We start from the raw sequence: 71924 nt of genomic DNA on the forward strand, positions 1-71924 counted from the left end.
CGTGATATTCCAGTGAGGCAGCACTATAAAGTTGGGCATTCACTGCTACAAGTAGACACCCGTGTTTATATGACTGAAAAATTGTTGAAAAAGACGTTAAACCCGAACACACACACAATAGATAGCTTTCAGAAAGATAACGACATTATTCAGTTTTACGTAATGATTTATTCAGTTTTTGGACAAACTTCCGGCGAAAAAATCTTGGCATATACTTTCAATATAATCTTAAGTGGGATACCCATATTAAACAAGTTTGCTAAATGTAGCATCATATATTTGGTTATTGTACACAATCAGAGACTTTTAACAGTATCATGTCAAACTTTGTTTTATAAAGCATATATTCAAACGAACCTGGATTACTGGGAAAAACGTCTATAATTAACACAAACAAAATTGTATGACTACAAAAACGGATCTGTAGCACTGTTTTTGGTAATGAAATTCAAGGTTTTGATCAAGATTTGAAATTAATGATAATTTAAGATTTGATAACCGTCTTTTCTCCAGAAGGCATGTTTTATGTATAATATATCGCCGGGTTTACATACTTATTATATAAATGAAATATTTCATCAACACTCATCAAGCGCGTAGCTACCTTTACGCAAATACGCAGCTGCGTAGTGAAAATCTGACAACCATACACAATTAATTGGCTAGTGTCATACAACGGAGATGGCTTCATACACTATCATTGCTTACTTCATATTATGTTTGAAGTACAGTAAACTCCGGTTTTAGCGAACTCATCGCGACAAGCAAGTGCGTTTTCGTTATAATCTGAGTTTGTAATAAAAATAAAGCGAACCTGTTTCTTATAGACATTATTTGTATAGCAAACTGATTTATATGATTAGTTGATTTAACGTGCATTAAAATTCACCAAAATTTGTATTTATAGTTTTATAACAATTTAGGTACAGTTTTGCAATTTATCTCATAATCCTACTATCTGATTGCTTATTTTGTAATAATCCTGACCATGTGAAATATTACAGTCATACGCTGTCTAGGAGGAAATTTCTATAACAAAATTATAATACAGTGTAAACAATTAATTAAATGTTGGTTTGAAATCGGAAAAATACATTTTTAAGGCTAAAAGCTTTTGAATATGACTTTTTGTGTAACACTGCAGACGTTTGTCTCGCATAATATTTACTTTATCTTGAGCTGAGCGCGAAACTATTGTAACGGTATATAAATAAAAAAAAAAAGATATAATAGCTTCACGCTCAGCCTTTGATATCATAGAAATATGTTATAATTGTACTTAAGTGTATGAAATTATCAACTATTATCCCATAGAAAATAAAATTCAATAGAAATCCATTCATTACACCTAGTTAAATCTTACGCTATTGACACCGGTACAAGTCATACGATATTACAGTATTTGACAATCAATTCACAGTGAGATAAATATGCTCTTTCTATATAATTGGTGATTTAATATTTTCAATGCGTACTACGTAACTAAATTATATGTTTAATATTTCGAAAGACCTTAAACAACATTTTTAAAAATCATCAAAACAAGATTTCAGTGTAATACTTGGTTTTAGATGTCGTTTAAATAATATTATATCAACAATCCCGCTATGTGTATATACTTGTTTTATAATTCAGTATTGTTGGTACGAAATCTGCCCAATGCTAATGTTAAAGCCTGAAATTTTCATAGTTTCGCACTTCGCCGTTGTGATCTCGTGCTTCGTCTTTCACGCTTCTTTATCATGGGAAGGCGATACCCGAAGCGCGAGATAAAAATGACAAAGCACGAAAATAGTAAAATAATACATTTTATATAAAAGATTTAGAACGAGTAAGGTTTTCGTGCAATGTTTAGCTTCAAATACACGCCAAAATGCACCATTTGTGGTTCTCAGATGAAAAAAAAATCATGGTGAGGATACCAAGACCCCTACGCATTACCTGTGCGTATTATGAAGAATGCCCTGGACATCCTGAACTGTATATATCAAATACAAACTGTGAACTATTTAAAGATAGTCTTTTATATTACTGGCAAATTGTATTGAATTGTTTGCCAGTAGAAATCAAAACCTAATTTTCATTGCCATGTTTTAAATTTAACTGTATAAAATTGATCGATGGATGAATGGATTTTAATGTTAACTCCATTTCATATATCTTGTTTTATGCATATATAATTTCTTTGATTTCTGTTAAATATTTGTTACTATATATATATACTATGTTTATTTCCGTCTCTTCTATATATGTATAAATCATAATACAATACAATAAAACCATTCCTAAAACATATTATATAGCCGCGTTTTATAAAATAGATACAAGAGACTGTAATAAGTGCACCCCAGCACAATTACAAATGTACTCTTAAAACAGCACTTAACATAGAATTAACATGGAAAACATTCGCAAGCACTTACAGAAGTCAAATGGTAAAGAATACTTATATTAAGTGAAGCCACTGGTTTCCATGTTAATCCTATGCAATAAGAAATTTACATAGAAAAAAATACATATGACGCTGTAAAATATTAAGGCAGGTTTTGGCAGACAACCTTATCATATTTAGATTAGTAAACAGGAATACCAGCTTATTATGTTTAGACATGTTTGTAAAATTACTATCAATGCTTACAGCTTTGTTGAACTGTTTACTATGATCAAAATACTCTTCATTCTAATCCAAAGAGGGCCCTCAAAGAAGAATAGATTAGCTAAATGGGACCGCTATAAATTAAGAATTTTCTGACTTACTTACTTACGTAAGTGACGAACACAGTTTAAATGACCAACACAGATCAAGACATTGCCCTTTTCGCCGACACACTAACCCGGCATTTATTAAGAGTGCATTTATCTTTAGTTTTGATAGTTTAGGATATGAAGGTATTATATTAAAACAACAATACCAAATGCATTTAAAATACCTATGACTGCTTTCATTTCACTCATCCTTGATCAGAATGATTTTTACACGACCTTTCAGGCACAACATGTCCTTTGTTTGAAAGAGCCATGTACGTTTGCTTTTGGTTGAAAATACTAGTATACTGCGGTAAATGTAGCAGTTTTGTGTATCAGTTTCCATGCTTCTACCTTTAAGATGTTATGCTATATTGTACATGTTCGTGATTTGGAACTCTAGATAGTATAGTTTGCTATTAAATAATGATCAGTTTCAAAAAGGAAAAGTGTCGAAAACTGGTAAAAAAGACTTTCCAAGTGTGGGATTCGAACCCATAACCTTCAAGAAATCTGAAAGATTACCTGACAGCGTGTAAAGCAACCTGGTTTTCTACAAGCATGACAGAAGAAAAAAGAAACATGAAAATCCATCGCTAACCAAATATATATGCCTCGAAATGATGTTTGTTCATCTTTTTGTTAATATCATTCGCGATTTGTCTCGGGCAGGGAATAACGATTTGTATGCAAATCGAGAACTGCGTGTCATTGCGGAGTTCTTGCCTCTACATGATAAAACCTGAAATATTACTTTGAAAATATCCGTAAATGTCTTTTTTCTAAAAACAAATCGAGTTTCACTAGTCTATTAGAGAGAAAAAGTGGAAATAAAAACGAATGCTATGTCACTGTTTTTCTTCCTGGTTTGGGGTCATGTGTTTGCCTCAGATCTATGTTATTCATATTAATCACCTCTATTACTATATTTTTTCGTCTTAAATTTAGATTTTACCTTCATTCGTAAGCAGGTAGTGAAACATTACCCGACGGGTCATGGGTTTATGTCCTACTCTGCAGTCGTCATTTTTTTTTACTATTTTGTAATACTTTTTCTTTTTGAAACTAACCATGATTAAATAGCAACTGGCACTATCTAAAGCTTTAATCATTATAATTTATACAATGTACTCATTATAATAATATAACATTTCAAAGGTAGGAGCGCAAAAAAAGTGAAAAACATATGAACTTAACTCCGATCGGACCGTTGTCTATTTCTAGTGTGCTCGGATACGGGTGATTTCCTTAAGCAGAATCATTCTTTAGTTATAGGAACCACTTATATGTTTTGATTCTTAATACTATTTTAATGTACTTACAATCACATTCAGTAATAACTGTCTTTGGAACGAATAGTATTCTTCTGCAAAGGGTAGAATGTTCGTTCACAATATTGCGTCTGTAAATCGGTTCTTTGATTTAGACGGAATTGTGATTTAGACGGAATTGAAGGAGAAATTGTCTGCTTAGCAATTTAGTTAAAACATAAGTGGGGACTGTAGTATACAATATTCACTTAATATCGAAGTTCAACCGCTTTTGTAAGTAATGCTTTTGATTGAAATAAAAAGTTGATAAAACCAGATACATTTTTTGTGATATATTGTGTTTCTGCATCATGTATCTGGCTTGTTCTTCGATCGTTTTATGTCTTCTTAAAACAATAGTTTTAATGTAAACATTTGACATAGGCAACTTTAGTTGAATTTTGAAAGGATTGACGTACCGCTTACAAACAGAATATAGAATTTCTCCGATTGCTGACCGCCTCTGTGCTTGGGTGGTTAGGGTCGCTGATTTAAAATCACCGTAAGCTCTCACTGATTAAGGGGGGTTGGTTCGAGTCCTGCTCCCGACCATGTCTCTTTTTGTAAGAAAGCTGTCAGTTTCTTACGGAGGATGGGAGACTATTACTGGATGTTCCCAGGAACTATTGTTGAGTAAACTGACCGCCTGACATAACTGAATACTAAAACGAGCATTAAACCCGTCAAATCAAATCAAATTCCTCGATTGACTTTACTCATATACACGTTATGCAACAAGTGATTCCGCATATATTAGTTTAATAGCTAGTTCCTCGTTTCGACTATACACATGCACCCGTTTAGTTATACACTTGTACCTCATTTAGTCTTTACACTAATTCCCCGTTTTGTTGAAACACACAATTCCACATTTCGTCTATACACAAACACCCGGTTTGTTATACACTCACCTCAGTTGGTTTAAACACAAAATGCCCCGTTTTGAATGTGAAAAATCTCATTGCTTAACTATTGAAGATAGCTTTAACCTAAAGCCTCGGATAATTTAAAGATGATAAGAATAAGAGTTGATAGAAATATGATAACTGTAGCTGCAGTAATAAAGAAGTTCCCACTTAGTAGGTTTATAACTTACATCCCCGATTGGTATCGTTTACATGTACGTGTGCGTGTGCGTGTGCGTGTGTGTGTGTGTATGTGTTCGGGTTTAGTGTCTTTTTCAACAACTTTTCAACTCGAATATCATGACAAAGACATCAATTCATAAGACTTAAGATCTTATCGAAGCATAGAATGCAACCAAGCAAAATAATAGCAAATTTTAAGTAAAAATAATTGCTATACATGTGTCCCAGAATTTTATTGTTATTATTGTGAAGAGTTCCTGAAATGTGCAACTCCTCTCATGCCTCAGAGCACCTGCCTTAGTGGAATTCTATTATTTAGAAAACATTGAATGGTCTACATGTTCCCATAGGACAGGAATTACTAAAGCCATTGAGTCTAAGTGTAGGGCAATTAACTATTGATGATAAGTAATGTGATTGCAGCCAATGAATGGCAGCCAACTTTCATAAACTTTTAAATGTGAATTAATGTGACACAACAGGATCATGAGCATATTTAAACTGGACAGTACAAAAAGTTCTCACTTTGTGTGGCAGCAGGATTTATCAATCTCTGCTGGTATCCACAGGCCATTCAAGAAATCTAATACATTAGAGAAGGTTGTGGGATAACTGCGTCTTCAGCGAAGTTCAACACCCGCAAACCATCAGGTGACTTCCACGGCTCATCGCCACAGCTAGCTGTCCAGACTGAACATCTGTCAACTGTAACAGTCAACTTCAACCCAAAATATAAGTATTATGGCTTTAGTATATACAGTTTCCAAACATTAGTTCGTTTTCATAAGCTGTGAAATTTCTTATTAATCTTACTGTCCTTAGAATATATTCATGATTTATCTGGGTATACAAAAATTCAATATCGAAGGTATATGTGTTTAAGATTGCTCGATCGACCATTGAACTGAGCCTTAACAGCATTTCTTTAAATCTTAAAAAAAGAACTTTAATTTTTGCAAATTTATACAAGTATATTTAATATGAATTGTAGTTTGCAATCACTGCAACAATGTTATTTTTTGTCAGCTCTAGGAACACAACATTGAATAATAGCCTTTTAACACTGAACTATATTTACTATATTAATTCTTAAGATATCTACATATAATATGTAACTTTTTTTGTGTTTTAATGCATTCGATAGGAATTAAAGCAATTGGCATCTATAATCCTTTTTTGCTTAGTACCTACTTAGTAAACAGTCATAAAGAGTCACAGCTTGAATTAGAAATTATTTCACATAAGTGCATACCTGCAAAGTTCATTCTTGTTAAAGTAGTAAGCTTGCCAGGTGTTGAAAAGTGGACATCTACTCCACCCTCTCTTACTTCCACTACTGTGCCACATAAACCATTTACAAGCTGGTCAGACAGGTATTGCAGTAACATGACCTGAAATTCATATGTTAAATTAACTTTTAATTGCTTACATATAAAACTACATTCTGTTGAATTAATTCATAGCTTAATTACTGTAGTGTATTGCCATATATAATAAATCCAAAATTTACCAGTATCATTTTCAGTGGCATGTAAGCATTAAATAAGCCTTTGCAAACAATACAAACTTGAACAAACCTACATCATTCATGAATGTACCTACTTGACATTAGTAAACTCTGATTTCAAGATGAGAATAAAATTTGTAAGAGGATACTTGAGAAGTATAGATGCTGTATTTACCTTTGCATTTTTTGTTAACCAAAGGGTCTTCTGAACTATCAAGGTGTTTAAGTGCCGCTCCTCCCCCTTGTCAATTGCTTCGAACTCGTAGACATCACCTATGAGTTTCATTAAGCAGTCTCTGTTGTAAATGTCAGCTTTAGCTAATATGTTTACGGAGAACAGTCTTGTAGTCTCTTGGCTTGGGGGTGTTAAAGGCCTACTTAAATGTTTCATGGTCACCTTTTCCAATGGCAAGATTGTTCACTATTTTAATAAATTGTTCATCTTTCTGTCTCATAACATGTAGCAGATATATACTATGAACTTGAAATACCCCAGACGGGAAACAAAATTCTCAAGGATCATTGTACCTTCAATTTCTATAACAGAGGAGAGTTGAAGAAAATCTCCTACAACAACAAGCTGTGCCCCCACAAAATACTTCACTGCTTCCTCTTACATGCCTTATAACAGCCTCTAACTTTTCAAACATTGATTTACTGAACATTGAGACTTCATCAATGATTAAAATGTCAGCACTTTTCAGTCTTTCTGCAGCGGCGCCATAAAGGTCATCAGATGCATCTTTTGAATGTTGAGTTGCTGCACTGTCAACCTCCCATCCCCTAAGCCACTCCACTTCTGCACTTGGGCGGTACATCTGAAATTATATGCATTTGCCTATAATGTTGAAAATTCATAAACCAACACAGTCTTGTCAAAACATGTTTCGCTTTAATAAGCTTCTTCAGTTGACAATAACATACAAATGGACGTCGACGTTTAGACGCCATAAATGGCTGATAAAAGTGCATCATGAAATAATACGTCTATGAATGTTAAATAATTTACATTATTATTCTATTTTTCAATGTAATAGTTGTAGACGTTATAATTTAGATAATACACATAAACTCATCATTAATTAACTGGATCAAATGATACATGAATTTCCACAGAGACTCGGCCAGTAAATAATATTCAAAGAAGTGGAAATAACAGTTAATTATTGAAGATTCAAATACAAAAGTTTTAAAGGTAGAATCTAACAGAGATTCATTTTAAAATTCATAAAGCCACGATAAAGGCACACTTTGTTATATATATATATATATATATATGAAGGATAGACATTAAATTATTAACAAGATAATTGAACATTTAAAAAATTAATCTAATTGTTTATAATATTATGCGCTAATTTATTTAACAAATACAATATATATGCCAGAATTAATCAAATTACGTTCCAAACAAAACTTGCAGACGGTACCGTCTTTATCAAAATTTTATATATAATAAAGGGAGGTAATAATTAAGATGCATTTTGTTGTTTTCGTAAAACGTTGACAAAAATATATTTATATTTACAATAAATTGAGAATACAAACATGTTAAAAATTAAAACTGAACACTTTTGGTAGTGTTAAGATTATACAGAAAGGTTACGTAACTATATAAAACAGGTAGTATATAATAGTGCAAAACTTAACTTCAACATCATACTCATAATACGGGACATTTCAGTTCTCATAAAAGTTACTGTGAGAATTTATACAATGATTTTGCATTCATACCGTTCGGACATAACGTATCTAATTTATGAATCCAATACGTCTCCTTGAGGAGTCTATCCATGTTATCACGCACTAAGTCAATCGGCATAAAAGTAAAGTCTTCCATAGAATGTTCAGTAGAATTGAAATGAAGAGCAACATTTGATGAAAAACTTGGGTCACATATACTTCTGATATCAAATTTATGACTGTTCATCCGTTTCGACACAAGTTGATGCGTTTGTCCGACATATTGTACTTTACACCTTTTACATGTGATTAAATAAATAACGTCACTAGACGTGCAGTTTCCACCGAAAAATATTTTAAAAGTTTTCCCTGTATTTGTACTCGTAAATATATCACTTTCAATAATACTGTCACAATGTGTACATCTGCGTCTGTTACATCTACTTGTTTTAGAATCCAAAGATTTTTTGTTTAGCGACGAATGAGTAAGATAATCCTGTAGGTTTTTGGGTCGTTTGTAAGCTAGAACAGGTTTATAGTTGCATAATTGTTGTACACTGTTATTGTTGGACAGTTTCAAAAGATCCCAGTATTTGTTTATTGTAAGTCCAAGATGCGGAAGGGACGGGTTATATGGGATCACAAATGGGATTAATGAGACTTCATCAATGATTAAAATGTCAGCACTTTTCAGTCTTTCTGCAGCGGCTACATAGTGGTCATCAGATGCATCTTTTGAATGTTGAGTTGCTGCGCTGTAACCTCCCATTGCATTTGCCTAGTAAATATAAAAAACTCTATGTTTGATCTAATGCATAATTTTCATCATTATATACTATATTTTACTTTAAAAGGGGCCCATCTCCAGATGTTTATCATTTGTAGAAAGTCCCTTAATTTCTTTGCCAAAATAAAACATGTTAAACACTGAACAGTGCTCTGTTTACCCTGGGACAGTAGATGTTCAAGCAGACCAGTAAATTCGAACATTTCACAGTCCACCAGGCCATTCAAATTTTTGAGGACATCATCTGCTGACCGACCATTTTAGTAATCTATTTAAAAAACCTTAAAAATAAGGTGGTGTTTATCTGGAGGCAAGTCCCTTAGATTTAATTAGGCGGTCTGTCTGTTGCAAGAATTGCATGTTTCTTAATTCTCAAAACTTGAAAAGTCAGAATCAACTATTGTGAACTTTTGTTTCAAATAATTGCCTCTAATCATGTCTATTTTGCAGGGCGGTTCCAACTGTGTATGTATAATGGGGCTGGGTTTTATCACCTAAAACTAGGATATCAATCATTTCATTCACAATTTCTGCTTGTTGTTTGCAAAAATGCATATCAGTAGTAATTATAATTGTTATATCATTTAAACCAGACTTTTAACTTATATGAATTCCAACGCTGCCTTATTGTTTCGAACCAAAGATGAGGATCGAAGATGTTGGGCGTATCAAAAATAGTTTTCAAACCACCATGTAAATAAATTTGCTTTATTTAATGGTTACTGCGCGCTTTATTTACATATGTATTCTTTAAATTGTACTGAAAAGTTATTTTATTATTGGCACATGTAATATGTGTGTAAAGGGAAGTACAGTCTGTAACATAACAGTCTAATAGTTATATAGTTATTCCCCTTGCTTCGCCAGACAGGACGCTGTGATCTGATATGACACATTCATTTCGATTCGCCCGTTTTGAACAAGGGACTTATTATGGAATGGAAATGTCCATCCGTACGTCTATTTGTCAACAATTACGTTTACAGACTCCAAATAAGAAAGTGTAATAGCTACAGCTTTAAAACGTTACGAGATGAGAAGACACAATTTGAGACAAATCGCTATTGTTCTCTTGGGTCATTAGATAAAAGATCAAAGTCACAGTGACCTGGAGACTCAAATTAGTTTCCGGAATAAAGTATAACAGGTACGGCTTTTAAACGTAATACAATGACTAAATACAACTAGTGAAAGATCACTGACGATTTTGGGATCAGTGGCTTAAAGGTCGAATGTCACAAGGACTTGACTTAAATTCTGTTATTTTATTTCATTTCCGTTCTCTACGTCACAAAGTATATTAGCTACAGTTTTCACACCTTACAGAGAGAATATCTGTTGTTGTTTTTGACTCAGTAGGTCAAAGTTCAAGGATACAGTGATCTTGAGACTGAAAATGTTTTCCGGACAGAAGACGTTGACTCAGTAGGTCAAAGTTCAAGGATACAGTGATCTTGAGACTGAAAATGTTTTCCGGACAGAAGACGTCGAACAGAATATAAGGTATAATTTTCAAACTTAATTTGATGATCAAGCACCACTTGAAAAAGATTCTTATTTTCTTACAAGTCAATATGTAAATGTCAAGTTCAGAGTAGCCACGACTTGCTAAATAATTTGCCTCTACATTGTTCGAAGCTAAAACATGGATTAACACCGAAATATTTGGTTTCATAGCTGGCCTACTTATACCTGGTCTAATTAAATTATACCGTCCTGTCATTCTGATACAATTGAAATTCAACACACCGAAAATGACATCATTCTAAAGACATATTTAGAATTACGATGAAGGTATCTACGAGAAATCATGCCATATTCTCAATCTCACGAACTGGAAAGTAATTTATTTAATGATAATCCTGACAAATCCAAAAAGAACATCTCATCCATAATAATCTATTTCATACACTTCTAACGATGCGCCTTGTTGTTTACAGACGACCGAGTGGGTAATCTAATACATATATCATTGAAAAGAATGTAACATTTACGGATTTAGACATATTTATTGTGTTTATGTCAAACCAATTATATCATGTTTACTAAATTTTAAACTTTTATGAATTCCAACATTCAGTTTCAAATACGCTCCCTTATTGTTTCAGAACCAAAGATGAGGATCAAATATGTTAGCCGTAAAAAGAGTGTTTCTCCTAGCAATGCTTGCCAGAATAAGTAAAGCAGAGAGATAATAAGGCACGTACGAAATACCAAGGGGATCGAACATCTACCAAGACGAATATATACCGTGAGAGGCCCAACAGTACCGAGATATACCTGATGAGGAGGATGGAAGGGAAACTAGAAATTTAGCATTATATTAAAGGTGTCGATGCTATATCAACAATTGTGGTCATGGATTTATTTTTATTTCTTCAAGGACATTACTTCTCTATAACAGGTCTGATGAAACCACCATGTAAATCAATTTGCATTATTTTATGATTGGTGCGCGGTTTATATACATATGTATTCTTTGCAATGTACTGAAAAGTTATTTTATTATTAGCATGTAATATGTATATAAAGGGAAGTACTGTATGTAACTTAACAGTTTTATAGTTATATAGTTATTCCCCTTGCTTCGTCACATGAAACACACCAGCGCCAGAAAGTGCGGAGAAAATTAAAGTCAATTGCGAGATTTTACATTTTCTAAGATTCCTACATTTAAGCAACGTCATAGCATAAAACAAACTGCCTAGTTAAGCCTGGAATGATTTTGTTTTCAAAATTGTTGAGAAGTAGAGGATACTTGTTTGTTTTAGTGTAAGATCGGAATATATTTCGCCAAGTGAACATTATACGAAATATTTTGACGAGTGGTGTTGCCACTAGTGAAAAAGTAAAGTATGGTATTCGTGGCATATTTTTCAATATTACATGTTGGACAAACACATTTTCTTATAACTAAATTATACCCGCGCAACGTCACTCGCATTGCGCCATGACATCACAATATCTTTGTTGAAATGTTGTCAAATAGTTCTATGAAGTTTTTTGTCTGCACTGTTCGCTATTCAGTCAGTAAATTTCAGTGAACACCCCTTGAAATAATAAATGGTATTGCCCAAACTGAATGATGGACCAATCCATTTTAGAAATTTAGCAATTAAGTTTAAATAAGCGTCGTTATAACATTACAATTTCAAGCAAATAAGCTTTACACGCAAAACTTATGTATAAAATTTTAAACTTTTTTATCAAGTTAAAAAGAGTCTCTAATTATAAGCTCGGATTGGACACCACTGTGACACGTTAAAACTGTTACACAAAAGCATTTGTCTCCCTTTATCTGAATTACGTAAACAGAAAGTAGTTTCACAAAAGTAAGACGGGTCAATAAAATGCAGGGAATATGTTTTTTTTTATAATTTTTGCCACAATTATATAGCTGAAGTATCAAATATCGCAATATGATAGTTAGTGGTTAACCTGCTATTATCTGTTTCACGTTATTAATCCAAAAAGAGACTTATAATCACCTTACACCAGGGTGCATTTGTTTTTTCGGAATAAAGTTAATAGTTTAGATTATTAATCGATTGTTAAGATTATAATTGTAGATAATCTGTAAAGAGTTGATCGCACATGATCGGCTATGTCGGCGCAGTCGTACGAGGGCGGTCGGAAAATATCCTGACATTTTGCTCTTTCTCACTGCTGAGGAACCGATTTACAGCTGAAATCAAAGCCCTGATCTCATATTTGTTTCGAGAGAGCATTTTTCAGCATATAATAAAAAGGTTCTGCAAAATAAATGTCGGACGGGGTTAGTTTTAGGCTATACGGAGGATGAAAGAACAATTGCCATTTGAAGGAGTTGATAAGTTGGAATGTAGATGAAGCAGTATGAGATTATGCATTCGTCATGCAAAGAAGGTCATTTTTTCTGGGCTAGACAGGAAGGCAACTTTCTCAGTTTATTTTTAAGTGTTTTTTTTTTTTTTTTTTTTTTTTTTTTTTTTTTTTTTTTTTTTTCAAAAAGCATCTAGCAAACCTTCTCAGCATACAAACATACATTTCGTGAACTTACTAAAGTTGAAAGAAAAGTTACGATCAGGTTACCCTAAACAAACAACTTTTAATTTTAGGCGTAACAACCTTATTTAACTAAAACTGTAATATATTTGCCAGTATTTCACTCTCTAGTACACATGTATGTACACAGGATTGGCTTGGTACATTTATATCTGCCTTTGTATGTACATTGTATTCTTGTAGTTACAATGATGAGTTTCCTCAAACTTATAGCAGCTAATTATGAAGCGTATTACATAATTAAAGCTAAGTATCAGTTCTTTTGACTATTTCCATTTGACAGGATTAGCAATGACAATGTACGCTATAAATGCCTGTCCACAACCTGCTTGATACAATGTTATTTGCTACATACGTGAACATCTCTCAGGGGGTTGCTTTCAATACGTCTAATTCCTTAAGATGACTTCATTTTGATATTTTTTGCATGATAGAACAATCTATCCTTCCAGTAGTCAAGTGCGCTTCTTGAATCTTTTAACACGGTATAACCATAAGTAAAGATATCCTATGCCTTTGGTGTGTCTTTTCAAATGCATAGGATATCTTTACTTGAAGTCACAACATGTGGTGCACTAACTGGTATGCCAAAAAGACGGCTTACTACGGAATTAGTCAGCGTGTACCAGAACTACTAATAAATAGCAATCTGTTTTACTATAGAAAATACCAGTGTGTATCAATGTTGGTTGCTCGTAACATTATCCCCTTGTGTTTTTTATCTGCGGCAAGCAAATGTGTACTATGTGTACTATGTCGCATACCAGTTAGTGCACCACATGTTGTGACTTCAAACTTTTGGAACAATACATGGTCATGTTATAAACAAAGGTATCAGTCTGTAAGTCAGTAAATGGTGCCTGATAAAATTCAAGTTCCTAAAGAAAATAGACAACAAAAAAGCATCTAAATTAACTGATTTGCAAATTTCTAATATTTAGAAGCATGTTTGGGGAGAGACATTAATGTATGAACATACTAAATAGCTGGCCTTCTTATTCTAGATAAAATTGACAACTTTCAAATGGCTACAGCACAGAGCAGGATCTGTTTTAAATGTCTGTACCTTACATTTTTACATTTTCTTAAAGAATATTGTCAGTGCTGAAAAAAAAAACATCAAAAGAAAATTGGGGTGGAGGGGGGGGGGGGGGGGGGGGGGGGGGAGTCATGTACTTCAGTCAAACAAACCAACTTCATGTACAATATCAACTAAAAATGATACCCAAAATTGTATGACCTATATTTCCATAATAAATCTGTCATGCTATCATATTATTGCAAAAATGATTCCTACATGTCAAAGATAAATCTGTTATGTGATTCCAGCAAAAATAAATGTCAAAAAGGAAGGAAAGCTCTACAGAGAGATCCAGTATACTTTATGATAGTTAAACACAAACTTTCATGCTTTTTGTCAATTTGCCAATACCAAATGGTTGTTTGTCTATGCTAGTGATATGTTATCTATGTTTAGATTATATGAAACATACTTTATAGATATATTTCAATTTCAAGGAAAAAAAAATTTTTCAACACATTTTTACCTCCCTTTTTAAACTGATTTCAAAGGAGGTTCCAGGGCAGATACAGAGTGTCTCCTCCCTTTTATAGGATTTGGGATACATTAAAGTAATTTCATGCAAAATTTGGTGTTTTCTTCACAAAGGGGAACATCTTGGCCATTTTAGTTCCAAATCTTACTCGCTAATTAACCTGATTTTATGTGGTTGTTATCGAACAGTTGTGAAACTAAGCAGTATGTTTATTAAAAGCAAATGCATAAAGTCCGTGGCAATGGTGCGAGTGTTTTACAGTTATGAAAAATGCGCCCTTGTATCTAGATATGGTTTGAACTAAACTCAATATCTTATAATGACAACTGATTCGAATAAATGATGCATTTTGAAGGACACGACCTATCATTTAGTGCGGGACAATTAGAGAGGACTTGTAAAATATATTTTAACAAAGTTTAAAACTATTTCAAACGTACACATGTAAGTTAATATCTTCCTACATTTCTGGGTGGTTAAGGTCGCTGACTTTGCATCACTAGACTCTTACTATTGTGGATATGAATCTTCAATCTGGGTATTAAATTCTTTTTATGTGAGGAAGCCATCCAGCTCGTTTAAAAAAGGTCCGTAGTTCGACCCAGGCCAGGTCCCACTCGTTCCCCCATAGAGGCACACTGTGTCTCCCTACACCAAGTTAAGCTTGAAAATCGTCTTATGATCTATAAATGTGTCTATGTGACGTTAAACCTAAGAGAAACAAATTTTTTCCTACATTTCTCATCAGGCAGGAAGTCAAACGACTGAAATTGTTTGTTTACTTTTGTGCTAATATAGATAAATTTATATATGTTCTTGTCTTCGCTTTGTGTTTTCTGCACATGGTTATCTGTTATGTTTAAATAATTTTATCTTTAATAAGTTAAATCCTAAACACTCAAACACTGTACATAGGTTTCTATTTTCACAAAATGGGTTGTTCTTTGAGTGCATGCGTGCATGCGTGTGTGTGTGTAATTTTGTACTATTCTTATTTTTATTTCCTCATTTTTTTCTAATATTTTACATATGCTTCCTTATCCACCTTACTCTGGTTCTTTTCTTCTGCAAGAATCCTCTTTTTCCCTCTAAGAACTTGCATAAAAATATTTGGCTAAGACTATAGTTTTCTATGATAATACACTGTGGTACATGTATGCTTAGGGGAACCTCCTTTGCATGGCATTTTATAAAACAAATACATGTATTCTCTGTACACCTAAAGTATTAATCATAAAATAATGATATAGATTTGTATCGCATTAATTGAATTGACAAGTATGTGTGTCAGTTATAGATATGCATATTGTCAGAATTGGCTTCAGGTGGCAATACATCAAATCAGATGACGCAAACAATGGATATTCATGTATCAATTACAATACATGTGAGGTTATTCTTGTGTTTCTGTGCTCAATACTTCGCATGGACCTACTCGTACCTTTTAAGTTTAGAATGTTGTATTATGTTCTTTATTTTTCATAAGTTTTTTTCTTCGTTTTGTGTTGGTATTCTGCAGCAGCCGTGAAGTTCACTTTTATTCCATCTTTATATGCGCTAGTATTAGTACAGTAAGCATATTGTTTATTCTATGATAAAAGACGCCAATCAATTAGTGAATGTCGCAATTGTTAATTATTAAACAACTTCAAACCACCTAATGATAGCTGTCTTTATACATTTCAAAGTTTGCTATCACATTTACTTTAAACGATAATCCTTCTTACAAAACTGTCGCGGGCTTTGTGTGTCGTCTGCGTAACACAGCAATGACAAGAGTTAATAAACGCATTGCAGTCTGGGCTAGTTCTAAACTTCGGATTGGTTTAGCGGTATCAATAGAATAACTAGTAATAGTGGTAAAGGCAACAATAAATTAAGGACATACTGTACATTTAAATCTGAATTTATTGTTGAGGATAATTGTAAAATTATTCTGCCAAGAAAACATATGTATGCCTTATGTAAATTTCGATGCGGTGTTGCACAAAAACGTATAGAAATTTTAAAGTGGTAGATATCCTTTCCGCAGCCTTAACGTACTAAAACGTATTAGCGTCTGATGGCCCTTCCACGCGCATACATTTAGACGGGGTGACCCCTACGCGTGACCCCTGACTATCTACGAATTAAAATGCGGCTTTCGTTTTCAAGTTTAGCATTTCTGCTTTCAATTTATTTACTTCCGGAGATAGCTGAAGGTCGAGTGACGTCATTTTCTGTGTTGTCAAAAACATACGTATGCCTGGCGAGATTGCATAAATATGTGCTGGCCGCCCATTCTGTCCAAATATTGTGGAAGATGAAAAACATGTAATGTTCCTTGTATAATGATTTAAGAGAGTCTGTTTTCAGTTATGTAGTTAAAGACAATGAAAATTTCAATAATTTGTCAGAACAAGAACAACTGAAATACCTATTTACAAACCTAGTGTTAATAAGATCTGATATTTATATAAATAATTTTACATAGAATTTTAGACATATTTTACTAAATTTGATTAGTTTTAATCACTTTCTGAAATGCTATGAGAGTAAATTTCTTTAAGAAGTTGGTATTAACCGTGTTGCTCTAGATCTGAACTGAAGTATTATCCATTATCTTAAATATATTTTAATGCACTTGTGTGTTATGCTTTTTTATTTTTAGTCTTCATGGTCTATGTAAACTTTCTTAATACATCCTTTTTAGACATGAACCAGTCAGGATTAATGCCAACTTCACAAATCTATTTTGTGTCTATTAGTATGGCTTTTAGTACCAACTGTTATAATAAATACGTATCATTGGTAGAGTACTACGGTTTATATAAATGTTGTTTTAATATTTCATAGATAATTTTAATACTTATCTATGATAGTCGTTTATAAGTCTGAAAAGATTGGCTGCGTACAAAAGTTTTAGCTGTCTTTGTATATGAATACATTGTATATATGTATGTTTGTAGACAAGACAAAACAGTTACTTCAATGTAGACAACACTGGATTGTCTGTGATTAACAATAGTTTGTTTTCTTATGAAATCCATCATTGCACTGGTGGAGTTTGTAGTCATTGTAAATTTAAGTTATAAGTCTACAAATTCTTGCAAGTGCATACATATTCTTCATTGTAATCAGTTAGGTTAATTATTGTTAATGTAATGTGACTGACTGAACTAAATATCTTAGTCACGTGTTCATTAAAATATGGATTTGACTTCCACACTTAACATATTAGTACACTTTGAGGTAACTTTCCCTCACCATATTCAATTAAACAGATACACACAGACAAATGCAGGCACACATTGCGTGTGCAGCACACACACATTTACACATGTCTGTATACTTTTTTCTAAGTAATGGACACAAACACAGGCAAGCACACACACACAAAAGCACACACAAGCACACACACACACACACACACACACACATACACACATGAGCACATACATGATTATACGTATAAATCTATACTGTTTTAAGTCATCTTGTGGATTTTGGTGAATTTCGATGTTTGTAATATTATTTTTTACCGTTTTATATGTCTCTTATAATTCTAAAATTGAATGGCTATTTACATTATGATTTAATGCTGTGCTGTATATTTGTATATACTTGTAGTTTGTAAACGGAAGAGGCTGAAATAAAAAAAATACAATAAATACAACAGCTGGTAGAAATTGATGAAATTGTTATGAATGTTCCTTTAAATTAGATAGTCCTCTTTATCTGTTGCCCATGGAAATTAGTTCTGTACAGACCTTCTCTTGCCACGCAATTAAAGATTTCACTGGTCTCACCCGTTCATTTTCTGTCGCTACATTAAAGTGAAACTTGTTGTTTACGCTCCTACACATAGTCTTGTAATTATCATAATCATTCCTTTCCTATTGGAAATATGAACACCTTTGAGGAACAACACAAATAAGATTTTGATTTTTATCAATAATTACTGATGATAACGTTTTGAATAAAAATCAATTTTAAGATGCTGTTCTCGTCAACTGCAAAAACACAAAAAAAAGCAAAATTAACTGTTTACATCTAAAATGGTATCATTTATTTTATGCTAACTAATGAAATACGGTATTCTATCAGTAAGATATTTTTATATCTCATCACTCACACTGTGAAAATATGAAATCTCTATTTTCACACTGTGAGATATATAGCTCAGCCCCCTCATATTGTGTATGAATTTTAAATTATTTGCTTAAAACAGGATGAAAATTGTAGTCGTACTTTGTTCTTTATAGTATATTTCTCGATTCAAATTACTAAATGAGAATTTCATAACATTATGCAGCAAAAATAAAATAAAATGGAATTTTATGTTGTGTGCATCTTACAAACGTCACAACACGTCTGACGTCATGTCTGTTTACGCGCGTCTGTTTCCCGTGCTGAGATTAAAAATTGTTGCAAAATGAACATCTCAATGTAACTGAGCAAATAATAAAAAGACAATTTGTTTGTTTTGAGTGAATATTGAATATATCTTACCTCGAAATGAAAAAAAAAATGTTCACATTTCCACTTTTCACTGACAGAGATATAATCCATATTCACTCAAAACAAACAAATATCCTCTATATATTTATCTTATAGCATGTGAATGATTTCGTGATTTTTTTATCTGTTAACTCAGAAGATTTGATATATGTAGTATTTTAGTTCAACAATCAATCAATATAAATTAATATAAATACATTATTTATTATCATATAGTTTTGTTTATTAAGCCGCAGCACTCCCGGGTAAATAGGTGTACGGTATCAAAAGTAAACGCATACACTCTCACTAGATGTTTCTAAGCAATTGTTGGATTTGCTAAATGTATTTGACATGTGCGAAAAATGTTTACGTCTAAATAATGTAAAAAATGGTAGACAAAATGTTTTGTAATACAGTTAAATATACTAATTCTGTGATTAAAATGTATTTGATATGTGCGGAAAATGTTTACGTCTAAATAATGTCAACATGGTTTACAAAATGTTTTGTAATAGATTTAATCATTTCTTGAAATCTATAGAAATTATACTAATTCCGTGATTGAAAGTCAATGTATAGAGGATATTTGTTTGTTTTGAGTGAATATGGAAAATATGTCACTGAGAAGTGAGAAATTTTCAAATATTTTCACGAGCGCGTAGCGCGAGTGAAAATGTGAAAATTTTCTCACTTCAAGGTGTATAAGATGGTATACTTATACATGCTTTGTATGAAGAAAATGAGAAATAACAAGTATCTAGTTACAAATTGACAGTAACATATATAAGGCCAAGACAATGTGTTTAACGTCTAAATATATTATTAAGTTAATATAGTAGTATGGACAGTACTTGATGTATTAAGGTGAGTTTGGACCACACTTTGTTTCTACAGTGTAAGATAGTTATTATTCTATGTTTATAAAACTATATTGAAAAGAAAATGACTGAATAAGTTTGCAGATGAAGTTTTGAAAAGATATTAATTCAGGGAGGGCCTAAATTTGCCCACGTGTCATCTTGTAGAATAAGCTGTATTATACCAGTATTATCAGAATGATTTGCATGAAATTCATGTGGAAGGAAAAAGTAGATCACTAGGTCGTGGTGGGTCTTTAAGACGTCAAAGCAAGCGCGTTGCTACAGTTATTTTATAACCTCTGGTTTTATCTTGCATGATTAGTTCTATATTTAAGTACCGTTTTAGCGGACATGTTACTGTTTATAACGGTTCAAATTATACTAAACTGCACTTTACGATAAGAAAGTTTTAAAGCCAGCCTACATATTAATCTGTTAAGCATATCTCGTATACACACAGCACCTACCACACATTTAAGTTGCTTTATGAGATAGGGCTCACAAATCATTTTACAAGAGACTCAAAGACTTGGCGTATGTCTGTCTGTACCAAGAAAAAAACTCATGGCTCTGTTCTGAGTTGCTTCCAGGCTAGATAAAGTCCTTGTATCCAAAATTGCTACGCCAAACACAATCCCTGGCAATAACATAGAGAGTAATAAATTTCTTACAAACACCAAGAGCGCTTCTGGCTTCTTTAGAAATAAGTTAATGAAGCTGTGAAATTGTACCATCGTTATATTCAAAGTAGTCCAACATTTTTCATCAAATTCCTAGGATAAAGTAAATGAAAATGAAGAAAGTAATAATTAAAAACAATAAACAACTCCACTGAGCAGAAGTAACTACCTCTTGAATCCAAACATCGAACTTCATCTATAATTGCTGCCGGTAAATCATCCGTGTACATCTGTCTCGCTAATAATATCGATCGCTCGAACTTCTAAACAACTGTTACTGCACTTAGAAATACATGCAATACAAAAATAATTATTTCTTGATAGACCTGAAAGTTTTGCTGGCAAACGGAAGGGGTTGCTTATATGTGTCGTTAATTTCAACATATCCAGCCAAGGCATATGCTAGCTTTACGATAGGTTATGATTATTTATTACACATAGCGTTAAAATAGGAAGGTTTTCGTCTGTCGTATGCCCAATATCCTTTCCACAGCCATAACGTAACTAAACGTATTTGCGTCTGATGGACCTTTCGCGCTTCCGTAGAATCAACATTTATTACACGAAATTCAGTTTAAAATATTTCTGGAATGTCTAGGTCTGCAGCTCTTAAGTACGGTTATATCTGACATCCGAGGCATATACGGACGCTTTCAGACAACATCAAAAACAACCTTTTGAGCGATTTGATGAACTTCCAAAATTATCAATGTACCCTTGGTTAGTTACGGACCCCTGTGGGATTTGTGCTTATCTCGAACTCAAATATCTACATTCATTTTCTTACTTCCAGAAATAGCTGAAGGTCGAGTGACGTCATTTTCTGTGTTATCAAAAACATATATATGCCTGGCATAAATATGTACCGGCTGTCCTAAGGATATTAGGTTAATCATGAAAACCAACGTGTTAATACTTTTAGCTGAAAGAATTTGATAATTAGAAAACGTGCAATTTGGGACCGAACTCGGACCGTAACAGACACTATTTATCTTTTATTCTATTTCACGAGTAATGAGAAACCATTTCATTATCTCACGTTAACAGACTCAAATGAAGTGAGTTTCCTATACATTTCAATTTTGGCTATTTTCTTGGGTCCAATTTTGTTTTCAAATCCTCTATGTAAGTAATCATATATATGATTGACTACCTGAATTTTCTCACTGAAAACTCGGGGCTAAAGTCAAATTCTACACTGCATCAAACAGTTTGAACTGAAAAATGTGTAACAAGCCTACGCATCTTAAGTTACAAACACATCTTTATCATCAAGCTTACTGTTGTAGATTTATATTAGATACAATGACCCGTTAAGTGTCATTTAACGCAACCCTGTATCTATACAAAAAGATAATAGATTTGTAATTTCAACGAACACTTGCGTTTTAAGGGTTATAAAAGTAGTGAAAACATTTGTTTGTATTGATAACGTTTATACACATCCTGTCCGAACAAGTGTATACTTAACGCAAAAAGAAGCTAACATTATATCGGAAATAAAAGTTAAACTAGAATTTCCATTTACTTAGGTAGTTTTAAAGAAGGTTATTCATTCATGACATTTTTCCCTTTTCGTATATTTTGTTAGATATTTATTAAAGGAACAAAAAGATCCATTACACAGAGTTATATCCCTGTAAATGAATGTGTTTTATTGATGTTACATAAACTGTTGCAGTTACCACATTTTGTTACCACAAGCTGTTTTTTTTTTCAATATAATTACAACTACATTTGATAGATATCGAGGTAATTAAACAACCTGAACTCAAAGGCATGTTTTAAAACGAGTGAAGCTTTTGAAATAACTTGTTTCCAAATTTTCTTGTTTGCGCAACCAAAACAAGCAAAGGGAGATAATAATTTTTGCTTAAACTTGAATTTCTAATCCATTTTAGCTAAATATATAGTTGTTATGCAAATCGTTTTAACAAAATGATGAAATAGGTCTTATATTTTCTACCGATTCTACGAAAAGTATGTTTATCAAATTTATACTTAATATGTTAAAACAACTTAATCGTAACTTGGAAAATTGGAAAGGAAAATCGAATAAATACAACTCCAGTGACAATTTAACTTGGACTAGGCGCTAAATGAACACAAATAAGTGTGAATAATCAGATATTAAAGATTCAAACAGATCCGTTTCTCGACCAACATATGATTTAAAACATTTATACAAATTTCATTATGGATTTGACTGTCATGGTGGCTAATTGTTTTGGTAGAACTGTCGAATTTACAAAAGATATACTTTAAAAGGAAAACTAAATTAAATGTCCGTATGTTTGGTTCAGAATCATGTTATTACAAAATTAAGTTCGATTGGATATAATTTACTCCAAACTAAAGTTTCTGGAAAGTCTAACTTTAATCTAAATTAATGCAGAAAAGTAGTTTTGATTTTCATTCCTGATCGCTTTCTCAAAAATAAAAATAGAAAATGGAAGCAATTACAAAACTAAATTTATTACACAACTGATGTATGTACATGTTACTAGATTGAGAAAATGACCGAATGAGACCACATGAAGGAATTTAACATATTTCTCTCATGCCCTAATGCGTAAATCACATATAAGGATTTTACACATTCCTCTGATATTAACATAATGTGTAATATGTTTGAATATTTTATACTTTATATTTGATTTTGTGCATTTCCTCAAAAAGCCTATTATTTATGAATTACTACTGCCATAGCCTAGTGTATATTTGTATATCAAATGAGTGCAGCGCATATAAAGAAAACAAATGTGGGCCTTTAATTGTCATTTATGTAAAGGAGAAAAGCCGAAAACTGTCCATTATGTGAAAGAATGGACGAATCGAGGCGCATCGCGCCGAGATTGTCCATTCTTTCACATATTGGATAGTTTGAGGCTTTTCTCTGACTTAAAACACGGTCCTCACGAAAAAATCAAGATTGTCGTGATATTATATAATGTCTCTAATATTGTCCTCTTTGAGGCGAAGACAAATCATAGATGTGTGTCTCTGTGCTAAATAAAAATACCAAGTCAAATAGAATTTAAATTAGACTGCATATAAATATTTATTGCAATTAAAAGCTTTTTAAACACTAATAATTAGGGATGGGAACGAATACTGAAATCAATATTCGAATATTCGGTTTGCCATATTCGAATATATTCGAATATTCGGTTAGTTTTAATGGAAGATTTAAATTCTTATTAAATGATTGGCATATACACAACGTATTCATTTGTTTAAAGCGTGGATCATCGTAAATAAGGCCAAAAAAATGTTTGTTTCGGGTAACCCGATCATACATAGCGAAACCCGCCGATCCTAGCGTTTTATTTCACGATTCTGTCAGTATAATCATGAACATATTTAACTAATTCAGTGTTTTAGCTTCAAAATGATACAAAAAATCAAAACGATTATAATTTAGACCGTCGCAATTTTATCTAAAAATAGCAGGTCGTCCCATTTAAACACGTGACGCGCTGTTGTATTACCGCCGCCATTTTGAAAAATTTCAATCGGCGTGTAAAAATCGTCGTGTAAAATGCAAGTAAGGCAGACTTAAACGTTTTTCTTGAATTTATTATTAACTACTTCAAAATATAATTCGAATACGGCCGATTGCGGATGAAAACCGATTCTGCGGATGGTCTGAAACGTCGTACAAAATATTGTGAAAAGATCGACAATATCTACGTTTGGTATTGTTTTCGAAAAAAAAAATCTACAACTTGTTACATAAAACAGGCGCCAATAAAAATGAACAAAAGATAAAATGATATCACATTGACGCCTAATACAAACTGTTAATCCGTAGCGATGACCCCAGGTGATTATGCATTGCAATTTTCTTGTTAATTGGACATCTTTTGACATGCATCTGACACATTGACGCCTGTTGCAAACTGTTAATAAGTAACGATGGCCCCTGCCAATTATGCATTGCTATTTTCTTGTTAATTGGACATCTTTTGATACGTGATAAACTAACATGACATGGTTTTATTCTGTATGTCTGGTTCATATTGCCCAAAATCAATGAAACTTATTTTGAAAAAAAAAAATATACAATAATTTACGAATATTCGAATTTGATTTTCATATTCGAATATTCGACCGATTTTCGAATATTCGAATATTCGAACATTCGTTCCCATCCCTACTAATAATACTCTGTGCTGATGCTTAGGAAAGTTTCGAACATATCTCGTTTTGTCATATTTATGAATGATTTGAAGTACTTTTACAAAAAGCAAAATTAAACTTGGCCTTATGATGTATGTATTGATAGTTGCCCATGTTTTGTTCGTGCTAAGTTTGCAGTTTTATATATTAAATAAGTGATTCAATAAATGACGGGTCCAGGTGAAGACATTCTAAAATGTATGTATATGTATTTTATATCGTTATTAGAAAACAATCGTTTATATCTCGTAATTACGAGATATTCTTTCAATTTTATTAGAAGAAAATATTTTGTTGTTACAATAAATAGCATCGTTATTGCAAGGCAATTGTATTCAAGTTCAATTAAGATCATTACGGCCAAATTTTCTGGTAGTACCGAAATGTGCAGTAAAACTTTAGGGAAATTGACGTTTTTTTTTTTTTCTTTATAGTACAAAAGTCAAATTGCACATTTCTGGGTAGGACTGCTACAAATGTCAGTTATGGCACAAATTTAACCAATTTTACACGAACACTGAATGATAAAAGAAAGGTCTGTAGCATTTGAAAAAGAAAGGAAAATTATGTTCGATTATTCAAAGAACAGGTGGAGCTATTGGACTCCAGTTTGTTTGATTCTGCCCACTGTTTTCTCGTTTAGGGCACAGCCATTATTTTATTTGGGGACTATTCGCCACTTTTCATGGATTTGCACTCTGTGCATCATTGAAGGTTCCATGTGCACCGTCGTATGAATACATCTGCGGATGTCTCTAAATTAATTCCACTACCGTCCATAAACAGGCTCAATCAAACCGAGCCTGCAACATTTTCGGTTATGTCGTGTTATATATTAGGCGACCTGTGGTTTTCCACTTTTTTTATTTCATCCATGCGTCGATGTCCGCGTCGGCGTCCCGATTTGGTTAAGTTTTTGTATATAAGCTGGCATCTCAGTAGCCACTTGTGGTAATAGATTGAAACTTCACACACTTATTCACTTTGATAAATTGACTTACACTGCACAGGTTTCATAACTCTATTTTGCATAATTTTTATTAAGGTTTTATATGTAAGCTGGTATTTCAGTACCTACTAATGGAAATGGATTGAAACGTCACACACTTGTGATGATCTGACATGCAGTGCCCAAGTTCCATAACTCTACTTTGCATTTTTACAAAAGTATGCCATTTTTTCGACTAAACAATTGTCGGTTAATTTTTTGTATGCAAGCTGGTATCTCAGTACCCACTAATGTGAATGGATTGAAACTTGCACATTCGTCCATTTTCATGAGCTGATATGCATTGTACAGGTTCAATAACCCTTTTTGCAATTTTACAAAATTATACCTCCTTTTCGACTTAAATATTCATTCAATTGACAAGGCTGTTGAATAGTCGAGCGTTGCTGTACTCCGACAGCTCTTGTTTTTACATTACGTTGCCTATTTTCATCTACTTTTTGACTGAAAATGCCATACTAGGTGTGTATCTGCGATACTTTTCTATTGCGATTTAGGATAACACAAAGAGGACTTTATTACTTTCTAACGGTTGAAGATTTAAACTAACATTCTGTAATTACTTTTGGCACATTGTTTGATTTTCATTTGACTGATAATTTGTGGGGCGATTTGGCTTAAATTCATACGTTCCTCTTCAGGTTTTTTATTGCAGTTACAAGTTCTGTAAAACGTTGCAGTTTAAATTTCGAAACTTTCGAATTTCTTAGGTTAATGTACTCACACCTCTCAACGCACAGGGTTGTTTCTATACCTGTCCATTATTAACCTGTACCTGTCCATTCTTAAAGTATCCATTATTTTAAGAATGGACAGTTACAGGTTGATAATGGGCAGGTATAGTAAAATAATCGTGTGTATAGAACGGTGTCGGTACAATAACCTATATAATAGACAAAACTAACAAAGGATTACATCACAACCGTGTTTTAATTGCATATATCAGTACAGACATGATAACAACCCGCTTTATTGAGTAAATAAAACAAAACGTTCGTGTAAACATGAATATCCACTTATCATTATTGAGAAGTATACTTTTGTGTATCTACTAAACATTTTCCTAATCTACCAATCTACCAGCACACGGATTATGTACATTGAAAATGTGATAATGTGATCATAGGCTCAATATTGGATCTTGTTATATGTTAACTTCCGCATATTGCAACAGAGTGTTTTAACTGATTGTGACGAAGTGTTAAACACATTAAGTAATCGCAGGTAAACTATCAAGTCTCCTACCTGACAGTGTTTTATATACCACGGAAGTTATATAGTGGAAATAACAGTTGGTTTTGAACGTATATACAACTATGTGAATAGTGTTTTTTGTACCAACTTACCTGTCAAATGGTACAGAATACATCAAAATCGGTGTTCAGTACCATTGAAAGATATTCAGATATGGACATATATTCAAGAATTATGATTTGAAAAGTTAGCTATGGATAACATTTGGGTAAAAATCTATAAAAGATGAAATGACTCATAAGAAAAAACCAATTACATCCTTTACGGATATGGATAACTCCACCACAGACAGTGTAGAGACTTTAAACAAATTGAACTATGAAGAAGTTTTGAGACAGATTCCATTGATGATGTTTTTAGCTATTTTAGGCGTTATTGGGACCGTGGGCAACTCACTGGTATGTTATGTCTACAAGAAAAAGTATTCCGCCTCAAACTGTCGAACATTTGTTATAGTTTTGTCGGTAGTTGATGTCTTAATAAGTGCTCTGGTCATACCTTTCGAGATTTTAGTCTTGTTTAGGGAGTACAATTTCAAACGTTCGTGGATATGTAAAATATCGGTGTTTTTAAGCACGTGGCCGACCTTGACGTCTGGATTTTTGCTCTTGGCTATTGCCATTGACAGGTACAGGAAGGTCTGCAGGCCGTTTTCATGGCAAATATCTCACAGTGCAGCTAGAAATATGTGTTTGATGGCGGGGGCACTTGGCCTTGCATTTTCCTGGATTTCTCCGGTGATTTATGGCATACAAAAGTCAAAGCATAGTGTTTATAACATCACAATATCTCAGTGTGCTGAGACGGATGCAATGAAATTAACCGTGTTTCCCTTGCTTAACAACGTATTCTTTGCCGTCCTGTTTATTGGGGCGTTGAGCGGAATAATGTTCATGTACTGTTTTATCGCTATCCGAATAAAACAGCATGTAGAAAGGAAGAGTGTATTTTCACACAGCCGACAAACTTACGTTGTCAACGATGCTGAAGTAAGTGAAATGACAGTCATGTCTGGAAAAGTTGCTGTCCGGAAAAAAGCGAAGTTACAAGACGACGAAACAAGTGATGCGATGTTTCGCAGCAGCGATTCTCTAAATTCAAGGAGTGTACATGAGATATCTGAGCCAGAGAAAACGTCATTAGTTTTGTGTTCAGTTGATGGAGTGAGGTGTGAAGATCGCTCTGTTAATAGGAAATCAGTTCTCAGCCGGATGTTGTCATTTGGCAGAAATTCTCTTTCTTTGGCAAAGTCGCTTTCCACCTCAACGATGAATTCGGTCAAACCAAATATGCGAGTGAAACCCGAAGCTCAGAAACAAAAACAAAGGACAGCATTTATTATGTTTTTGATATCTCTTGCATTTATTATAAGTTATCTTCCGTTGCTATGCCTCTTACTGATACGCACCGCAGACGGTACATTTGTGCCTTCCCTAAACGACACAGAGAGGACTGTTTACAAGTTCTGTCTACGGTCATATTATATAAACTGTGCTGTAAATCCCTTCGTATATGGTCTGTGGGACTCGCGCTTTAGGAAATCCTGTAAAAATATCATTTGTAAAGGAAAATTTTAACAGGACTCACACCGACTGGCTGACTTCAATAAAAATGCAATACGTTATATAGTCTACATTAATAAAGCTTCCTCTTTTACTGTTGATATCTGTCTCAAAATAAAAGTTCCATTGAACAATTAAATGCAAGGTCTTTTACTTGTTTGATAGCTGTTTCATTTGCATACTCCTTAATTAATTTTGCATTGTATGACGTCAGTATTACAGTTGGGCATCAAGCAAATATTAACAAAAATACACCACCAGAAATGTTTTGACGTTTTAATGCCAGATAAAGAAAATAACCACAAAAACAAAAATATGTATTTTCTAAAGACCTCCTTGACGCTCCGCGCGTGTTGTCATAGTAATGAATAACACTGTTCCCATTCAGTACAAATTCAAGACATCATGCTTGCTTGTTAAACGGATGTTGTTAAATATACATGCAAATTGTCTTGAGGGTACACTCACAAAGAATTGTGCGGGTATTTGATGGCTGCTCCTCGTACTGATGTCAGTTAGCTCGATTAAGAAAATTTGAATCAATGTTTTGTCATATGAGAATGTCTAGCCGTGACCACTAAGGAACTCGAACTTCTACCCTTAGTTACCACCGCATGTTGTGGGACCAAAACACTGTTATATCATAGTTTGTTTCACATAGGTCCATGTCCCAATGTTTATTTCCATATAAAGCGTACAGGTAAAGTTTAGGAGTATATCTCAAAACCACAGAAGTATTTGGAAAACATAAAACATCTTTACCAGTAATCTACTTGTCCGGTACATGTTTACAGTACTGTCCCTTGAAATATTCTTAAGAAGATGTCCCTGCTTATAAAACAAATGCTTAATAAAAACAATTGTTGAAGACTACTTTAAACCCGGTTTATGTGTGAAATTTTAGCACTAGATATTATATTGCAAATGTATCGAAACGAAGATAAATAACAGTTCTTAAAAAAATGGTTAGTTTTTAAAGGCGTGGAACTCTCCGGAAGTGTGGCCTCTTCATGCCGTCTTTTTTCTGGAATTCAATACGTATAGCGGTACATTGATAAACGTTTAGTAGTGTAAAAGACATGATTTATTTGCGGTCCAATTTTCAAGTAAAGCAATACCTTCCTTCTATGATTTGGTCTTGTTTATCTTTTATAAATACTGGGCTAACTTAAAACTGTAATCACAGAGAAGAGTATTTAAAGGTGCTTAAAACCAATCCATTATTATATGCCTGGATACTAACAAACACATATTGAAGAAATATGATATAGAAGTTATATAGAACGACGTATTTTAGTACCTAGATACACTATCAATCTGTTTAAGTTCGCACATATTTATTACAGAGGATCAATTCTTCATATATTTCAATCATTAGTGATTTTGTTCTTTGACTGAGACTGCAAAAGATCAATTGCATGCTTAAATCAAAGATTAGCATAAAGACAATATGCTTATCAACACATATTCAGTTATAGATTTGACAAAAAGCCATGTTTAAAATTAAATGTAAAAAACTAATACTAAATTGTTATCAACTCATATCATAGATGGGGCGGCCCGATTAACGTTGCTTTACGCAATAATCTAAGCCTCTTTCTCAACTTAAAAATTTTATATGTGCAATACGTGAAATACTGTTTATGCATAAATTCATATTGCGGTAAGATAAGTAAATTGTCAGCTAGTAAAATTGAATATGAATTGTTTTTTTCTTTTTTTAAGATTTCATTTGTATATGAGGGTGCTTAATAAAAAAAGTGTTACTGATTTGCTTCCATTCACAAGTACATGATCTTCATGTTTAATTTCTACAAGGATGTAAAGAGATATTTAATACCTACACAACCACAAACTGCTCGTTGAAATCGTAGAAGAAATGAAAATGATATTCGCATTTGAAAAAAAATGAGTCACATACACTGGCTGCTTTAGTATTTTAACATTGCCAAGGCAGCGAAAAGTGAAATACGTGCCTATAGCAAAGGGCGTGTAGCGCATAAAAATCCAGAAAAACAAATCTTTAATGAACTGAATTATATACATGGTCACTCTAACATGTCATTTATGACAGTTTGCAGGTTCGTATGCATTTATGATCTTGCAGATACTCGTCGTATAGGACGACCTAAGATATCTTTGATCTCTACGAATATTGACGCTGTCTATATCTAGTTGAGGAGGATGGAGGTATTTTTGGAAGATTGTTTGGTTTAAGTTAAACGCCGTTTTTCAACAGTATTCCAGTGTTCCTGGATTCTGACCAGTACAAACCTGTTCTCCGCAAGTAACTGCCAACTTCCCCACATCCGAATTAATCAGAGGTGGAGGACGAATGATTTCAGACACAATGTCTTTTATCAAATCATCACGGATAATCGAACTCGCGATCCCGCCATCCGTAGACCAACGCTTTCTCTACTGAGCCAAGCGGGCAGGCTTATTTTGGAACAGATAGCTAGTAGGGTGGGGATATCAGATGGAACACTTTACACTATTCTAACAAAGCATTTAGGTCAGAGAACGGTCTGTGCTAGGTGGATTCCTCATTTATTGACCATTGATCAGAAACCTACTAAAAATGTAAAATTGCGATGGTAGAAAACTATCTAACCTATTAATAGGAGATGAAACTTGAATTTATATGTTTGAACCCCAAAAATGATATGACAAAAAGCAATGGAGGAAAAATATGATAAACGCTCGGTACTATGAAAGCATCAGAAAAGCGCCGGAAAGTGTTGTATACATTTTTTTTTAATTCATGTGGCCCATCTGTGCAGATCTCTCGTCAAACAGGAGAATCAATTACTTACAGTGCCTACAAGAACACGATATTTAATTCCTTTAAGAAATTCTGTAAGAAAAAGCGCACTGTATCCGTGCATCCAGATACCTAGGGCAGACTACTCTGACGCGTTAATGCATTTCTTTTAAGGGGACTATTTTGAGGGGTTGGTATAGGCGTTATTTAGGTAGAATTTCTTGTTTACCCAGTAACAGAACTTTTTGAAGAACCCAATTATGTAGCTATGTAAACAAATTATTTCTGATGTCACTTTAAAATTCACATTTCATAAGTATATGTTTTCACTTTCAATCTGCTCTATTCAAAAGAAACAAAATCTGCCATTAACAGGCAATCGTCTCAGTTCGTAATAGCAAGACACCACATCTAAATATAGCGAAAACTAATTAGGTACTGTACTGATAATCTGTCGACGTGTATATACCTTAATTTCCAGATCAGGTCGGTTACATTACTGGAAATAATTTCAGAACATTAAACGTATTCCAACATAAAATTTTGTATATGATTTATAATCTTTAGTTACTTATGCAATACAGGGAAGAGTCCTTAAAAGAAATCCAAGCTAAACTGAAAATTAGATGATATTTAACGGCAGCTTCCTATAGCTTTTTGCTATTTTTGTCTAAACTAAAATCAGTTGAAGAAAATATTAGCATCATTTCTTTAATCAGATGTATGCATTATATAATAAAGCAGTTCAAGAAGACTTTTATAAGTAATTGCTTTAACTGTTTATGAATATTGAGAAAATATCTGTAGTATCAAGTACCCAACCCGTCTGCAGTATCATTGTAAATACATTATTGTTAATACGAATTCTCAATGAAAGATTTTTTCTTGTTTTTCTTTAGATACACATGTTTGGTGTTCAACCCATTTTAACACCAATGCCGACGTGTTTCTTGTATAATTTGGTTAGAAATTCTAAGTTCTGAAGTTTGACACTATGTTTGGAATGTTGACGCCCCAACGATTTTTGACAAAGATGGTAAAATACTAAACGTAGCGTAACAGTACTAACGAGATATCTTATCTTTTTTCTGATATTCAAAGCAAACATTTATTGTTTAGTATACTAGTAGTAGACGAATACAGTCCATAATACATATAATACGTTACTTCAGAATTCCAAATGCATTATCTCAAAAATAAGCCATGATATCTTTGAGGACTTTTCCTGTATTTCATTTCCTTATATATTACTTATTCCAAACCAAAACAGTTTATGTTGGAACTGGTTTAACCCCAAATGTTAAAAAACCATCCTATAAGCAGTAAAATTTGTATTACTGCTGTTACAGCTTGAACGTTATAGCAGACACAGTCGTATTACTGCTTTTGCTGTTGCTGACCGCTACTGCTGTTTGAAGTTATAGCAGTAATAGTTGTATCAATGCTGTTACTGCTGACAGTTACGATAGGAACAACAGTATTGTGGTAAAATCACAATGTTTAGGAGGGATAGAGTATGCATTTAACTAAGTCATGCATTGAATATTGTATATGGTGTGCTAGTTAAATTATAGAATATATAACACAGCCGACGGATGTTATATATGCTGGGGACATACGTCAAAATAGGGTCCAATTATGTCATCTGAACTGCTATAATCAGCACTGAAACGGTGGCATCGAATAATGTTTTGGTCCACATAGATGGTAATGTTGCTACTGACGGAAGTTACAGCAGTAGTATTAGAATTATTGTTATAACTGTTGATAGTTACACGAGTAAAATCAGTGCCGGCTAAAGTGACAACAGTATTACTGCTATAATTGCCATATCTACCAACAACAGTAAAGACAGTATTAACATAATTCTTGTTACTGCTATAAGTTACAACGTTCAGGAGGGCTTGAAGATGCTTTGAACTATCCCAGCAAGACGTTGTATTGATGTTGTACCAAATAAACTGTAAACCTGGAAATATTTTCCCGCTTTTTAAATTAGCGCCTTTCGTGGTTAGTAAAATTAAATAGCCGCGAAAAACTATGATCTCAAATGTTTGTACCATAATTGTATAAAATGAGTGCAAAAACATACATTAATTCAGTTGATTGCCAAGTTATTTCTGTATGATGTAACAGCCTTTTCAATATCGATCCGTCAGGCAAACAGGGTATGAAAACAGAAACAACATGCATCTATCGAACGACATAGACATGTAATCTTCAGTCTCCAGCCAATGCGATATATTATTTGTAAGTAAAATATCGTATCATGTCTATTTCTCGTAAGTGTGATTTAACAAAAGATACTGCGCTTTAAATGACAAACAAATGACAGTGTAATAACAGCAATTTACTGACTGTCAATAATCAGGGTTGTGAATGACCGTTGATATAGCTGAAATGAATTGAGGTATATTTATAATTAAAGAGTACAAAAAGCTGCACGTTTTCGAGAATACTATAAACGCAACTATGCCTTGATACTTACCTTTGTATACTAGTTATGATCACTTGCGACTTCATGTTTGCGAGATTCGCGATGGATATGCTTCCGCCAATATTTGTATCCGCGAAAATGTCCCTGTTCTGAAAAATGCGAAACATAGTATCCGCTATTTTTTCTAGGTTTACAGTATATCTACGATGACGAATATGGACCGTTCCGCGAAAATTTGTCTCCGAGAATTCATATACATTTTCAGTATACAATTCGAATAGGATCTAACCTTATATAATAGGTCTTTTTGTTCCTTACATTAATCCCCGACAAAATAGACAAATGAATATGAAAGCTTAAAAAATGTCATAAAATGTTGCTCCAATGTGATTGACCACCTTAAATGTTTTTTCGGCAAACGGCAGACGGAATATACTTCATAACATTATAACATCTGATGACTATGTTCGTTATTTTGAGGTGAATTGATGATCGCTTATGAAACAAAAATGGCATATTAGGTGAAATACTTTGAATATCTATGTATGCACTCATGCATAACAATTACTGAACTAACAATGTGTTTTGTCAAGATGAGTATAGTGTTTACATTTTTACTTCAAATAAAAGATTTTTATTTTGTCATCGCGTGCTTGTGTGACAAATAACACACTCTGTTTTGGATCAAAACATATGGAGACTGGATTAACAAGTCCATCTGATGCTGTTGCGATCACTCCTTTCTTCTTTCCATCCTCTCCTATCTGTACAATGTTGTTTGATCCGTGTCCACATGCAAATATGTTGCCTCTTCTGTCAGTATCAACTCCTGTACATTCAACTAAATCTGAATCGGTATATGTATCAGTATGTTTTCCGCGATTATCAAGATTTATTATCCTATCAGTGGAATCGACGACGAACATTTTATCTCTGTTGTCGCTGAAGCAAATGTCTCTGCTATATGTGAAGAGAGAATTCCCAGTACTGTTTTTTGATACTCTCTGCAGCAGGTTACCTGCCATATCATGTATGTAAAGAGATAGACTGGCATCAGTTATGTACAATTTGTCTTTGTTGTAAGCAATACCGAAACAACAATGACCCACGGTTAGTTGGTTGGTTCGTGTCATCTGGTTTCCAAGAGAGACAAATTGAACTTTGTTGTTATGAAAGGTTACTGCTGCTTCTTGTTCATTTGTAGTGCAAACAAAGCGAGGAGAGTCAGAAAAGTCACACTGATCTATCGCAGACAAATTGGTAGCGCATATACGTTTCAGATTTTTATTGTTATTATCAGTTAAAAGCAGCATTCCCGTTTTTGTTAAACATAATCCAAAGATACAACATGTGTATATGTCATTTGGTAATTCGATATTGATTTCACTGGTGCCTGCGATTGAATAGACCCTTGTCCTAGGTTTCAACGCTGCGGAAGAACAAATGTTGAGTTTCCCTAATGATTTAAATCGATGCAAAGTTTCTCGTATATCTGTGTCCACTTGAAAGTTTATTTTTGTCTTACATGGTGTCTTCAAGGAATCAATGACGTCATCTGCATTGGTGGCTTTCTCTTGAGCGATTTTCATATTGACAAATGTTTGAGCTTTGTTTGCTTCTAGTTGCCGAATATCATTATCAGCTTGCTTCATGTTTTCCATTTCAGTTTCAGCTGTCTTCTTTTCTTCCTCTAGCATACTCTCCTTTTTCTGATATTCTTCTTCAACTTCATTTATAGATTCTTTTTTGAGATTTTGAATTATTGTCTCCATTTCTTTTACAAAGTTTGCAATTTTACTTATTGCTTCTACCTTCGAATCCTTCAATTCTTTAAGAAGTGACAAACGCGTGCTTATAATTTTCTCCAACTGCTTTATCTTATCCTGTAGCTTTAGTGATGTTGCATCTGCGTCTTCGTTTTTGAAAACAGTGTTGATAATATTGTATATCCGTTGTATGTCTGTGCAACTCCTGAAATGTTGTAAATATGCTTTAATATAACAAGAATATGTGATATTTATCCGGCATAATATTATCACTGGAAACATTTCTACAAGAGATACACATTGTAAATTCGAGAATCATACATATGAATCGAGCAACATCAACGATTTCAGTTTTAAAGCAGGAAATAACTACATATTCAACATTTGGTATTCTATCAAAGTCTCTAAAAGGTAGACGTTCAGGGAACAGTAAGTGAAACTCGGAGAAAATATATAGTTTATGCACTTCTGTAATACTAACATTCATTTGACACCGTTTATATTTAGTTTCTACAATACTCTTAAGGCAAGATTTAGGCAAACTTTTTTCAGTATATAACAGTTCCCGTAAAGGAAATCCAAATTTCAAAGTAGATGCCTCATTTTGCATCTGTGTTTGTAGGGTGCAATACATGAGCTGTCAAGGGAAACAGCGCGATCGACTAATTTAATACTGGATAGCGAAACTGGGCACATCTGAGGGAGCTGGAGCTGCCACAGAAGTCTTTAACGACCCCCATTTGGATGAAAATATTGAACAGTTTCAAATATTTTTAACAGAGCTAGAGTAAAGTGTGTCATAACATTAACTATAACATTAAGTGTACAAGGGCCGTAATTCATTGAAACGTTCTGCAAGATTAATGCAGCATGTCTCATATCATGTAGCTAATAATGTGGAACGACCATTTTCAGTCTGAATCAAATTTATTTAGTAATTACTGAAATAGAGCAAAAGTGCATCAAAACACTATCCGGAAATCCTAAGTTTAGTCATAACTTGAAATTGGCAGCAGCAGTAGCAGAACAAAAACGTATAATTTGGCAGCAGCAGTAGCAGCATTAACAGGAGCAAAAAGGTATAGTTTGACAGTATCAGTAGCAGCAGTAGTAGAAACGTAAAACTGACAGTAGCAGTAGTAGCAGTATATATAACAAGTAGCAAAACGTGAAACTAAGCAGGGGTAGTAGCAATAGCAAAAACGTATAATTTCTCGGTAGCAGTAGCAGTAGTAGCAGAAGCAAAAACGTAAAATCAGCAGTAGCAGTAGCAGAAGCAGTAGCAAAAGGTTGAAATTGGCGGTAGCAAACAAACACATAAAACCGGCAGTAGCAACAGCAGCAGTAGCAGAAGCAAAAACGTAAACTCGACAGTAGCATTAGCAGCAGTAATAGTAGCAATGACGTGAAATCGGCAGTAGCAGTGGCAGAAGAAGTAGCAGCTGTAGCAAAACGTTACATTAGCAGCTGCAGACGCAGCAGTAGCAGAAGCAGATATAGCATCAGTAACAGTAGCAGCTGCAGCTGTAGCAGTTACTGAGTAGTAACAGTAGTAGCAGTAGAAGTAGTAGCCGTAGCCGTAGCAGTAGCAGCAGTAACAATAGCAGCATCAGCAGTAGCAGTAGCGTCTATAGTATCAGAAACAGTAGCAGCAGTAGCAATAGCGGCAGTGGCAGTGGCAGTAGCAGTAGTAGAAGCAGCAGTAGCAGTAGCAGTAACAGTAGTGTCAGATTTAGTGGCAGCATTACCAGTAGCAGTAGTTGCTTCTACTTCTATTACTACTGCTTTTTTTGCTACTGCTTCTTCTGCTACAGCTATTGCAGCAACTGCTGCTGTACTTCCGCTACTGCTACTGCTCTACTATTACTGCACTGCAACTTCTGCTACTACTTCTACTGCTATTGTTGCTACTGTTACTGCTACTACTGATACTGTTGCTACTGCTATTGCTTTTTCTGCTACTGTTTCTTCCTCTACTGCTACTGCTGCTGCTGCTGATTTCGCTACTGCTACTGCTGCTGCTACCTCTGCTACTGTTACTGCTCTGCGATTACAGCAGCTTCTGAAAGGGATGGTATCGTTTATATACAATAACTATGTACATCATTAAAGACAATCGTCTGAATTTACTACTTTTCGCTTCTCGAGACATAAAATTCTTACGCCACCATTTTATCTAGCATGCAGCAGAAACATGATGATTTAGAAAGAATGCAAGATACACATACATAATAAAAGCAGTAGAGTAAAAGAAAACACGATGTTATTGAGAAAGGGCACGAGGAAAAGAAGAAAGATTAGGACAATTTATATTTGACAACTAGACTTCCATATGCAAACATTTGATTTGATAGTGATCATTCTACAAGAAAAAAAGTTGTTAGATTTTTATTCTGAATGAGCATCCGTTCTCAAGATACACCTATTGCATAACGATCACAAAATATTCGGAAAATCTGGAAAAGAATGAGCGTTTAATACAAGTCACTCATTTCCAAAAATAGGCAAAATATAGCCCTGTGCAAGCAATAACTTGCATTTTATTGAATTGTTCATGCAATTCTGCTTCAGGATCCATTTAATGATCAAGATGTTTGTCATTTTCAATCAAAACATGCTAATTTCAGTAGCAATGCTAACATGTGACTAGAAGCACTTGATAGGTCCTAAAGTCGACTAAAATAGGTCCAACAAAAAAGAAGATTGGGTTTAAATGTTATATCCGAAAAAAAAACATCAAAGCTTTCGCTTGAAATATAATTGCAAATGTTTTAGTAAAGGGGATGCAAATACATACCATTTCTAGTCGAAAAAGAAAAAAAATTCAATAAAAACTGCGATGGGGATAACATAATGACGCACTTTTACTAGAAACTTCACAAGTATCGGGTATAAATGCACGTGTTATCGGCTGCTGGACATACTTTATGCATATGAAGTGTTACCCCATCCCCTCTATCGCATTCCACTACCTTCAGTGATAAAATGTGCCATCACTGCTATCGGAATATAACATAACGGGTTAAAATCAAAGTATTGTGTTTTATCAATAGCATCTTAATAATATGATATATACTGTAAATTTCACTTCATCGCATGCTTATGCTGATATTTTATGATTACTGACATATCATTATAGTGAACATGTAAAGCAGACAGACATGACATGAAAAACTTACGGTTAATCCAATACCAAATAATTTCGAATTTACACGAATATAGTGTTGTCTAGGTTGATATACTTTGAAATAAGTGGGCATTGCACTTAGATTATTTTATTTAAACTTGCTTTTACATCATGCATTATGCATATTGTATCGTGCCTACACCACAGCCCCCTCTCCCAATTTGTTTGGAGAGGGGCTGCGTGGGCTTCGATTTACCATTGTCCGTACTTCTGTCCGGCCGTCAATCGCGCATATCTTATATGTAGTTAGACAAGAGTTGTGGCCCTTCATAGTCAAAAACATGTAAAAAGGGGAAATGCCTATCTTTCTAAAAGTAGCGTTTCAAACATACTGTCTTATTAATGAAAGCCAAGTATGAAGCATTGTCCTAGATGAACTGTTAAATGTATGAATTTTGTTCTTTACCACATGAATCTTGCATAGACAGCTCTGGACTAAAAAGTTAACTTTCATCTCACAAAAAAAAATCAGTCTCTCTTAAACCTGTCTGAATGAATTAAGTCTTGTCTAAGATTTTAATAATATCCGCATACCTGTGCGTCAGAGCCATGCAACTCGTGCAACCCACCACGTCATGGTTTCCACAGTACATATCCATAATCTTTACTGTATGAATCTTGCATCTCAAGGTCGGTAAATCCGGGAGGTCCGACATAATACCTGTCGACTTAAAAACTGATTGATCAAGAAGCTGATGTCCTTTTAAAACAGGAAATAATTCGTGAACGGCTTCACATGACCTAAAAAATATCCTTGACACTCCACACAGTATTTTAACGCTTCTCGGTTCTTATTTTTCTTAGCACAAGACGTAAATTTTAAAGTTAAATATTTCATCCGAAATAATTTCACACCCACCTGTCGCCATTTTGTTTAGATAACGAGTTTACCTCCTCTATCAATATTTATGACCATTAACATTATGAGTGATCAGTGTTGAATGCAATTAAGAACGATATGTAAATCTTTTTTATCAAGCTTAACTTAATGTGTATTTATAGACTTATACACAGGATTTGAATTGTTATAAATGCTTTAAGACAATGTTTAATTCTAATTTGTTTTTTTAGATATTATTTAAATGTTTTCCAAATGTTGTCACATTGAAGTCGTACATTACTGTTTCTTGTCCTGGCCGATATTTAAAATTACATATGAACCAGCAAAAGATACACAGCGGTGCTGTGACAATATTAAGCGCTTTATAATATCAGTTAAAACTTTGCATGAATTCACGTCTCAACAAACTGATTATGTAAACATACTTAGACGTTTAAGGAAGTTATACAGTAGTATTAAATAAACCAGGTGTTTTTTTTCCTCCCCGTCCCTCATTTAGTTAGTCCCCCAGTTAGTTCATTTCATAATCCCGTCTCTTTGGTTGTTTAGTTAGTCCCCAATTAGTTCATTTCATAATCCCGCCTCTTTGGTTGTTTAGTTAGTCCCCCAGTTAGTCCATTTCATAATCCCGCCTCTTTGGTTGTTTAGTTTGTCCCCCAGTTAGTTCATTTCATAATCCCGCCTCTTTGGTTGTTCTTCGTAATACGTGCTTTATAATAGACACTTCAGATACAGTGCAAACTCCTGAGTCAACCCTGAAGAAAGCAGAAAAAAAGAAATCTTATTTCAGAAACTTGTGAAAAGCTATTATCAGACAGACATGAGCTTACGGAGATTTAAACTGCATTGGTAGTAATTGATTGTGATGTTTATTTTAACTATAGACACTTTAAATAGAACATAAAAATGACATTGTTCACAGCATAATGATTAATATAATTAATGTTGTAGTATATCAGTATGAATGGCCAGTTGGGCTAGGAGAAGCACTTTGATTTATTTTTAGAAATACTGGAAAATCTTATCTCACATGGGCTATCCCGCACTCCTGTGACGGACTACTTCATGCACTGAATATACATATTATTTATGTAAAATAATTAAAAATCAGGTACCTTTATCTTTTCTCTCCGTTCCTTATAGTGTATTTCTCGATTCAAAATTCGTTACTTTATGATAAGAACGTACGGTTACGTTACAAACGATAAAACTAAAGCGGAACTTTGTTATTGTGCGTCACTGAAATGTCATGACGTCTTTTCTGCTTACGGACGTCAATTTCCCGCGTTTTAAATAGTTCAATATTTTTATGCTTGTTTTTATTGTTTCTGTTGTGGTAAGTAAGAAATAGAATCCATCATTTGTGTTCGGTGAAGATCGGAAATCCCAACCCTCGGGCGCACCGCTCAAGTCTTAAACTCGGCACAGCCTCGTTTAAGACTTGAGCGGTGCGCCCTCGGGTTGGGATTTTCTGATCTTAACCGAAGACCAATGACAGATTCTCTATGTCAACATGACGTTATCAACGTTCTGTGCGTGAGAACGACGGAGTCATGATTCATTTGTGAGACAGATGCAAAATGATTTTAACATTAGAGAGGTAACTTTTGATGACAAGGAATAAGCAGGTATGAAATGCATCCCTTTCAAATTTCGTTGAGGAAAATAACTTTTGAAGACGTAAATATGTTGGTATGGTTAGGCGTTTGTCTGCCTTCAACAACATTTAAAATATGTTATAATCGTCTATATGAATAAACCTTTCTTTTTGTGGTTTCCAAAATTGTTTCTTATATATGTCTTAAGAAAAGGTTCTTTTAAACAATAAAATGTAATGTACAAATTATATAAAATCAGTAAAAAAAAAATATAATGCATTTTTGTTTAATTATTTGCCAATGACTGTTTTCATTGCCTACTTCTAAATTATTTTTCTGTGTATGACATCGACATTTTGGTTTGGCGTCAAAAATATATTAAACGTACATCGCAAGAAATATTTCGATATGCTAATATGACAGAAAAAGAAAATTACCACAAGTGAATTAAAACGTATTTCCAGAAGAACTCCTTGACGCTAGACCGGCATGGTAATAGTAATAAAATTACAACGTACTACACCAAAATAAGATACAGATTCGAAACAGCATGCGTGCTTGTTGCTTAGATGTTATACACAGGCAAGTGTTCTTTAGGGTATACTGGATAGTTTTACCTTGAAAAGAACAGTCCTTGGATTTAACGACTGCTCTTCGTACTAATGTATTTTAGTCCGATTAAGATTATTTGAATCACTCTCCAGCATCTTATTCCACAAAGGCCAGTTGTTGTGTCATATGAGAATGTATATCCGTGACCCCAGTGGAACAATAACCTTATACCACTGTATGTTGTGAGACACATTTAACTCAAACCAGATGATTATTATAACACGGATGGTATCGTAGGTTCATTCCACCAAGTTTATTGCCATGTAAAAACGCAAAATTTAAAATAAATATGAGTTCAAGTAACATTTCAATATTCAAGACAATTGCCTGATTAAACTATCATTACAAAGAAGTGTACCTTTTATACGCTTGCTAGAGGTCGTTAACACCAGAGCATATAAAACGCAATTGTTGTGAGATACAATTTACTCAAAAAGAAGACCATTATATTAATTATATGGATCGTATCATAGGTTTATGCTCCGATGTTTATTTCCATGTAAAACATTTAATAAATAAGGGATAGGAGTTCAAGAAACTGACCATTGTTTTATTAAACTATTGTCACAGAGAAACGTACCTTTTATAAGTTCGCTAAAGGCATATTAAATACTTTGGTACGAACAAACTCACTTTTGGCACCTATCACACACAGGTCACAGTCGGGGATTGTCCGAGATACACTATGGAATCGGTTGTAGCGATCATTGGTTCATGCGCTGACGAAAAACAATCAAGTCTATTTAAAATCATAATTTTAGTTAACTTTCATGTGTCGGAAAATGGGCCAAGTCTGTGTTACTGTTGTAATTAACAATGTACAGACAGGCTTGGGGATGCATTAAATCACGTCAAAATGTTGATGGTATTATTCTCCAGTACATTAGCACCGTCCCACATTGCCGTCGGATTTTCAGATTGTCGGCGTGATACGTCCAACGGGGATTTTCACGGAATTTTTACATATTTTGGTACTCAGTTACTGCAGTAGTCAGTTATTGCTGTATTCTTCACCAGAACGATGAACTCGAGCCATGATTTTATCCCCTTAGGTCATTGTCGGAAACTGTATGAGATACACGAAGAAATCAGATATTCTTTTTTCCATCAAATAGTGAAACTGTATTTACAATGCGCATACAATTTTATATAACCATGTGCAGTTTATAACTTTATAACACCTAAATACCAATACCTTATGTTTTCACATTTAATTATCATTCATATAAAATGTATGTTACCACAGTCTAGTTCGAAATGGTATACTCAGATGTAGGATATATGTATAAAAAATTCACAACTTTCTGCATCTCATTTTCTTCAATATACCAATCTGATGTTTCATTTCTAATTCTAACTTGCTTGTCTCTGTTCAAACACGCTTACGCTAGAATGACGTCACGTTAACGTGCGGTGACGTCAATGTTTTTGTTGCGACCAAGAAAGAGCGCTACTATATTTTATCTACTATTTTAGATTGATGAAATAATTTATAGCAAAACTGTAAATATGAAGATACGGCATATAAATATAGATGATTCAAAGGAAGTCTATAACTGCAATCTATATCACATTTTGTGCAACACGGTAATTATGTATCAACGTTCATTTCATCTGTGATACTACAACACAGTCTATTCTATGTACAGTTGTCACAACTCTGTTCTGTAGGAGTCACACGTACAATTTTTGCAAAGCAATGGTTTTATTTCATGTAAATTAACAGATTGTTTGATAATATACAAACAATGGAGCGGCAATAATGTTATTCAGTTGTTGTGTATACAAGGTGTTCAACCGGAATCGCTTCTGAAGAATTAGAGTTTGTTATGATTTCGAATTTTTCCTACTGAAAGATAAGATTTGTGTCAAAAGACTTTGAAACATTGAATGATTTTATTAACGTTAGAAATCGGCATTTTACTACTATTTAAAAGGGAAAAACCCAGACAATAAAATTTAATCATGCAACCACGCGTTAACATTACTTTTGGGTCAACCCTCGTACTTGTTAATACCGTTTAGTTTGTAGTTTTATCTTAGTGTTCTTACAAAACATGAAGTTTAAAAAATAAATGATTGACGTTTCGGCTCTAGACCTCCCGGTAGACCAACTGACCTTAGAAGCTGGTCATTATGTGTGCTTTATTCTGTTGCATATTAGTATAATTAAATACATCGTTTAGCCCTGTGATAAGAATATATATTTCAACTTTCATGCATAAACGGTTTCTTGGACAAACTGGCGTATATTACATCAACGTCTGATTTATAAATTTTTGCCGCGTTCCCAATAGATTCTATCTCGACGAAAGAAGTTGCTTTTTGCGTCGTCTCGACTTAGTTATGTTGTGGCTATAAGACACTATCGTGTTGCCATGAGGTAAATAAAAAAGCACACATGTGCCCCGTAGCTTCAATATATCTAATAAAGTTTTCTTTGTATCAAAATAGTTCACATTAGTTATATAAAGTAAACTTTATGGTACAGTCCATAAAATAAACAAACGTGTTTGTAAACATGGACGGATCCAAACGGCAGGGGAAGAAGCATTTTATAGAAATATTCCGATGGCAAAATACAATACATATCCGTAGCCCTGACCAACCTATAAACCGGGCAAGACTATTTTATAAGTACATATACACGGCTGACCCATTTAAACGAGCTTTATAGCATCCAAAACACCCATTCGCGTTGTCCTTATCTGAACTAACATAATTTTTCATTTGAGGAATACATTTATATATCGCCAGTCAACAGTTACTTCTGTTGACCTGTCCATAGTTCAACACAAGTTTGCCGTAACAAAGTGAGAAGGCTCTTTGAAATTTATTTTTATGTCATATTACAAAACATTTTAATCCCCGGCTAATAGTTGTGTCTATTGACCGGCAAGCCATTCGGTAAATAATATTATTCTAATCTGATTTCAGTGTATGTGCACTTATACAAAACAAGCTTTACTGAAACAACAATGACTTTTGTCTAGATTGGTATAGTGTTATCATTTTTATTTTTGTGTTTCTTTGTGTGACATAAAATACACTAAAGTCCTTCTTCGGTGTCTTTGCACTCCAGCTGGATATTTTTTGTCAAGATCTGTATAGTGTTAGCATGTTCATTTCAAATTAAAGACTTTCATTTTGTCATTACTTGATTGAGTGACAAATAACACACTCTGTTTTGGATCAAAACAAATGGAGAATGGATTCGCGAGTCCATCTGATGCTGTTGCGATCACTCCTTTCTTCTTTCCATCTTGTCCTATCTGTACAATGTTGTTTGATCCCCATCCACATACAAATATGTTGCCTCTTCTGTCAGTATCAACTCCTGAAACTTTAACTAAATCTGAATCGGTATTTGTATCAGTATGTTTTCCATGAATATCAAGAGTTCTCATCCTGTTAGTGAAATCAACGACGAACATTTTGTCTCTGTTGACGCTGAAGGCAATGTCTCTGCTGGTCGTAAACAGAGTACTCCCGTAACTGTCTTTTGAGACTGTCTGCAGCAAGTTACCTGCCATATCATGTATGTAAAGGGAAGAACTGTTATCTGTTATGTACAGTTTGTTTTCCATGTAAGCAATACCGTAACAACGATGACCAATGGTTAGTTGCCGTGTTTGTGTCATTTGGTTCCCAAGAGAGATAATCTGAATTGTGTTGTTTAAAAAGGTTACGGCTGCTTCCTGTTCATTTATAGCGCAAACAAAGCAAGGACTTTCTGGAAAGTCGCATTGATCTATCGCAGACAGATTGGTAAGGTATGTACGTTTCAGCTTTTTATTGAGATAGTCAGTCAACAGCAGCATTCCTGTTTCTGTTAAACATGATCCGACGATATGACATGTTGTTTTGTCATTTGGCAATTTGATATTCATATCATTTGTGCTTGTAATTGAATAGACACTTGTTCTTGGTTTCAAGGCTGCGGAAGAAGAAATGTTGAGTTTTCCTAATGACTTTAATCGATGCAAAGTATCTCGTATATCTGTGTTCACTTGAAATTTTATTTTTGTGTTAGAAGGTGTCTTCAGAGAATTAATGACGTCATCTGCACTTCTAGTTTTCTCTTGAGCGATTTTCATATTGACAAATGTTTGAGTTTTGTTCGCTTCTGGTTGCCGAATATCATTATCAGCTTCCTTAATTATTTTCAATTCAGTTTCAGCTTTCTTCTTTTCTTCCTCTAGCATACAATCCCTTTTGTGATAGTGTTCTTCAACTTCTTTTATAGATTCCTTTTTAAGATTTTGAAGTACAAGCTCCAATTTTTTTATGAAATTTGCAATCGCAGTTATTGCTTCAGCTTTCGAATCTTTTAACTCTTTAAGAAGTGACAAACGCGTCTGTATAATTTTTTCCAACTGCTTTATCTTATCCTGTAGCTTTAGTGTTATTGCATCTGCGTCTTCTTTTTTGAAAATAGTGTTGATAATATCGGGTATCAGTTGTACGTCTTTGCAACTCCTGAAAAGTTGTCAAAATGCTTAAATGTAAGAGTAATATGTAATATTTATCCGGAATATTATCCATTGAGAACATTTCTACAAGCGATACACATAGTAAATTCGCGAGTCATACATATAAATCGAGGAACATTTGATACTCTATGAAAGTCTTTAAAGGTAAACGATCAGAGTAAAGCATGCTAAATTTAGAGATAAATCATAATTTATGCACTTCTGTAATACTTACATTCATTTGCCACCTATATTTAGTTTCTGCCGTACTCCCAAGAGCCAGATTTTATCTACCTTTCTCAATCTATCCTCCAAACATTTCCCGTAAAAGAAGTTGGAAGCTACACTTTTTGCGTCTAGCACATACCTAATGAGTTTGTAGGGTACAATACAAGAGCTGTCAAAGAAGACAGCGCGCCCAACTTTTAGGAAGCTGAATAGTGAAATTGGGAACTTCTGAGGAAGCTGGAGCTGCCACTCGAGTGTTAAATGACACCAATGTGCATGAAAGTATTGAACATTTTCAAATGTGAGTTATAACATATATAGAGGTTAAGTGTATCAAAACATTTACTAAGTATGAAAGGGTCATAATTCATGTCAACGTTCTGCAAGAGTAATGAACCATGTGTCACATCATGTGGCTAATAATGTGGATCAACTATTTCAAATCTGAATCAAATTTACTTAGTTATTACTGAAACAGAGCAAAGGTGCATAAAAATACCGACCTGAATATATAAGTTAAGGAAGCTCATAACTCATCACTTATTGCTTCAAGAGTTATAGATCTTGTGTCATGTGAGAACAACCATCGTGAGTTTATATCAAATCCATATAGTAACAGCAAAGGTATGTATAAAAAACTTCAAATCTGAACTGATATTCTAAGGAAAAGGGGAGCATAATTTATGAAATATTTGCACCAGAGTTATGAACCTTGTATCATATGATATTGTTTTTGTTGTTCTTGTTGTAGATGATGATGATGATGATGATGACATTCGATCTGAGTTAGGAGAAGGCACTTCTATCATATGATGTAGGTAACGATGTGGATCAACTAGTTTAAGTTTTAATCTAATCCATTTGGTAGTAACATATACAGATTAAAGATGCATCAAAACTTCAACCTGAAAATTTAAGTAAAAAGGGGGCATAATTCATGAAAAATTGGTGCAATAATTATGGCCCTTGTGTCATATGATATGGGTGATGATTTGAAACAACTGCTTTAAGTTTGAATTAAATCCATTTGGTAACAACAGAGATATAGTGAAACTGTTTCAAAATTAACCTAAATTCTTTGTAAAAAGGGACATTATTCATGCAAACTTAAATGCCGGAGTTATTTACCTTGTGTCATATGATGTAGATGGTGACATGGAACAAATATTTTAAGTTTGAATCAAATACAGTGAGTAATTACGAGATAGAGTGAAAGTGCACCAAAACTTTAGCCGGAAATTATAAGTAAAAATGGGGGAAAATTAATGAAATATTGATTCAAGTGTTATTGTCCATGTGCCATATGATGTGGGTGTTGATAAGGAATAACTTTTCTAAGTTTGAAGTAGATCCATCAAGTAATTACATATATAAAGAGAAAGTGAACCAAAACTTAAACCAAGGTGTGGACACGGAACGGACGTCGGCGCCGGCACCAAGTCGAGTAAGATAGATGACAAGCATTTTCTGCCAAATGGAATATTCAAACAAAACACCTATCATATTTGTTTTTAAATCATCGAAACGATTGATACTATGTACATTTGAATTAAATGTAATTCCGTTCTTTTTTGTGAAAGGCAGTATCAATTTAAGAAATGTGAATTATTTTTAATCCATATTGTATGTTGAATCTTCTGTGGTAAATTTCGGTTTTGGAAGTGAAGTATTTTGCCTTTTGTAAATATCTAAATGTATAGTTTCAACTGAGAATTTTGACCATATATTATAACGAAGCTTTGCTGAAACTGAGATTCATTGGGCAGATATTGCTGAATTTATCTCCCTATATTCCCTACAACCTTCGGCTTCGGGAAAGATTATCAGCAGAAACTAATAAATTCACTAAAAGTTGAATATTACATTTCTGATGCAATTCTCTTAATATGTAAGTAGTAAAGATATGTCTTAGGATTTATGAAAACTTTGAAGACACGATATCTTGCAGTTTTAGAGAAATCTTAAAAAATGCAGACCCGGATCTACGACAGTGTTCAATGGTCAGTGCCCTCCCCCTCTACAAAAACACACGCACACGCACACGCACACACACACACTCACACACACGGTCGCGTGTGCACATACAGACAAAGACACACACAAACACCTCTAGTAGACAGAAAAGTGACATATACTCATTATTGTTACACTCAAACTTTAGACCAAAAACGCAATAGAGGCCACCATTCCATAAATATGATTTCAAACATTTCCAGGGACAGACTATCTTCACCCTACTAATAGGACAGATGGGGGTACAGCCTCTTGAACCTTCCCAATTCAAACGCTTTCAATCCAAACAAGTACCCGCTCATACACCTCAATCAAATATTTCTGGTACCGGGCTTGAAATGTCTAGTCAACTTCTTGTGGGGCAAGAGCTGGTTAAAGAAAATGATTTATTAACAATACTTAAAGATGTTTTTAATGAAGCAAATATTACTATCATGACTAGAATGTTCTTTTTGACTTTATAGATTTTTACAAGTTTTAATTTATTTCTTATTTTTTCATTTTTTATCTAGAAATCGTATGTTTTTTTACATTACTTTTACTAAGTTTTCCCCCCATAATTGGTGTCCCATTTTCATTCCTTTGATCATTATTAACATTGACCTATTAACCCCAAAATTATCAGGGGTCATCTACTCATCTACACTATACGCCCGATCATTCTATCAAGTTGTGTCAAGAACGAGTAAAAACGTGCACGTAGTATCAGCTAGACATGTGGGCCCTCAGATTTATCTCAGTCCAAACGTCAATCCATCCGAATTTCTGACGGGCATATCTCAAAAAATATCTGACCTAGGGCCATCAAACGCTTTTAGTATTGTCATCAGCATGTGAAGGTCTGCACCTAAGATTTTGCTTTGGATTTCAGTATTATAACCTTTGATAGTGAAAAACATGCATAAAGGGACAAAATTGCAGCCTATTTATCTTATCCCTTTACCCCATAAATACTCATTTTAACACATCTATACATTACTCCATAGATAATCGTTTTAACACATCTATACATTACCCAACAGATACTCGTTTTAACACATTTTACTACACTGATAGTTTAAATGCAAAATACCAAAAAAAAATGTATCAGCAATGAAGCCCACAAAATCATATTTGTGAAGTTTAAACTTTTAATAAAAGATCAATTTCAGAAAAAACTTATATGGTGGTTATAATTGATATTTTTTGGTGATTTTCACTTTAAATTCAGGTGGCATTTTCTGACAATCACATTGACTTTATATATAATAAGGGAGCTATTGATGGATGGAAAAGTACACAGGTGACCCAAAAGCATGTTATTGTTTGCATTCTAACATTTAAAGGGAATTCCTATAGTTTTTATGGGCATCTTTCTGCGCATCCGACGTTATCTATGGAAAATTGAAATGAAGTCAACATTTGTTGAAACATGTGACAGACAATCTTAAATATGAAAAATCGTGAATAAAATAACATTTTTAATAAGTTTTATCAGTAATCAAATGTTGTCTTTATACTGGTTTATGTTTTATTGACATGTATTATGCCTGGCATGTATCATGCAACTTGCCATTTGTAGTGCATTTTAGTACAAATACAGTATTGTTCATATAATGTTAGACAATTAGTTTTAGTTTAAACATATTTATTCCCAAATGAAGTGCATATATTGATACAAATGTCATACTGTGATGAAAGCAAAACAGGAAAGGATAAGAATGTAAGACAAGTCTTATAGAATTCGTCTCCTTAGCGGACAAAATATAACTGTATGAGCATATCGAACTAAAATCTGTAACGGGGCTAGGAATATAGTCTTAAAATGTGTAAGGAAAAAAAATATGAATCATTATTGATGAAAAGAAAATGGGGGGAGGACAATGCATGGTGAAGAGAAATATTTACATAAAAGTGGAAGTGAATTTTGAATGATAGAATAAGTCAAACGCAGAAGAGAAACGAGAAAGAGGCAAGGTATTGGCATGTCTCAGGGTTGCTAAGAGAATCTTTTACTTTCGGATATATATGTCTGTACATGAGTGAATATAGTCATGTTATCCTGATCAGAAAGGTTCTGGTTTCCAAATAGAACAGTATCCAAGTCAATTACAAAATTCCTCAGATTATCAAGAAGATCGTATCGACAACGATTAAAACTTCTGCACTCAAAAAAGAAGTGGAAATTAGTTTCAATCTGTCCGCACTGGCACAATGGTGTGGGAGAAATATTTTTTAGGTAAAGATGTTGATTCAGTGCGCTGCATTTTGTTCGTAGTCGTGTATGGAACACCTAGAGTTTCCTGTTTCCGGTGTAATAATAGGCCGGAGTGCGCTGCTTGTTTTTATTTAAGTTATTTTTAAATGATGAAAGTGTTTCAGAATTACAGATATCTGGTCTCAGTAGGTTCCAATCACGTACAAGAGAAGGCAAAAAAGAATTGAAATATAATGTTGTTCTAGCGGGTACACCATGTATATTTTCAGAGTTTCTTAGGTTGTAGCGGTTAATATCAGAATCAGGAACTAGAGAGGACAGATATGCTGGTGTCAGATTAGATTTCATTTTGAAAAACAAGATAAGTCAATGTTTGTAACGTCTGTCGGAAAGTGACTCCCAGGGTACTTCTCTTTTTAGGTTTTCCAAGGAAACAAGTTTGGTAGCTCCAGAGACAATGCGAGCACATTCGTTTTGAATTTTGTCAAGTTGATCCAATTCATACTTAGTACAATTGCCCCACACTACGTCTGCATATTCGAGTATTGGCCTTATAAACGAAATATATATGGTTTCAAGGGAGCGACGGTCAAGTGAAAATTTCAATTTCCGCATTATATATACCCTTTTCCATGCCTTTTCTACGATGTAGTTTATGTGAGAATGCCAGCAACAATCATTTGACAGGAAAACACCAAGATGTTTATGTTCAAGTACATCGGGAATAATCTGGTTAAACATTCGAAGAGGAGGGTGTTGATGAAAATTTCGTTTTCTTGAAATCAAAAGGGCTTCTGATTTGGAGGGATTGAAAGTAACAAGCCATTTTTCTGCCCAGGATGATATTGTTTGGATATCAGATTGGAGAAGATTTGCCGCAATATCCGGTTGCTGAACTATTATATATAGACTTGTATCATCAGCAAACAAGTTGATGCATGATCTGATTTCATCCACGATATCATTGATAAAGATAAGAAAAAGAAGAGGCCCGAGAATCGAGCCCTGTGGAACTCCAGCTTTGAGAAATGCCCAGTTAGATTTGACTCCTGGCAGTACAACACGTTGACGTCTGTGTTAGAGATAATCTTGAAACCACATGTGAAGAGAACCTGTGATTCCTGCATATTCTAGTTTACGTAGTAAACCTTTGTGCCAAACTTTGTCAAAGGCCTTGCTTATGTCGAAAAAGACCGCACGAACTTTTAGACCGTTGTCGAGCGCTTTACAGAGAGTATCGTATATGAAGACAAGCTGATTTACCGTAGAGTCGCCCGGAATGAAACCAGACTGTACAGGAGTTAAAAAGCGGGAATCGTGAAGATGGTTAAAAACATGCTTGAAAATGAGACGTTCAAGAACCTTTTCAATAGTGTTTAAGAGAGATATTGGACGATAGTTTTTCGGAAGAGTGGCATCATCTTTCTTGAAGATTGCACTAACATTGGCTTCCTTCCATGTGGCTGGCACAGTAGAATATTGAAGCGAAGCATTTAAAAGGTCACAAAGAGGAAAGGATAGTTCATGAGAAGCCTCAAGTAGAATTCTGTTGCTTATGCCATCAGGACCCGCGGCCTTGTGAACTGGTAGAGACTTTAAGACATCTTCAGTCTCTGCTGGAGATAGATGAATTTCATTTAAAAGAGTGGTAGCATTCGTTTGGCCAAGATTGGGTATCTCTATATTTTCGTCATCAATGTAAGTCTGCTCTTGGAAGTAATCATTCAAAAGGTTAGCCTTTTCAAAATCAGAAGATGTTGTTTGACGAGTATTAGAATTATATAGTGGAGGAATAACATTGTTGTTCGTTTTAGAGATGAAGGATTTTAAAGTAGTCCACCAGTCTTTGGAAGAGAATGATCCGTTTTTAAGTTTGTCTGAAAGTTTGATGAAGTATTGTGATTTGGCTTCACGTATGAGCAAGACAGTTTCATTTCGTACTTGTCGGAATTTTTGCCATTGTTGGGGAGAGTTTGTTCTCTTAGCCTTTATGTAAATACGTTTACGCTTTCGTATGTTCTTCCTTATATTACTATTCATCCAAGGGACGTCTGAGGGTCTAATTGTGACATTTTTATTAGGAATATTATGTTTTGAAATTTCTGTAATTTGATTGGTTATATTGGAAGCATATATATTGATATCTGGATCAATACAGCTATTCCAGTTGAAATTGTCGATTTCAGCCCTTATGCTGTCATAATCTCCTCTGTCGTATTCCCATACCAGTCTGTCAAAGCATTTTGTTTCAATTTACTAAATTTGAGAAGCCCAAAAATAGGAATGTGGTAACGTTGGTCTTGTTCAAGGAAGTGTTCCCCAACACCAGAAAGAAGAATGTTATTTCTATTTGAGACGAAAATGAGATCTAATGTGGATGTTGAATGTTCTGTGAAATGAGTTGGTTCTCCGATAAGCTGTTCTAGATTAAATTGTTGTGTGATGGAAAGAATGTTTCTATGTGGAGTTGGACATAGAGCATTGTAGTTTAAATCTCCAGTGATAATTATGTCCGAGATGTTTGTGTCAATTGCAAGACCAATAGAGTCCTCAATTAGGTTGTTATATATGTTGTCAGAACTAGGAGGTCGATAGAAGACTCCAAATAGAATATGTTTGTTGTTATGAAGAACTATTTCCACCCATAGACATTCAAGACGATTGATCTCAAGGTCTGATCTGCGCAAGTAATGTATATTATCTCTAACATACAGAATAACTCCTCCGTGAGAATCACCAAACGATCTTTTCGTTCGGGTTTGTGATATGAATGCAACACTTAGTCTTCAGAAGTAATTGAGCGATTTAACCATGTTTCAGAAAAGGCCAAAATATCAAATTCTGAAAGTTCTGCGTACAGAATATCGAGTTTGTGTTGTATACTCTGAACGTTTAGATGAACAAAGGAAAGATGGTTTGAGATCGCTTCTGCATACTGTGATGTGGTTGTCTGAGAAGATATAGAAGAAGTAGCACTAGTTGATTCTGGACCTGGATTTTTATGAACATCTCTAGCATTAAGTAAGAGGCATGAAAGCCATACTGAGAATGTGACAACAAGTAAAGAACTCAAAATACGCAAAATGAACAGGCGATTATCACACAGTCGATCTATATTCTGCTGGATGATTCTCCGAGGATATCTTATTTTATTACAGATAAGAGTATTCTCTAACAAAGAGTTGTGCAGTGACAAGACGTAGTCCGGACAACTATAAATACTTAAGAATAGAAGAAAGTGTGATAAAATTGGTAGGAACCCGTGATATCGATACGTGTACATGACGGCGTGTTTTTTGCAATGATTTCGTGGTCATGTGATTGAAAGGGTGGATAGTATGAATTCAAGAAAAGCCGTCATTGAAATGTGGTTAAAATCAGGATAACTTTTATAGTTTACAACCCCGAATGAGACATAAGAAGTAAGAAAACATGGGACAGGAGTTATATACATAAGACAAATAAGACAATGTATACAGAAAAATAGAAGAGGAAGAAGCATATTTAGGAAGAAGGTGTTATCGTTGAGGGAAAACTCTAGTATTAAAAGCGGGCCATCGTTATTAGTCTATTGAGTAATAGGTAAGGACAATTTTGTTCATATACTTATTTAGTGGCAATGCTATTGTTAAAAAAAAAGATGATGTGAATCTGACTGCACTACGCTTAGTATGAAGAGAATTCTACATGGACTTGTCACTTAACAAATTATAAATAACATACATTACACACAAATATAGTTCCACACAAAGTATATGAGCATTTTACATCCACATACACAGTCTTTCGAAATACATAAATACATTTTCGTAGAATACTTCAGTTACAATTAGAATTTATGATAACAATAACATTATTCAGAATGTATGAACCAGCTTATATGTACATTTTTCGTAAAACTATTCAGTTGCAAGTAGAATTTATGATAAATGACATTATTCAGAATACATGAACCAGCTTATATATACATTCTCATAGAATACTTCAGTTACAAGTAGAACATATGATAAGAATGACATTATTCAGAATGTATGAACCAGCTTATATACATGACTCGTCAGGACTGGATGTGGATTTAAGCTGAAAAACAGAGTCAATAGATCTACGTGCTAATTTAACAAACGTTATATATAAATAGAGGTTAACAAAACTTGTTATTAGGCAGTCTTTTAAATGTACCTTACATAAAAAAGCTTTTAAGTTTCGTAAATGTATACAGGTTAATTTGAATTATAAATCAACACTAAAATTTCGCTGGAATATCGTATCGATCATTGACGTTCATACATGTATAAGACTGAACCTAGAAGCAAAAGTAAACTGGGTATTAGATTTTGCATATGTAATTTTGTAAACAAAATTCTATTACACGCAAGAATGAAGTATTATTAAAACAAAATGAATAAGAAAAAAAACGATAAAAAACTAGATCTAGATTTAAATGTAAATATGAAACAATATTATTCAGGTAGTGTAAATGCGGAACGCTTAGTACTCTGACCTCTGGGTATTTCCATTAAGGTGTATACACGCTAAAAATAGCACAACCCGCTAAAAATAGTATTGAATTAATCCCCAACCTATTTGAAGCATAATTATGCAAACACGGTGCGTTGCTACTTATTGTCACGTATTAAGGGATATGTGGCTTTAATTAAAAGGTTAGTATATATATTTATCATTTAGGGAAAAGAAGTTGGAACGAAAAAAGCAAAATAAAATAAACACGCGTGTGTGTACAGAACTTAGATATGTCATCACATAATTTCATGCAGAATTTGCTTAGTTATCCCATAATTAAAAGAGCATCGCTATAGTACATACATTTGGTGAGAAAGCAGACTACGAAATGTAATTACTAGTAAAAGTGGGTTGCGACCATGGTAAGTGAATGCTACTTGTCAAACTAAAAATCATTATAAAATTCGAACAACGTAATCTAGTAAAACATGCATAATCATTCAGCTTAAACCGTGTAATGTAATTTGTTTCCTCAACTCATTGTTGCTAAAACGTTTCACTAGGCTTGTTGTACGAACATATATAAAACATAACATAAACAGTTAAGACGTGTGTCAGAGACTAGATAATATTTATTAACAAAATCTGCTACTCTATATGTTATACTTTGCGTTGAGTCACCTGGAAAATTTAGTATTATTATTAATTATTCTGTATTTATCGGAAATGTTCGAATACACAACCATGCAACATAGTTATACAAACACATATAAATACAGAACATACAAAAGTTAGAACATGGAATGCAAGTGACACATAGAGACTAGATATATAAAACAGTTTTGAGACTGCTGCACTATGCTGTACTATGCGTTAATGTACCTGGAAAATTTATAATCATTAAATCATTCTGTATTTATCATATAATCATGATAATTACTTAATTACATACAAACAAAGTAACATCGATTTTTTACTACATGGTTAGGGAGCCATTTTATTACTTAAAATGTCTCATCGTTGACAAACTTATAAAGCTTGGCAATAGATTTAAATTAAATACAACCCAGGTCAGTAGTGTAAGGTAAATCCAGTTTGACAGGTTGCACGTGAAAAGCGAATAACTGTAAACTGCTAACCGCATTGTTTGGTGTTGTGAACAAAAATGTAAATATAGAATGTAGGTCACTGTGTCAGACTGTTTTAACGCAGGTTGTTTTGTTTTTCAGACGATGTCACAAGATGCACAAAACAGCGTAAATTTAGTCAACATCTGCAGTGCCATTGGATCCATCAACACTGTACAAGGAAAACTGCGCAAGGTCACGTTTGCAAAAAATTCTGTGAACACTGGTTTTCTTGTTTTTACAAGTTTTTATTTAGACGATTCCATCGGAGGACCAGGCTCCAACAATTGTGTTGGACTTCACCATTTGTCTTGCTTCGAAAAGAAGTTGGGACCGGTATTTTGTCAAATCTTCATTGATGAAGGTACCCTTATAGCCGTTGGATTTTAATGACGACCTCTTTTTAAAGAATGCATTGCGTGAGCGACGAGAGACAAATTTCACTAATATGTCCCGAGGTCTGCCAGATGATTTCGGTTTACCGACTCTGTGTGAAACTGCAATGTCATTTAAAGTTAACTGGGCATCAACTGCAGAGCTAATATTAAGAACAAGTTGGTCGGTATCTTTGTTATCAGACTCTGCAACACCAGATACTCGAACACTATCACGTCTGCTATACTGTTCAGACGCATCCGCCTGGAACTCCAGCATATCAACCCTGTAGGAAAGTTCAGAGTTTTCTTGACGAAGAGCTTCATTTTGAGCTCGGAGAGAGTTAATTTGTGTTGTTAAGTCACTGAAGATATTTTTAACTGCTGATTGAACTGAAGCTGTTAACATGATATTCAGTTCATCCTGAATAGAGGCCTTTAACGTTTGAGCTATAGCCTGAATTGCGGCTTCATCAAGGCTCAGAGTTGTCGGAGATGGCGAAACAGTATCCATATTGGCTGGCGAATCGATTGAACAGGATTGAATGTTTTTTGGTGATTCGTTTACAAATCTATTTTTCTTTGGAACTAAAAAGTCCTCAGGAGAGGATAAATCTCTCTTTTTACTGAAAGATAGTTCAGGTGTTGACACATTTACGTTCATAACGTTTCTGAATAATACGAATCCGGCTTAGTTACATGTTCTCACTATCACTGAGCGAAGATCACATACCGTAACATTCCAATTGAAAAAACAGAACGCGCAAAAAACAAGTTGAATATATGTCCATACATAGTTCAATTTATCAAATCCATTATATTTCCACTAGAGGCACATACTACCAACTATTCCAATATATTTACATCCCTCAAAGATCAGGCTAAGACTATTTATCCTGTCACTTGCAGTATTTTCGACCCGATATCAGAGTGCCGTATATCTTTCTTGATATACCGTCAGTTGATCATGTGACCAGTGATATACGGTCAGTTGATCATGTGACCTTATGATCGATATTGTTGTCATAAGAAATTTTGCAACGAAACCATCATCATTGTGTTGGAAATGTCCGAACTAAGAAAATGAGTGGTCAAATAATGAGTTTTTATTCAAAAACGAAGAAGTTATTGCGATTTCGCCGGTAATCACGTCATTATATAAGTGACGTCATTACGAACAAGCGGTTGTCGCATACTTATTTTTGTAAAATAAATTGCCAAATATCGGAAAATGAAGTAATGACAAGATAAATAGAATAATAGGTTAGTGCCTAAGATGGAGAAAGTTTATCTGGCTCGGCTCCGGACGTTATCAGGTTCGCCTTCGGCTCACCCGATAACCTCCTCGACCTCGCCAGAAAAACTTTCTCATCTACGGCACTAACCTATTATTCTCTATATAATCACCAAAGAAATTGCTCGCTCCAAAAACATAAACATCGCGTCCGCCATTTTAGCCTTGTTTCTATTAATTAACTTTGTATAAATAAGACAATATATCTCCTTTCATATTATTTAGTATTCAATTATAGAAAGAATTAAGATTTTCTAAAATTATTTTTAACTTCTAGCAGATATAATCAATTTGATCAGGTTCGCGCCATTTTTCGTCCGAACAGGTGTTTTATTCAAGCGGTCTTAACATAAAATTTAGCTTGGTGACCCATACATTTTTGGCAATTTTTATGCTCATAAAACAATTATCTATACACAAGAAAGACGGGAAAGAAGTCTATGAAACAGGTGTTTTTCAAAATTTAAAATTTATCCTTCACTATGGGTATTTTTCACTGAAAAAAGTTGACAAAAGTGAATATGAAACAAGATTGTTTTTTCATTTGTACCCATTATTGTAATTACATGTATATGGTATTACAAATATGACTATGATATCATATAAGAATTTAATAAAATCTGTAAAAAGAATTAACTTTATTGTGCTGCCCTGATGCATATTTTGGTTGGTATTAATAAAAAAGGAAGAACATTATGAAAATGTTGAGAAATCGCTGACAGTTTCAGCAACAGTGGGTGTGTTCAAAACAATGTTACACAAAAACAAGCCTGGTGACCCATTGTTTTTATTTGTTCATTGTTTTCAGCACAAATGTTCCTTTCATATATTATGTGAATTTGAAAAAAATATCTATGAAAGAAACAAACTATAGGAATTCTCTTTAATTGGGACAAATTATGTAAAAGTGAGACATTAGATTGGAGTTTAGGTCAGTGTAATGAAAGGTGTGGTTACCATAACAACCATTAAAATCCATAGATCACTTGTCAACATTATGGAATTTATGCTAATTGACCTGGACCCCTTGGAAGTGTGTTTATTGTGCACAGCTGTCAAAACAAACCTAGGGTGTTGTTTGCATTATTTTTGATAATGTGGATCAACAAAGATTCATAGAAAGTGTCTTTGATCAATGCTTCTTATCAAAACATTATGTAATTAATTAATGCTATGATCTATGAAGTTCTGTTAGTTTGGTCCAAGTGTAGATTTTAATGACTGATTAGATGACATTGTTTATTTTGAAAATCCCTTAATATAATGCTTTCTAGTCTTAAACTTATCTTCTATTAATAAGATTGTCCATTTGTAACAGTAAAAAATAAGTCTTTTCTGTAGTGTCACATGCTGATAACAGCTAAAATATAATAATTTTTAAGGTCTTAGGTTTGTAGCTTTATATTTTGAAAAATATTTATCAAAACAAATATGAAAAATTTACCATCAGAAAGAAAATTTAATTCAAAAACATATATGTTGGATACTAAAATGGTTAAAATAAGTATTCATAGACTAATTCTGATCTGAGTAACACAGGTATAAACTTCGCATTTTCTTCAAAAATCTATATGGGGATAGTGTACACATAATGCTGTTAAGTGTATGGGTTATCAATAATCGATACTGTTGTATCTATACGGGGTAAAGGGTTAAAGTAACCAGCGTTTTTAAAATATTCTCTTAGTAATGTATCCTGAGTATAAAGAATTGTTAAGCATATGAGTTTCGTTATTTATGACACGAACCGTGAATAGACAGCTCTGAACTAAGAGGTTTACTTTCATCTCACATGTCAGTCTCTCTCAAACCTGTCTGAATGAATTAAGGCTTGTCTAAGTTTTAACAATAATCATACCTATGCGTCAAAGCCATGCAATTCGTACAACCCACCACGTCATGGTTTCCACAGTACATATCCATAACCTTTACTGTATGAATCTTGCATCTCAAGGTCGGTAAATCCGGGAGGTCCGTCGTAATACCTGTCGACTTAAAATCTGATTTATCAAGAAGCTGATGCCCTTCTAAAGTAGGAAAATCTTCGTGTATGTCTACACATGACCTACAACAATATCCTTGACACTCCACACAGTACTTTACCGCTTCTCGGTTCTTATTTTTCTTGGCACAAAGCGTGCATTTAAAGCTAAATATTTCATCCGAAGTAACTTCACACCCACCTGTCGCCATTTTCTTCAGATAACAATTTTACTTCCTCTTTCGTTTTCACAGGTCATTGAAATTATGCGTGATCTAAAATGACTACAATATCGAGGTTATTATAAAGAACGATACGCACACTTCAGTTGCATTTCTTTCTATTCAGGTCTAATTAAAAGAAAGCGGTAATCTTAAGCATGATTACACACAGATTATTGACAGTTGTTTTTAAGACAATGTATAACACTGAATTTGTTTTCGTATATTATTTTGAAATATTTTCCAACAGTTGTCTCTTTGAATTCTTATCATGGCCGATATGTTTAAATTACACATGAATTAAACTTGAAAAAAAGATACACTGCAATGCCTTGACAATTTCAAACGTATTATAATAGCAGTGAAGTCACGACCTATTTAACCGATTATCTAAAGAGACCTAGTAGACCGCATAATACATTACGATATCATTGAGTGTGTGATATCTACGTCGTATTGTTCTATTGACACAAGAAAATAGACTGCTATAGCCTTCACTAAAGATTAACGTTTCATTAAAGGTATTTTTAAGATTTGACTGTTGCCAAACTAAGCATTTTTTGGATAATTAGCCGAAATTCTTTAGAAAGGTAATTACCTCTCCTTTCCCACAGGTTGGAAATAAATAAATATGAGGCTACACGCGATTTTAAAACATGTGTTTCGGTTCAAATTGTTGAAATATCCCAATATATATTAAATGCAAATCGAGGGGTTAATGCGAACGAAGTTTAAATGCATATAACAAAAGAAATACTTAGACTTCTTTTGCATTCAAACATGTTAAAACTGGAAACTATAATGAAATCAAACAAATTAGTCTTTTTGTTTCAGAACTTTTATACAAAAATTGAGCAATTACAAAATATCATAGAAAATGATAATTAATGCATTTCTTATTAACGGGGATCTAATTCTATCTAATGGGTCTTTTTGATACTTAGATAAGTCTCTAACAGTTTATACAAAAATGTCCTAAAATATCGCTTAAATGTGATTGACCACCTTTAACGTAAACAAGGGATTGATGCTTTAGCGGTAAAGGTGTCGGCACGGAGGTCGTGGGTTAAAGCCCGCCCCTGCCCCCTTATGCCGAGACCATGCCTTCTTATATGACACCAGTATTGGTGTGTACTCCAGGCAGCGGACTAAATAGTGATTCAAAGCAGTCGAACTAAAATGAATAACTAGAAAAAAACAGGTTTAATTAAATTAATTGGAAACATAAGAAGAAGTTTTAAGTTTCATTTGTAAAAAGTTTCATGATTGAGCTGATATTTTTACCCAGTAAAATTGTGTCCTAAGTCTATACATACTCGTAAATGTTAATAAAATGCATATGAAATGTGTAAGGATTTCAGTACATTATTGTAATTACTCCTCTATCAACTCCATCAACACAGAGATGATCCTGGGACAACGTGAACAACGTCGATCACTGTGTCAGGATCCATGCCATCAATCGAAAACCGGACTGATGATCTCATAGAATACGTGGTACATTTAAAGGTATATCCAGGACCTATATTCATTAACATTTAAAGTCTGAAACAGACTATATTTCAAAATGCTATATTTTGTCGTGCTCTCTCATTGTCAAATATGCATTGATTGCAAGAAAGTGTGCAGGAATCTTCATGCTGCAGCTAAAGAAAGTTTCAGCAGTATGAATAAGCCTTGGACAAAGTAAGGAGACAATATTAGCTTTTCTTTAGTTTAAGTTTCAGACGGTCCTGGGATACATGTACGTTATGCACAGCGCAGAGAATTTTCTAAACATTTGCTTGCATGATTTTAATATATGTCATATTTAATGAAAGTAAACTTCAGAAGCATAGGCCAAAATTTTGAAAATTATGTATAATAACACAATCATGTACTTTGCAATAGATATACTAAGTAATAATGATTCGGAGATCCTTTTAATATGTTAATTCAAAATCATTTTTTAACGTTTTTATCTCAGATGCAACGGTTGTCAATTTGTAAAGTCTGAAATATAAATTATATTATTCCCGGTGTAATATAAATGTGTTTATAAATAAAAGAATGCTTTTGCGGTGAATTGTACGGTGATTTTACATATTGACAAACCAAGCAGTTGAGATTGATGTATCATTATATTCCATAAGAAAATGGGACAAAACTTTAGTTTCTGAGGTCATGACATTGTATTACCTCCCTTTATTGGAAAGAAATCAAGATTTTGTTTCATATTTTATTTTTCATTTTGCTTATTAATATTTGTACCTTTTATGCAGATAAGTAAAAAAACGACGAAATCTTGTTAATATTGTTTTTTTTTTTTATCAATTAAAGACTAAAGACATATTTATGCAGCAATTAAGCCTCGGGAGCTTTGCTATTACCGTAAGATGTTTTTATAACAGAATCGCTCAAGCAAACGGAAGCTGAGCTATCCATAGCGGTCGCGATTGATACATTGATCACGGACATTTGGAAGTCAAACACCATCCCCTCCCTCTCCGCCCTTGCCGAATATATGCCAATATTTTCAGTGTTTTGAAGCACACTGAGCACATTTCGCAATCATTAGGTTACTCTCCCCTGGCAAAAGCCTCGGCTTTTATACTTTCTTCGATTTCACGTACTAAATTTTAATTTATAGGACTGATACTTAATATTCTCTATATATTGAACAGACGGTCGGATCGTTTTCAAAACACTTACTGCCTTACTTGCAGTTAGAATTTGGCCTTCTTATGCCAAAACAGCGAGTACAACTGTTGACGCCATTGTTCTCCAGCGAATATATATAACCTCTTGGGCTGTGACCACATGATGCAACTGACAAATGGCCGAATACCCCATGAGGAAGTGTGTCCCGATAAACTGGTACAAAGGCAATATGCCTATCAATACTTATTCAGTTATTGATTTGACAAAAATCTAATCATGAATAATAATATCTGTCATGTGTTTACGAACCGGATAGAAATATCCGTCCCGAGAGCACCTGTGCATTGGGCCGTAATGAGGCTTGCCGAATTACCGCCCATGCGCAGGTGGCCGAGGGACGGATATTTCATTCCGATTCGTAAACACATGACTGATATTTTTTCTTGCATATCGTATACACGTTAGCATTTTATTCTGGCAGATTATTTTTCTTGCATACCGTATTTTACAAATAACAGTTAGAAATACTTTCTTTGTAGCACTCTTTCTTATAGCAGAGCGCGAGAAATTAACGTCCGTAAGCAGAAGTGACGTCATGATGTTTTGCGTTACGCACAATAACAAAGTTCCACTTTAGTTTTATCGTTTGTAGCGTAACGTTATGTTCTTACGGTAAACTAACGTATTTTGAATCGAGAAATATACTATAAGGAACGGAGAGAAACTATCAAGGTACCTGCTTTTTTCGTATTTTTACATAAACAATATATTACCAGTGCAAGAACCACTAAAGTCTGTCCCATCCCATCGGTTAACATCAACTTTGATTCACGGTGACAAAACTGGTGCAGCTATCGGTAAAGTAAGTAGCGTTAATTAAACTACAAAAATGTCACCCTCGAGAATTTCAAGGGTTTTTCTCTAAGTTCTCGAATTGCTAAATGAATGCCACATATATTTTTCCAACGGCAGCTCAGTTGTAAAAAATCGGCCGCCATTGGCGCTTACTCTCTAAAAAGGAGGAGAACATGAAAGTTCACGTGAATTACTTGGGGAGCAACTCAAAATGGATTTAAAAATGAATAATCGTCGTTTTGTACTGAAATGCCTTGAAAGATAGACAGGTTGAACAGTTAGTATATTCAAAACAAATTTCAAAAGAAGGAAGACAATTTTACTCACATGCTACTTGCAAATTCCAAGTTAACTGTGCATGCTGTATCCCGAAGTCCGATTTACAAATTAATCACTTTCCCATTTATTTTTCCACTGTCCATTCGGAATACAACTTCATTTTTGTTCTATGTCGAACAACCACCCTCAGTCAGTGGCACTCTAGATGATATTCAGGCACCAGTTGCACCATACATATGAAACAATGCGTTGATTACACCATTTTTCATACACATGGTTCAAAAAATAACCTGTATCCTACGATTTAAAAATCCTTCCTTCCCATTGGATGTATTTCAAACAATTATCCTCGATATATCACCCTTTCCAAGATTTATTTCCGTAAAACTATTGCTTTGAAAACACACTACACTTTTCTATCGCGTCCGATTTGAAAGTGACATCACAAATGACATAACACTGAATGACGTCACAGTAGACTTGCCTTACTAATCATCCATTTATAAATCCGTAATGTTCAGAGCGTGAATCGCGGGTCAAATGCTATAGAGCCAGATCAGTCTAGAATGTAGATTTACATCATTTAAAGATCTCTAAGGATTTTGAAAGTTTAATAGAATTTATAATTTTATAGAGCTCTAGTTTTAATATTGTTAAATTTTTTTTTACCTGTGTAAAAATCGCTCTTAAATCGAAAAGTTCTAACTTTAGCAAAATGTTTAAATGGAGCCGAAATGTTGTTTTCACGGTGAAAAAGATAAGCTTAAAATATTAAAATAAGCTCACCTAGTTTTTATATCACAATGGTCACAATTTTGTCAGGACATTTCTATATGTCCAACTGGGATAGTTTTGATTTGTTGAAAGTTGCGTTACGTCGCATGAGACTATGTAATGAACCTTTGAAAACCATTTGTGCCGTGAGAAAACCAACATAGTGGGTTTGCGACCAGCATGGATCCAGACCAGCCTGCGCATCCGCGCAGTCTGGTCAGGATCCATGCTGTTCGCTTTTAAAGCCTATATTGGAATTGGAGAAACTGTTAGCGAACAGCATGGATCCTGACCAGACTGCGCATCCTCGGTGCTGGTCGCAAACCCACTATGTTGGTTTTCACATGACACAGCTCATTTATTGATGGTACGTCCATGCGCTTGGAAAATCCTAAAAAAGCAAAGTTCGAAAACATTAAGGAACGCATTCAAAGTGTATAAGGCTGCTCAACGTAGAGTGCTAATTCATATTTATGTTAATTTTCTCAAAGATACAAATAATTTTCCCTTTTAATTCAGCAGATGAGCTCATAAAAATGTGAAAATAAGGGGTATATTGTATATACAATGTCATTGGAAAAGATGTTATTAAATGCTCCTAAAATGTCCCAGAATGCAGGAAATGAAGCGATGATTTTTAAAGTATTCAGGGGGAGCATGCCCCGCTATTATCTCTTTCAGCCTGTTCAACAAATACTTATTGACAACTCATGACTTGTAAACAGCTAACATCCACATAAATATCCTCAGATTATTAAGTTCATACAGACAGTCTGAAAAATGGATGGATCCGCGCATGATGTCTACGCACGGTGTTCCGGTAGGGCCATCGCCGCATAACGTACCGTGAGCTCGAAACAACGTAAGAACGAGACTACGATGTTTTTAGCATTTTAGTTTCGACTTTCCACTATCGTAGTTTTGAGTTTTCACCATCGTAGTTTCGAGTTTTCACCATCATACTTTTGACTTTTGATCATTGCATTTTGGACTTTTCACCATTTTAGGTTCGGCTTTTCATCATCAAAGTCGAAACATTTCAACTTCGTGTACCGCCTGCCTGATACCCATGCAAACAGGTTACGAGGTTAATAGTCTGTTACACTGATCTGTCTTATCGAGTAGTATCTAACGCGTGGAAGAGTCTACGAGGTTAAACGTAATCGGGTTCGTTTGAATATGAAGGATAATTTTTGTACATGCATTAATATGCAATTGTTTAGGTAGATATTTCGACCTTCATGAATTGTAGACTGGATAGAACTATAAAACATATGTATCTAAAGTCACATTTACAAACCAACATTACACATACAGTGTTTTATCTCTCAATGATTTCAAAAAATAGGGCAACCTTTATATAATACAAGTAAAACAAGTTATAAAACACAAATGAGTAATACTTTTGCAAGAACTTAGGCATAACAGTTACTATCATAATAATGAACTTTCAGACCTCTATTGATATTATGAAAGATCCTCAGTTTTCAGTTTGGCAGTGGCTAGGTAGCCGGTTCTACCGGAACCTTTAGTGTAAAGGTCTAGGTAGCCGGCTCTATATCTACATATCATACATGAACATAAGTTTTGATTGGTTCTTAATTGCCGATGTTGATAACGACATTCTGATCATTTGTTGATAACATAACAAAAAATATCGGCCGATATGATATGAGCGAGTAAATACGGCGAAATAAACAGGTAAATCACGAAAAGACCGTAAATAATTAATCACAAGAAATGTAATTTATCTAACTAATGATCCTTTATAAATACAGTTTATCAAAGCCAGCTGCCTTGACTTACATATTCATATACAAAATGTATATATCTAGAGCCGGCTACCTAGCCACTGATTTGAAGATCGATGGATTACATCAAAATTACATCCCGAAAATAAACCAATTTTTCGTAGTTACTAAAAAATAGCTACTGAAAGTTTTGCAAAAATCACGTAATGGACAATTTTTAAATTTTAATTCAAAACACACGTTACGATATCAGGTTTTTTTCACGTACACTTCAACTTCTTACGATTATGTCATGCTAAAGTCTCGTATATGTGCGATAATTAGAGTATAGGCCTAACCGATAATGCTTTTTGTACTTAGCACGTGCTGTTATGGAAAAGGGTTTCTTTGTATATCCTAAAAGTTAAGAAACGAGATTTTTGACGCCGGCCGGCGATTTGTGTATTCAGTATCAATTTTAGATTTTTATAAATAAAAAGATTAAATGAAAAAGTTATCAAGACAAAATTCATGACAAAAATATCGGGTAACTGATATCTGCTATTTAATTCGGGAATAAATGCAAGTGTTTTTTCCGCTATGTCAATTGGTTTATCCGCGGGAACCGGGAATCTTGTCCGTATTCTGTTTATGAGAATGTTCAAAGCGGCGTCATCTAAGATATGTCCTTTTGTTTCTTTTTCTTTTCTTTTTTAAATATGCAGGTAGGCAAGTTATAGTTAAGTATTTTTAAAAAAATTAAAACAATTCATAACGCAAATGCGGGCGACCCAGATATGCACGAGGGGAAATTAAGCTGGGGATGAGAAAGGGTACAAAATTCTACCTTTTTCTGCTTTACGGGTAACATTAATCTTAAAATCAACCCAAATTTAGGGAAGCTCTTAAAAACATTTAGATTTACTAACGATTAATACTCAAACATCAAAAATATATTTAAATTACTCAGTATCACTGGAAGTTAAACATGCCGATTGTTCCCCGTATTATCTTTTATTATAACATATATTTTAATTCATACAACAATGAGACTTTTTTAGCAATGTAGTGTGAACTCGGTCCGAGTTTTATTTTCTAATACATTTAAACGTCGATAATTTTGAGTTGTACCCCCAAAAAGTATTAAAGGGCGCCGCCATATTGTTTATGTACAAGAAGCGACGCGACGTCATTTAGCATTACGGTCTATGGAGAAAAATACAAAAATGAACATATCAACTTCAAAAAAATTTTTTTTGGAAAAATGAAAAAAGTGCCTAGAGATATGGACCTGCACAATATAAAAACATATTTTAGGGCATCATAACGTTAATCATAACTTTAAAAATGATGTTAACCAGATTGGTGGGACAGACTTTAGTTGTATTAACAGCACGAGAGTCATCTGGCATAGGGGGTGCCAGATGGGTTTTGCCGGCATGGGTAAAATCACTGGAAACACCAGTCCGATATGCAAGAAACTAATATCAAACTCATACAAGGGACTGACATTGTTTTACGAATTAATCTAAATCCTTTTCTAAACTTTGAAAATATTACACATGCAATACTTGAAATACTATTCATATTTCTGTATAATAAGTTATTTCTCAGCTAGTAAAATTGAATATGAGTTGTTATTTTTTAAGATTTCAATTGTACATGTATATGAGGGTGCTACAAACAAAACTTGATACTAATTTGCTTCCATACGTATGTACATGCTTTTCATATTTAATTTCTGCATGCAAGTAAAGATATTTTAATACCTACACAGGAAACACGAAAAGCTCGTTGAAATCGAGGAAGAAATGAAAATGTTATACGCATTTGTAATACTGGTTATTTTCAGAGTTTTAACATTGTCAAGGCAATGAAAAGTGAAATTCGTGCCTAAAGCAAATAGTGTTTTGCGCATAACATTCCAGAAAAAAAACAAATCTTTAGTAGACGGAATTATTTACATGGTCACTCTAACGTGTCAATTATGACAGTTTGCAGGTTTGTATGGATTCATGATCTTGCAGATCGTATAGGACGACCTAAGATATCTTTGATCTCTGAGAATATTTATGCTGTCAAATATCTAGTTGAGGAGGATAGAAGGTATTTTTTGGAAGAGATAGCTAGTAGGGATTGAGTTTCAGATGGAACAGTTAACACTACTCTGACAAAGTATTTAGGTCAGAGAACGGTCTGTGGTAGGTGGGTCCCTCATTTCTTCATTTATTGACCCCTGATCAGGAAAAACTAGATTACAGAGTTAAAAACTATAATTGCGACGGTAGAAAACTATATAACTTACTAACAGGATATGAAAATTGGGTATATCATTACGTTTGAACCCCAAAGACGATATGACAACTAGCAATGGAGGAGAAAATAGGAAAAACGCTCGGTATATTACGCATAGCGTCTGAAAAGTGCCTAAGAAGTGTTGTATACAATTTTCTTTAATTCTTGTGACCCAGCTGTGCGGTCTCTTTTCAAACAGGAGAATCTATTACTTGCAGTTTCTGCAAGAACACAATACTTAATAAAGAAATTCTATAAGAAAAAGCGCACTGCATCCGTGCTTGAAACAGATGCAAAGGGCATGCTACTCGTTTTTAGACAATGGATATCGCGTCTACAAAACTGCATTTCTGTTAACTTGGAGGGGGAATGCTCTGAGGGTTTAGTATAGGTCTTATTTAGGTAGATATCCTCATTAACATTTTTCAGGTCAGGCCCAGTAAAAGAAATTTTTGAAGCACCCTCGTATGTAGCATTTGTAAACAGATTATTTTGGATGTCACTTTATAATGCACATTTCATAAGTACATGTTTTCACCTCAGTCTAAATTATTTCCAGATCAACCTAAGCAGTATAATCCGTATAACTGCTGTTACTGTTTGAACATTATAGCAGAAAAGAGTCGTATTACGGTTAAAACTGATGCTGGCTGTTACTGCTGTTGGAAGTTATAGCTGGTTGTATCGCTGCTGTTACTGCTGACATTAACAACAGGTGTACTGTAAATTCCAAATGTTTAGGAGGATATGAGGATGCATTTAACTAAGTCATGCATTAAATATTGTGCTAGTTAAGATATAGAATATGTAACATAGCCGACGAATTGTAAATATGACGGCGCCATACTTCCAAAGAAGGTCAAATTATGTGATCTGAACATGTTTTGGTACTCAGGTTCTGCTATAATAGCATCGAAATTGTGGCCTCGAATCAAGTTTCAGTCCACTTAGATGGTACTGCTGCTACTAACGAAAGTTAAATCAATAATATTAAAGTTACTATTGTAATTTTTTGGAAGTTACATTAAAGCAGAACCAACTACAGTGATAACAGCATTACTGCTATAATTGCAATAACTACAAACTAATGACAGTATTGACATATTTTTTTGTTACTGTTCAGTACTTGAGGATGCACTGAGCCATGTAAATATTTTGCTGGTATTATTATCCCGTGCATAAGCACATATCACATTCGGATTTTTCAGTTTGCCGGCGTGTTCCGTCCAAAGAGGATTTCATAACTGAAAGTGAACATGTTTTGGTATTCAGTTATTGCTGTATTCAGTTACTGTTGTATTCTGCACCAGAAGGATGGACTCAAGCCAGGATGTTATCCGCTTAGGACGTCGTCGAGAACTGTATGAGATACACTAAGAAATAAGATATTCTTCATTACATAAAATAAAGAATCTATATTTACAGTGCGCATACTATTTTATACAACCCTGAGCATTTTATAACTTTATAACATCTAAATACAAATACCTTATGTTTTCGCATCTAATTATCTTTTATATAAGATGTTTGTCACCAAAATGTAGTTCAAAACGGTAACCTAAAATGTAGGATGCATGTATAATCGCCAAATTTACAACTTTCAGTATTGTCTGTATCTCATTTCCTGGGACATACTAATCTGATGTTTCTATTCTTAATATCAATATTCATGATCCAAAGGAAGTCTACAACTACTCTCTATAGCACATTATGTGTAACACAATGATAGGTACCAATATTCATTCTTCGATAGTACACAGGATAGTTTATATACAGTTGTGAAAACCCCGTTCCGTATAGGTGTTACACTTACAACATTTGCAAAATCATTGCTTTATTTCATGTGAATTAACAGATTTTTAAAAAAATATACACAATATGTAGTGGCTATATAATGTTTTAGAATTGTCTCGCACACTAGAATTATATAGAGTTTGCTATGATTTTCAATTTGTCCCATTGAAAGGATAAGATTGGTGTTAAAGGACCTTAATACCTTGAATAATTGTTCTTAACTATATTTCATACCATTAAGATATCATATAGTTATTCTGAGGTTAATTGATGATTTTCTTTGTTTTTCTTTTAACGAAAAAACATTTTTTTCGCGTGCGGTGAAATGGCAAATGTGGTTTACTTTGAATCTCTATGTATTTGAAAGGAAACAAACTTTGATTATGTATTCGTGTAACCAGAAATGCACCACAGACGCCGTGACATTTTTTGATCAACTCTCGTACTTGTTCAAACCGTTTACTTGATCGTTTAGTCTATGTTTTGTAATACAAAAAGCATTATAAAAGAATAATTGATGTTTTGGCTCGAGCTCTCCCGGTAGCCCACCTGACCTTAGAAGCTTGTCATTTCGTCGCCTTGTGCTTTATTCTGTTCCAAATAATTAAATACATTAACTAACAATGTCGAACCCTGCGATAAGAATGCATATCCCAACTTATTTTCACGCAAAACGGTTTTGGGACAACTGGCGTATACTACATCACGGTCTGCTTTAATACATATTTGTCGCTTCTGGTTAAGATATGCTCAAAATGTTTGAAAAATAATGGGCTTGAGGTCAGAATAAATCAATCAGTTATGACCCGATGTATGCTGAAACCTTGTAGTCTTTTAGATGTCAACAAAAGAAGGTAAATAAGGATGCTCGGTTCTGATTGCATGATATGCGTTTCCATGAGATAAGCCTGACCGCTTAGCTGAATAGGAAGAGGACAGATCTACGGATCGGGGGTCGTGTCTTCAATCCTTGGGCGAGGCGCATGATCTCCATGAAGTTTGATAAAAGACATTGTGTCTGAAATCATATTCCACCCTGATTCATTTGGGGAAGTTGATAGTTACTTGCAGGGAACAGGTTTGTACTGTAACAGAATCCAGTAATATTGGTTAGGTTAACGTGTTGCCGAAAAATTACTGAATACTGTTGGAAAAAGGCATTAAATCCAAAACAAACAAACAAACAAATACACGAGATACTACCTCTTTGGGATTAGTTGATATATTGCATTGCC

The 71924-nt window shown here is 34.1% G+C and overlaps 3 protein-coding genes across 3 annotated transcripts; 1 reads left to right on the forward strand and 2 right to left on the reverse strand.

Annotated features, from left to right (window-relative positions):
• The first annotated feature begins 26999 nt into the window (after positions 1–26999).
• LOC123540768 (D(2) dopamine receptor A-like) lies at positions 27000–28893 on the forward strand. The gene has a single exon (XM_045326037.2). The coding sequence runs from the start codon at positions 27418–27420 to the stop codon at positions 28762–28764; it is 1347 nt and encodes a 448-aa protein (XP_045181972.2). The 5' UTR covers positions 27000–27417; the 3' UTR covers positions 28765–28893.
• A 4105-nt stretch (positions 28894–32998) lies between these two features.
• On the reverse strand, positions 32999–39816 carry LOC123541411 (uncharacterized). Its single transcript, XM_045326870.2, has 2 exons — positions 39438–39816; positions 32999–35921 (listed from the first exon to the last, which is right to left on the reverse strand). The coding sequence occupies exons 1-2, from the start codon at positions 39557–39559 to the stop codon at positions 34565–34567; spliced, it is 1479 nt and encodes a 492-aa protein (XP_045182805.2). The 5' UTR covers positions 39560–39816; the 3' UTR covers positions 32999–34564.
• Positions 39817–44775: 4959 nt separating this feature from the next.
• Positions 44776–60566, reverse strand: LOC123540242 (uncharacterized). The gene is made up of 2 exons (XM_053526691.1): positions 59979–60566; positions 44776–46433 (listed from the first exon to the last, which is right to left on the reverse strand). The coding sequence occupies exons 1-2, from the start codon at positions 60311–60313 to the stop codon at positions 45077–45079; spliced, it is 1692 nt and encodes a 563-aa protein (XP_053382666.1). The 5' UTR covers positions 60314–60566; the 3' UTR covers positions 44776–45076.
• Between the last annotated feature and the right edge of the window lie 11358 nt (positions 60567–71924).

The sequence above is a fragment of the Mercenaria mercenaria genome, chromosome 16 (assembly GCF_021730395.1).
Source record: "Mercenaria mercenaria strain notata chromosome 16, MADL_Memer_1, whole genome shotgun sequence".
Lineage (NCBI taxonomy): Eukaryota > Metazoa > Mollusca > Bivalvia > Venerida > Veneridae > Mercenaria > Mercenaria mercenaria.

What these genes read in the sequence shown, in the direction of transcription:
- LOC123540768 (XM_045326037.2), top strand. Translation starts at nt 27,418, where the DNA reads ATGACTCATAAGAAAAAACCAATTACATCCTTTACGGATATGGATAAC.
- LOC123541411 (XM_045326870.2), bottom strand. Translation starts at nt 39,559, where the DNA reads ATGTCGGACCTCCCGGATTTACCGACCTTGAGATGCAAGATTCATACA. An exon ending in TGCATGGCTCTGACGCACAG is followed by an intron (nt 35,922 to 39,437) that starts GTATGCGGATAT and finishes ACAACATTTCAG; the next exon opens with GAGTTGCACAGACATACAAC.
- LOC123540242 (XM_053526691.1), bottom strand. Translation starts at nt 60,313, where the DNA reads ATGGCGACAGGTGGGTGTGAAGTTACTTCGGATGAAATATTTAGCTTT. An exon ending in TGCATGGCTTTGACGCATAG is followed by an intron (nt 46,434 to 59,978) that starts GTATGATTATTG and finishes ACAACTTTTCAG; the next exon opens with GAGTTGCAAAGACGTACAAC.